This window comes from Numida meleagris, chromosome 6 (assembly GCF_002078875.1).
Source record: "Numida meleagris isolate 19003 breed g44 Domestic line chromosome 6, NumMel1.0, whole genome shotgun sequence".
Classification (NCBI taxonomy): domain Eukaryota; kingdom Metazoa; phylum Chordata; class Aves; order Galliformes; family Numididae; genus Numida; species Numida meleagris.
The window spans coordinates 48,640,886-48,712,974 of record NC_034414.1 but is presented as its reverse complement, the minus strand read 5'-3'; the positions used below and the strand labels follow the sequence as shown (position 1 = coordinate 48,712,974).

At 38.7% G+C, this 72,089-nt stretch overlaps 1 long non-coding RNA gene across 1 annotated transcript; it reads left to right on the top strand.

Annotated features, from left to right (window-relative positions):
• On the top strand, positions 36,764–54,065 carry LOC110401548. Its single transcript, XR_002440420.1, has 5 exons — positions 36,764–36,791; positions 47,323–47,405; positions 50,768–50,854; positions 51,706–51,785; positions 53,273–54,065. It is a non-coding gene; the product is annotated as an uncharacterized LOC110401548 (long non-coding RNA).

Genomic DNA, 72,089 nt, shown 5'->3' with positions numbered 1-72,089 from the left:
AATCACCTCCAGGTATCCTTAGCAAACATAGGCCGAGTTGGTGGAAAGTAAAAAAAAAAAAAAAAAAATTGGCATATGTTCCTTCCAGTCAGCAGCAGCAAAGCTGTGTTGATATAAACGTGCTTAGCACAGTTGCATTGCCTAATAAATTCAGGTATAATGCGGAAATAGATAGGGTTATAGGCTAAGCTGGCCTGTAGGCTTTGATCAGTGCTCCAACTCACTTAGGGCTTAGAGTGGACTGGAACAATTGCCAGGTCTCATGAGTCAGTGATGGATTTCCAGCAGATCAGAATTAAATTCTCCTTTTAGCTGCTCTCCTCTGCACTCTTTTCTACAAGGGAAATTACTTTTGCTAACAGCAGAGCTGTGTGTGTTGTTGGTATTTTCTTTCCTATTTCTCCACTGTCCCATATTTTGTTTCCATAGCCTTCTTACTTTCACAACATTTTATTTCCTTCTCCTTCTCACCTTCCAATTTTGTTCTTCTCCTAAGGTTTTTTGCCTCACCTGCCTGGATTTTTCTTCAACTTCTTTCCCCTAGCTTTTACTATCCCCCTCCAATGCTTCCTTTCAGTGTCGTAATGTTCTACCTGGGAGAATGAATGAGCCACCTCTGATGTTAGCTCAGGGATTTAGCAGACTGATTCTGCTGCATTTTATTTCTGGAAATGTTTTCTTTGTATGTTTCTGAAGCCAGCATGATGGTGAAATAATAACTAGGTGCTCCTGATTGCACCTTTGCTCCAACTCTTAATGCTGGGTATTTAAGAATAAAACTACAGTTAAAAATGTTGGCTTCATATCAAATACATGTCTGCATTCATTCATAATGCTAACTCTAGATTAGACAGCACTAAAGGGGCAGAGAGCGAGGGGAAAAAATAAACATTTACACTAACGATCACACATTGTTTGTAAAAAGACATTTAAAGGAATAGAAGCGGGCACAAGTGTGCAACACACCTGAACTCCACCTCTTTGATCTTTCCTCTGGGGTCCTTTTTGTTGCACCAGGCCTGCTCTGGGAGGGAGGCAGGCCTCAGAAGCCTCTTGGCATACGGCCCAGGCTTTGTGGGCCGCTGGAGAGATGGATAGCTAGGTGCAGAAGTGCCCTGAGGCAGGTGTTAAAATGTTGTTCCTAGTTCCTTGGTGGTAATCATTGCAAAACAATCCTGTCTGCTCTATTCGTATCAACAAGCTGCTTTCCCTGGCTCGTTGCTAAGAGACAGTACTGTTGCTTACAAGTTGCTCAGTGCCTTAGACTTTCATAATTTATAATTTATTATCTTAGCATAAAAATTTGTGTTTTTTTTACATTTTATTTTGCTACCCACCCAATAATTGTCACATAAAACAAAGGTCAGATATCTACCAGGGTAGCAGTTGCTCTTATAATATACTTTGCCTTTGTGGAGTTTTGATTCTGTGAAAAGAAAATGCCATTATAAACTGAAGATTAATATCATTTTTGTCCATTAACTTATTGTATTATATAACTGGTTAGGTCAATGGATTCCCTTAAGATTTCTTCACTATTAAAAACATGTTTCTGTCCAACCAAGAAGGAAATGAATTGAAATGATTTCAATTATCACACGAAAGATGCCGGCTCTTCTTGCTCTACACTTCAGCACCTAATAGTTCAGCTCATCAATCCTACTTTCACAAAGTTCAGCAGTAGCGATGTTTAACCAGTGCCAGAAATTACATTAATCTAGCTTTGTGAATATACAAAACTTACCTTGCTAAAGTGTTTTGTACTTAACACCAGTTAAATCAGCTCAGTGAGGAGTAATGCCAGAGTAGAAATGAGAATAATTTGTAGACTTGTTAAGCTGCAAAATAACTCTGTCACAGTTCACCAGTTTAAAAATAAAAAAATAAATTAAAAAAAAAAAGGAAAGAAAGAGAAAGATGAAGAAATTAATATTATACTCCCTGGTGGAAATTAAGTATACTGACCTGGGCTTGTGATGTTAAACTAAAGCAGATTTTAGAGCTGTACCAATATGCAGCCATCAACTATATTGCTATTGTAAATACTTAAAAAAGCTGAATGTTTCCCTCATTTAAACGAGCTGGTTAGGCCATTTACCAAGAACTACAGAAAATTATGGAGAGCTGTAGAAATGGTTATGGAAATGGCATTGGTGCAGACAGTATTTGCTCTGCAGTTTATGAAAGAGCATCTACCCAGTAAAATCTAGGTGTTTTTTCTGGCATACTTGCTCATTTTCCATCCAGCTACCAGTGAAGTTGTCCTTGCAAGCACAATACAGGGGTTAAGGCATGTACCACCACATCTTGTTCTAGCACAACAATGAGAGCATGTCCTGTGGTGACACCTACATTTTGTGTTGGAAGTGTATTTTTGAATGCTTCAGCAACGTAATTCCCTACTAGCTATATAATAAGCATGTCAGCCAAGTATATTTTAGTAATTCTAAATGCACTCAGCAGTTGGTCCTCTTATCAGTTAGGCTAATCATGAGGTAACTATGCTCATCAGTTCTTGAGATCATTATCAAAAATTAATAGTCCAAAAAGTTCTCCGATGAACTATGGTTGTTCTCAGTACTGTAATGAATGGTACCACCTTCCATTTAGAAAGGGAATCCAGAAACAGCTTAAATCAATGAGATGTCAGAAACTCCTCAAATGTTCCTGAAACCCTGCTCACCCATTCAGATATAAACATCTGTCCCCCTTACCATAGTTAAGTAAGCAAAATGGGATCCAAAACAACATGAATATGCTTTAGTGAGTGGCTATTTTGTTATTCATGAAATACGAGTGAAATTGAGTGAATGTGAAGAATCTGAATGAAAATAATATCCTACTCTTATTTTCTATGTTTATGAATAGCACTGGCAAAAGTATCTCATTTACTGCAAAACAGAGGCACTTTATAAACACGCAAATATAATGCCAGGATACATACCTCTTTTATGTAAGTTAACGTTAAATACTTATTGCTGCTGCAACCATTCGTTCAAACATCAAAAAAGATTAATAAGGAAGAGGAATATAATGTTTTCATTAACCTTCCAAATAAGGCATTCCCATTGACACTATATGTGCATCATGACTCTCCAAAGATCCAGCTGGAGAATATTTTGGCCCCAAATGGGAGTGAATTCACATCCTCAAGTGTCTAGAGAACTTACCTGTTACAAAAAAATTGACCAAAGATGGCCTTTGAAGCCAATGTATTTTATCCTGTTTTACTGGGGAGGCAGGGTGCCAGGGGTGGGAGAGATCACTAGTTGTCAAGAAGCACCCATAATTTCTTAGCAGCATCAGTTGAACACTGAAATACATCCACAGACTGAGGATTAAGTTTCTGAAAGGTTCATTAAAAACTTTAAAGTGGAGAGAAACTTGCATTTTTAAAACTCTTGTGGGGACTTTGTATACAAACAGATTTATGTTTGGTTGCTACTCTTTAGGTTCTTAGGTGAACAACTGGCACCAAAAGCTTGGGAATCATTTTAAAAGCACAAAAGAAATATGCTGCAAAAACATTAGTTAAATGGAAAATCTACCATTTTTTTTGTGCTTAGGTTAAGTCTGGTGGGAGGAAAAATAAATGATATGATCTTATGATTAATTTAGCTGAAACCCACATGTGAAAACATACAAATGGTCTCGAGGGATTGTCATCAGTTGTTCACTCAGGTGTATCAAGTCTATAGTCTAATGTGGAGCTACATCTCTAGGGCTCTGCCAGAAATCTGATAAGTTATTCTATCAGACAAAATCAATCCGTATTCAACAGGACAGATCTTGGGGTTCAAAAAGCAAAGGCTGAGGGACCATTATCTAGGTATAGTACAGTCATTAATATGTTCATTTGTATTTCATCAGCACAGCGGTAATAACTGATTAAATAAGCCATGTGAAATGTGGTTAAATAATCAGTAGAAAGTGAAAATATCCTGAATTTTCAGCAGACCAGTTTGAATATTCCTCAGCTACTGATGCTTTTTAAAGACTGATGATTTTTTTTTTTTCTACCTAAGCCATCTCTTGCCTTGTCTAGCCTAGAATCTCATAATAAACTATGGAGGGTAAAATGATCAGAAGGACTGTAGCTCAGACACACTTCTCTGTCCAGAAAGACCTCCTGGAAGCTTATAACTTTTGAATGAAAAAAATGAAACGATTCTCTGTTGCTTTTAGATACTCTGCTTTCACAAACAACTAGTATTATTTATCAAAAGTCAATAAAAAACTTTGCTGAAAATCAAAACAGTTTATAAGTGGTAGCATTTGACTGAAGTTCTATTTTAACAGATTAACGAAACAAAACTGAGAAGAAGCTCATCAGAAATCGGTTTTTTAACCACCTGACTCATTTTTCCTAGGGATTACATAAGAGTTCTCCTGAGAAGAGACATAGTCCTGTGCTGCCCCGTAGGAGCTCAACATCTTGCATGTTCAGACCCCTCTTCAGATAAATGCATGAAGAATGCGGGAGAGAGCTTTTCACTGTTCCACTATCAGGCAAAATGCCCACTGAATTCAATAGGATTTTTTCACGAGTAAGTCAAGAAGGATTTGGCTCTGGAAGGACATAACAAGACTGAACAGACTTGGTTCCCAGTAATGGCGTCCCATTGTGCTGTGGTATGGTAAAACATGCAGTGCTGGAGTGCATTCTGTCAGTGCCTCTGACTTCCAGAGGATATTGTTATATCTCATTATTGTAAACTAAAAGAAAGGGATCTGGTAGAATTAGGACTGGAGATTATTGTAGGGTTTTTCAGTAGTACAGAAAAAGCAAAGAAATGTAACCATTATGAATACAGGATATTAATAGCTTACATTTGCTCTGTGAACTGTCTTTAATTCCAAGAGAGTTGAGGCAGATGACATGTTTCTCAGCAGTGCCTAGTGACTCCATTCTAACTTAGGGATACATTATCAAAGATCCAACTAAAAAGGCCCAGCTTGCAAGCTGTTGATTGTCTCCTGTGAAGAACTAAATGATTTACCTCTCCCGTATTTCACTGACTCCACAAAGCTGGAGTGTTGTGTTGGCTTTGGGAAGTGAGGCATCTGAAACAGGCCTTTTGAAGCAGCCTGAGAACTTGGCTTAGTCAGCAAGGTAAAACCTGGTGTCTTATCTGGCTCAGCTATGTGCATTGCCATCCACAGAGCCTGGACACCTCTATCACAGTGTGGTGCAACCATTCTTTCATAGAGTGATCCAAGATCAAGTGACCCATAAATCCTATAGGCAGCTTGCACGTTCCAAACCATTCCTGTAAGGACACCAGAGTTGATGTAGCTGCTGTAAATCACAGGATATTATATCAGCAAGCTCTGCCCATTTGTAGAGCAAGCTGCAGTATACCTTGGGCCCAGGAGAGGAAGTGACTCAGGCCACACTTTATCCTGCATATGACTCAAATCTTGTTGCTTGGCTAAGGGCTTTTGTCTGAGTGATTGTATTAGAAAGTGGATATGAACACAGATTGTAACTTGAGTTAAATGTTTTTGCTCAGAATATGGTGCAGATAAGCTCAATTTGCACATACATCAAATCTTATTTGCTCAGATGAGTTCTGGACCAAATCTTTCACAAATTCTGAGTGTTGTGGTTTAGCCAGTATACTCTAGACAGATACTTGCTAAAGAACAAATGTGCGCTGGGATAAATTGGAACAGCTGCCATATTAACAACTAACTCTGGAAGATATCAATTGTGCCCATGATCCATCTCAGCTGCGTCCATCCTTACCTGTGGTTCTGATAATTTGAAGAACATCCCAACAGGCACAGAGGTTGCCTCAACCCTCAGAAAGCTGGAAGTTTCCTGTTAAAAACATGTTCGAATGTTATAGTGAGAGGACTGGGGAAATCCAAATGTGATTTTTTTGTCACCCTGGCACAGACAAAAATCAATGTTTGTCCTATTTGGGGTATTTTTCCTCCATGGCAAATGATGCATCTCTTGCTATTCTCTGTTCCAAAAGAATTATAAGTCCTTTGACACACAGAGATTTTTTTTTTTCTGAAAAACACTCCGAAAATTAATTTATACAGAGTTTATGTGCTGTATATGAGGTGTGTGCATCTCCGTATACACACACAAATAAAACATTGCTAAGCTGAAAAGTGGAAAGTACAAAATACACAGTGAAAACAGCAAGGGTTAGTGTGAATTAGTGATGCTATTTTTAAAAAATACACCACACCAATCTCTGAATTCTGTATTTAAAGAGGCTTTGAGACTGTCAGTGTTTCTGGAATGCACAGCATGAACTTTTATTTAGCATGAACCCATCTTTGATGTGCATTATTAATTGATATTTATAGTGAAGTGCATTAAGACTTATCTGGGTGTAGGTACTAGTATAAAGCCATAAATATATTTGTCTAGTTTTTATAGTTTCTTAATGTTACTCACTAGTGAAGCAGAGAATAATAGATATTTGATATGAATAAGATCTGCATTTGTATCTAAATAGAGGAGGAAATGCATCTGCCTTCAGTAGATCTCTCTTTTTAATGTTTCAGCCTGCAAGAAATGCACATTAATAGCAGCTTCTTCCCTGAGGAAGGTTTTGAACTGGAGTACTTGAGAAGAAACTTACAACAGAGCAGCCTAAAGTGCCACCCAGTCCCTTTTAATTAGCACATCTAAGTCCCCTACATCCCAGATATGATCGAGAATTTCTGCCATTTCATTTTAATATCAGTGTTATATGCTAACGTTTGTCAGACTAAGCTAAAAAGCCACTTCTTTTTATGTTGTTTCCCACATGCAGAGCAGACCTCTTACATTTTTGTTGGCTGCTAACGTACTAAGCGTTTTTTGGCAGCGTGCGGTTCTGGATTGAAGCCATGCATGCAAGTCTTCCACAGTAAGTATGGCCCAAAGGATTAGAGATCAATGGATTTAGTTATCTGGTGAAGTTCCCCTGCCTCTCTGGTGCTATTAAAAGGTTTTGCTATTGTAACGAGCACCAGAACTTTTCATTTTAAACTTGCCTGACTGAGGCTTCCACTTAGGCTGCAGAGAATAAGAAAGTTACTGGACTTCCACAGGCACTGAAATACAAGTCCAAGAAAAAGTCCAATCAGATGTTTCATACATCTGAAGGCAAAAATTCTGCATATAGGAAAAAAAGAAAACAGAAAGAAAGAAAAAAACAACATTTCAGTGTGTTATCCAATGATACTACCTTAGAGAAAATTGCCTTCTAATTAGTTCATCATCAAACTCTGAGAAATGAGTAAAGCCTGTTTGAAAAAAGTCTCTTGTCTGCAGCAGCACAAACCTGGAAAGGTTTAGGCCCAAGAGGTCTGAGGCCTCCAAACCACAGACCTGGCCAATGTCTGGCCTGCCGCAGGATGTTGGCTGAGCAGTATGGACACTGCCCATTGCTCCCTACTCCACCACTGGCTCCGGTGCTTTTGTGTGCTGTTGAAAGCTACCGATTCAGGCCCCAAAATATCTGCTTCCTCCCCCTTCCCTCCACAAGGCAATTCTAACAGCTGCCACTGAGATTTTCTCTGCAGTGCATGTGTGGAGATTCCCCCTGTGTTTGGCGTCCCCAGTACAGCAGAAATGTAACATAAAGCCCTTCAGGATTTGAACCATGCTGTGTGTGAATATTTCGGCTTTCAGGTTTGAGGGACTAAGCAGTATTTTATTTTCTTTTTTTAACCATGGAGCTTCCTGGGGAGAGAAAAAGGCTGAATCCTGCTAATTTAGCATTGAATTTTGTAAGGTGAACAGAATAAGCCATTTCAGGCATTTTTCTTTATAGTGGACTCTTGCTAGTAGGTAAAAAAAAGTTCAAATTTCTGTCCATTCTATGAATATAGAAAGTGGGAAGGCAAAAGGGAATGTCTCTACACCTTCCCACTGTCTTTACTCAAGCCTAGATATAACTTCAGACACCATTCCTGTAGCTTCATAGAGTTAATATCTCCAAAAGGAAAGTTATGGGAGAGTAAATTCTACCTTCCCGCCTATGTATTAGCAAGCTACACACCAAGTCCTCTAATTTTTCTGATATTCCAGTCTCAAAAAAAAAAAAAAAAAAATCCTCTCCTAAAAGCTTCTTCCATTCCAGGGTCATACAGGTAAGTTGGAGTATTATTTTATATCTTATTATTTTTTTAGGTGCTTCTAGATTTGCTAATTATTAAATTATTTGCTGATTTAAAAAAAGCATACCTACTATACTGGCAGTCTTCATATTAATTTTCAGATTTTTTCTGAGGCTTTGAAAGTTGGTGAATCTGATGCTAAAAGAATTACTTTCCTGTGTCTAGAGTGCACTAAAACAGTCTCCCTCATGACAGTCTCTGCTCCTGCAGACAGTTTGAGGCCAGGGAAGCAAATGAGAATCTTAACTTCCTCAAAACTGGAGCTGCACTGTGTCTGAGCTTTACCTCAATGCAGTATAGATGCAGGAGCCATCCAGATACCTCAGATACGAGCACTATCTTTGCAGGGAGGTACGTGTGCCCTGAAGTCTCTGTTCCCAGATGTGATCCTTTCCTGCTTGTGTTTCCATTCCCAAGGCAGCACCAGCCCATTACACTGCACACACTGTCAGCATCTGCAGGTATCTCCAGGTAGAGATTTTTTTTCTTTTCTACTTCATCTCTATTTTAAAAACAAAAGTACCCTTTATGTTAATAATCTTCCCCTTAACCTTTTTATTATGTTGCTGGCTTTAGCCTTCCCTAACCGAGCTCACAAACACCTGTATTTACTTTTCTCCTTTTTCTGCTTGTCCTTTTCCTCCTGCTTTTACTGCAGTGATCTCAGAGCAGATTCCATGCAAACAGACTTGAGCAATGTGTAGCACTATTAGGGGCCGCAGGTAGTGACAAAAGAAAGCAAAGCATAGTCAGCCTCCCTGCCACTTCCTCCAGTATGAGTGCTGCTAGAGGAGAATGTGCAGAATTAGGCCACAACGTGTTGGCCAGAAGTGAGATGATTACACGATCTGTACAGTCATAAAGGATTCCTCCTGTTTCCTCATTAGGGTGGCAAAATGTATCACAAAAGAGCACATGGAGTGTGATCTAGCAGCAAAGGATTTAATGAAGAGGATTTGTCTGGTCCTTTACTAAATGGCATCAACAACTTTCAGCGTTCTTTTGTTTTTCACTTACAAGTGGGGAAATTGTGTTTCATTTAAAGTAATTCTTAACAGCTTATCAAGAAAACAAACCTAGAGGCCAATGTCCAAACTTGTTTTCTGCTTGTAGGTGACTCACACTGATCTTATTCTCAGTCCGTGTTTATATGTTAATGCAATCATACCTATGTCCTTCCCCTTATTTCCCAGCATGTCTTCTTTCACTACTCTTCTTGTAGCACTCCCCAAAGGTTTGCCGGTATCAGTCCGCAGTGACTGATTTACACACTAGAAAGTATCAGTCACATATGCTGAAAGCATAAAGATGCATCATGCATAGCACTGCCTCAGTTTAGAGCAGGGACATGCACAAATTAATTCCCATGATATTTATGGGAACTTAAACATAGAGGGGCAGAGAATTAAAAACAGGGATGCTCCCTAGCAGGCAAGGAGACTGCTGGCTAATATGCTCCCTTGGATGAAATCTCACCAGGAAAGTGTTTGGAACCTAACCCTAGACTTCACATGCCAAGTCCTTCAGTCTGGTACTGTGCTATATGTACCAGTCCAATCTGTGGCAGTGCGTGACTCAGCCAGACCTCACACAGCTGAACTGAGCTTGGAAACCTCTGCCTGTGAATTCCTGGTTTAGACTTCACTTTCCCTGCCTGTTTTCTATTAGCTCTGTGGGTTTTCAGGCTTTTATGGCAATCCTCTGACTGAAAATTACTGCTGCCCAAGACAGCCCAACTGCCAACAAGGTTGCAAACACAGAAGATCTTTTTCAGTAATTCTTTGGGGCATGAAAGGTTGGTTATTTTCAAACTTTTCATTAAATGTACGTTTCTGAAAGCTGAAACATTAATTTCCATACACTTCTCTCTCTCTCTCTCTCTCTCTCTTTTTAAGCTGACATCAAGAATTCAGGCAGAGAGAGAGAGAGGGAGGGAGTGCAAATATATTTTTCATGTAACTCTACTGAAGGCAGGGAATTTACATTAAGGAAAATCTGGGGCCACTCTGTTTATTTTCTTATTCTGGGTTTGCTTATTTTCTTGCCACTTAAAATTACATTTAATTGCAACAGTTCTCTGTTTCATTTTCAGTTGCACTCCTTTCCCAGCATTTTCCCCAGTACACTTGAAGAAGAGAAAGGCTGAATCGGTTTGGAAAAATGTGAATATTTCTGAACATGTGGACACTTCTCACTTCTCTGTGGGAGAAATATTTTACTGCCCACCTACCCATCGCTTAAATGTCCCAATCAGGTTATTGAAACAAATTAACCTTAGAAATAATTATCGGAAGAGAAGGATGCTCAAAAGGCACATCTACTACCATGTAAGCTTTTTTACCTGTGTACCATAAGCCCAGGCTGGTTTCAGAAAATAAGCTGAGGAATGCCTAAACCCTCCAAGGGACCCACTACTCAGTGCTCTATTGATTTGAAGTTCCATGATTGGCCAATAAAACTATTCATACAAAACTCTCACTCTGCTCCAGTTGCATTTTCAAACAAAAGCTTACACCACGTGAGACGTTTGTAGTCTGACAGCCAAGGCTCTGACACGTGGCCAGCTCTGGGGAAAGGAGAAAACATAGACTGAGGATTTTGCTGAAAAGCTGTCTGCTGGGGTTTCGTGGCATTCTCTAGCACAACCTCTTGGACCATGTTCAGGCTTACTTTCATTTGAAAATTCAGCAAATGCTCACATGATGGAGCTTAATTCTCTGGGAAGTTCATGACAAGTAAATTTCAAAGTCACACGTGGGTATTCCCATGCCTGAGTAGTCACGGAGGGAATGGCTCATTCACCAAGGGAGCAAAACAGGGCCGCATGACCTAAGGAAGCAATCTTAACTCTGTTACACATCCTGAACACTGTATATGGAATATTTGGAGACAGCTGTTCATGATTAACCCAGATAGGTTTTAAAATATTTACATTCTTCCTCTGGGCCCTGATTCAGCAAGGTAGACAGGCATATGTGTAACTAAGCAAACAAATAGCAGGGCATGATAGGAAAGCACAGTGTGAGGAATAACTGAGATGTTTTACTTCTATTAATCCCCTTTCAATAGACAGATGGAAAGAAATTTAGTTGTAGAAAAGATGAGTAAGTTGAAGACAGTGGCCTTGCATGCTGGAAATAGAGTGTTGTGACCCGCTCATGGATCAGTGCTAGTCCTTAGAAATATAGAATGTTGCACAAGAGTAAAAAGAACGTGGGATAATTTTGAAACAAGTCCCAGTTTAATATATTTTTAATGTCAAAACTCTTTGTTGCATGTGAGTTTTGCTTGTGGATTTTTCATGAGCAGGAAGAGAAGATACATTCATTGGATGATTTATGCATTTCAAATTATTTGTTCAGCTCTCTGCAGAAGGAATTGATACGCTGCAGAAATCCATATTACATCTATTTCACCTTCCTGTAGCTTTGAGGATACATGGCAAAACAGCTTTGCTTAATGCCATATTCATGTGTCCTGTGGGAGAAAAACTATTTTTTTGTTCTTTTCCTGCATCTATATATTCATTAAACATACACACATACACACACAGAAGCACTGAAATATGAAGAGATCTCAAAAGCAAAGCAAGCTGAGTAGGAACATGTTTCTGAATTTGTTTGCAAACCAGCAACAGTGAACTAGTCTCAAGAAATGATATAGTTAGGTGAGACTGCAAAGTTTTGGGGAAGTTCTTTGAACATACGTAAACATGATGTGTGTAGGCAAATGTTTAACTTGCTTTTTTTACTTCTACAAATTATATTATGAAATCAGAAGTCTGTGACTTCTTAGGAATGTCAAATCAATGCATTCCTTCAAAACAGATAATTGCAGGGTACTGCTCTGCTTCTCAGCTTCTATAGTTTTGATTGTTCCACTTTCAGACTGATAATGATCAGACGCTTCAGTTGTTTTAGCTGTTCATTTACATAATACAGGTAGTTTTGGAAACATTACCTGCAGCCCCAAATATAGTGTGGTAGACACTGCAGACTGAACAGAAAAGAAGCAAACACAGAAGCAACTAGAGGACAGAGACAAGTCTTGTGCTTTCATTTGCTGCCCTTTGATCACAGGGACCTACATTTTAATCCATCCTAGGCAGAATAATGGAAAATGTATTTGATCTGATACCTGTATCAGCACTACTTTAATACACCTCTCTCTAAGATTCAGGATTGAAGCATCTAGATTTAAAATTTCTTTCTAGTGCCAAAAGAGATTGAATTTGACAGATTAGGATTTATGAGCACTGCTAACATGTAGCAGGGGTCATCTGATATGGTCACTCCTATATTGTTCCTATGAGAGAATGTACTGTAGTGGCTTGGAAGTAGCAATATGGAAGATATAGTGTGTGTCTTGTTACCACACATGTAATTAGGATCTTAATGAGAAGCTTTCTGTTAACATCATATTAGGGCTAGTGACCTAGAGTGATACAAAGTCAATGGACCCATTACATTGCATGCCATACTGTACAAAGTCCCACTGAGAGCCACAGAATATTGAAGGGCCATCCCTACGATGCCCTCAGGGTCTATTCTCCCTTCAATGCATATGTATAACTCTCATTAATGTTAATAGCAGTTACATCTGAATAGTTAGGGGAGAACAGACCCTCTGTTTAATATGAAAGTGTACTTGGAGGTGATTCCACAGGAGCTTTGGGATCCAACACAATGTCAATGAAGTTTCTACCAGTGATATGTGAACACCAAGTGAAATCAACAGGTGGTTGTGCACTGTTCACACAGTGTGTCCAAAATGTATTATACTCCTCACCTCCCAGAAAAGATCTACAGTGTATTCTAAAATGGAGTCTATCTAAGCCAAACTTGCTATATTCCTTATTTGTCCCTTCTTAATATGAAATGGTCTCAGAACATTATCCCTATTTCACAGATAAGAAACTAGAGAAGGGTTAATCTCACCTAGCTTTCATAGACTAAAGACCAGATTAATCCACTTTTCTAGACTCTTCTTATAATTCACAGAAACCATAAGGTACCTAAAGAAGGTAGTAGATACTGGTTGTTTTGAGACAAAATGAGTCATCCTTTAGGAGTGCAAATTTCCTTCTTCTGACTGCAGAGGAAATGGAGACTTAGCTGATTTATGTTGTATGAGATGACTGCAACCACCTCAGGATCATACAGTACATATATAGCTGTACAAGATCTTGGACCTTGGTTTTTGACTGTCAACTACTCCAGCCACCTTTATTTCTTGACAATAACTCAATCCCTAGAAAAATTTTTATAGTAGAAAATGTAATCTTACAATAACCTCTGTGATATTCAGCGAGTTTTCACTGTAGAGCAGCATATTATCTGTGCCTCTGTATGTGTAGGCATAGCTGCAGAGGCACTGCCTGGCACATGTAGGATTATGAACATTTTCTGTATTTACACTGTAAAGCAACATTTAAATTTTTTGAACTAAAGTTTATAACACTGAAAGTTCTAAGCCTAAGTCCTCCCACTGAAACCCCTGGGAAGTCCCTCTGTAACTGACAAGGACCAGCAAGAGAAGGTTGCTCTGATAGGCAAGGGGAGCTGGGAACTGGGGCACAGCAGGCATGGGTGATGGCCTCACCAGTATGAAGCACAGTCCCATAGCATCCAAGCAAGAAAAACAGAACAGACTCAGATTCAACAAAAGTCCAGTGATCACTCTCAAGTCTGTACTGGTGCAAAGACAAGCCAGAAGGTCAAATCAGCGTAGATCAGATAGGGGCCAAAGTTGAGAATCTGATCTTGAGGTCAGATCTCAAGCAAAGTAGGGACAGGCAATGAGACAGAAAAAGGACAGACATCTGTGCCCCATGTACACTGGTTCTGAGCTCAGGCAACCAAACTCCCAGCCTAGAGAGGAACAATGAGTTCAAGGCTCTGATAGCCATTGCTTCAGAGTGGAAAGTCCCAAATTAAATTTCCAGAGTCTTCATGCTGTTACACTTGACTTTGCACTTGCAATAAGATTGATCAAAGTCACTAAGCATTTTGAAAGGAGATACAGATCATATATCCTACTGTTGATAGAGGAGGATCCCATGAAAGTATAAATGGACATACACCAACCAAGGCAGTTTTAAATGTTCATGATTGCAAGTCAATAGGTCCTGCATCTCTGAGGCTTTCTGCTGCAGTTCTCTTCTGCTAATATAATAGCAATGAACCATCATGTATTGTGTTATTAGACCACCTAGGAGCCATGGCTAGGACAAAACCAAGGTAGATTTGAATTAGGGAACGATGACAGAATGAGATGGTACTCTGTTGTCAAACCTTCTCCTTACCTCACCAGCATATCTGACTACTATCACTTCATTTCAGTATCTTCCCATCCCTCAGGCGATGACTTATCTGTGATTATTCTATGACCATTTAATCTTTTATCAGACCACACTCTGACTCACCCTGCTCTGTTCTGCACCTAAAAGCTTGTTCCCAGGAAGCAGGGACAAGTCATCAGCCTCAGCACACTCAAGTTTAAAGAAACACTAAAGATTATCTTACTGCTGTATATAGCCTTTGTGCATGACAGCAGCTATCAAGTGTGTTGCTATTCCTAGGCTGAACCCCTACTCACTAAAATAGCCACTACATTACACTAGCCACTACACTAATGTGGCTGTGAATACTATGTAAGTTGTTACTTCTTTGTCACACTATAACTTTACATTTTCTTACGCAAATACACCTATTTGTGAAAATGCAGACTATTTATTTGACATACAGCAGTGACTGTGATGGAGGATTAAAACTCTAGAAACAATAATTTCCACTAGAGTTAGAAATCTGTGGTTCACAGATATTCAGTGTATCATGTAACCACAGTCCTAATGTTTATTCTAAAAAATACATGCAAGACTGAAATCTTTTTGAACAAAGACAGGTCGAGGAGAAAAAGAAAAGAACTGACTGTGTATGTATGTGTGCATAGGTATCTGCATACAGCCATACCTAAAATGGGCATTGGGTAAACACCTCCTTCTCTATTTATGACTATACCTTTAGATATATAAAGTGAGTGTGTGAATACACTACATTTAGTTAAAAAATAAAGACTTCTATTCATATCTGCCTTGATAAATGCATAAATGTACAGACAGTTTCTTGGCCACAACTACTGCATGCTTGACAGATATGGTCACCTCATACCAGACCTCACCTAGACCTGGGGCAAAGACAAATCCAGTTTGATTGATTGGGATATTGTGTATTCATTCATTAGTCCAGGCTTTGGCAGACAAGACCTGGCAGGTATCTTCTTGTAAGCAGACGGCTTTCCTGGTGTGGTCTTGGCTTTTCTGGCAGCTTTGCTGTGAAATTTTATACACTTTTGTGGCAGGGATTAAGGCTATCAGGACTCCAAGATTTCTCATATATTAGAATATTCAGACTGAACCCATTGTATTCCCCATCTCTTAGAAAATGAAGTCTGTGTTGCTGCTGTTGGGCTTTCCTATGTAGATTGGATGTAGGGTCTGTTTTTCAAAGTGGTTTGGCGTTTTTTGTTTGTTTGTTTGTTTGTTTTGTTTTTAAGATAAAAAAACACCTGGAATTAATAGCAAGTTACATATAAGATTCTCTTTCAGTTGATTTCTGCACTGTCCCACTGTCTCACAGGCTGGGTTTTAATATTCCCTCCAGAGAGAGAATTAAAATGAAAAAGGGAAACAAAGGAGATAATCAGAGACACAAACTAAAATTTTCAATGGTAATGCATGGTTCTTAAGTCAATTATGTGTCATTAGAACAGGTTTGCAGGCGTAGAGATAACTCACCCTTGAAGTCGGTATTAAGATGTGTAAGTACTTTGGGTACTGAAAGAGACAGTAAAGGAAAACACTTCTCATATTGGCCATTTAATATTATTTTCATTCATGATTTTCCCTAGATCATAAATCCATCACTGTGTAAACTTGCCAAGAAAATGTAAAGTGGATCACACTGCACAGCATATGATTTGTTCAAAGTGAATTATGTTCATCAATTAAAAAGAGCCAAAAGACTGAATTAAAATAAGTTGTCTTCATTCTTATTTTCAGAAAAAAATATTTTTAGTATTTAGCTGGTAAAAAATACATTCATATCCATTAGAAGTCTCTTTAAATACTTCCAGAGCGGAATAAAAATCCTTATTATAGATAAAAAACAGACCCAGCTTTTTGAGGTGTTTTTTATACGTAGAGATTCCTGATCTATGAAGTTCAAAATTAAAATAAATAAATAAATAAAGGAATAGAGTTATCGAAAGCTATTTACTTGTATTTTTAAAGCTTTCAGATATATTAGGCTTTGGGAAGGAAAGTAAAGAATGTAAATATTGCTGATCCACTTCTTTTTTGTTCTTCAGTCAACATGTATTCTTTGTTTTTAATTAAACGAAGCTGACAGTATTATAGTCTCTTCACTTGCACTCACTGAATGCCAGATCAGAACTAAGGCTCTGAACCTGGAAAAGCTTAGATTAATTCTTGTCTTTATAACTATGATTTGTTCTGTTGCCTTCAGTGGACTGATTTTAATACAGCTTCTGACTGTGCAAGAAGGTTTGCAGGCAGGTTTGTAAGTAATTACAAGCACAAAAAATGAATACATTTATTGAGGTCACTATGACATGTCAAAAGAGGGAGATCAAAATTCTTTTGAGAGGACTTAGAGATGTATTATTATTAAATAATTAAAAATTACTAAATGATTCATGCTTTGTTTTGCTTTCTTCCTTCAATGTTTAACAGGTAGGATTTTCTGTTACTTGATTAAAGATAACTACATTTCCTGTGAGAGCACAGCCAAAATTATTGTATAGTATTATCAAATAAAAGATTTGATAAAACTACTCACTAAACATACCTAATTTTTACCACTGGGATCTTAATTTTGTTTCTTCAGGTAGCTTGGATAAGTAATCTTTCCACTGTACTAGCAATAGCTATTCTATAACTACCCCCATTTGAGTCTAGTAACTTTTGGTGTATGACTGATCACATACTATTCGTTTTTCTTTTTTCATTGGATGCCTAAATCTTTTATAGTTGGAAGATGAAGCTTTCCCATTAGCTGTAATTGGCGCTGGATCACACTTCTGGAAGAAACTAATAGAGTGTAATATAATTCATACTCAAATGTGTTCACTGTGAATTATGCCAGCTCCTGTGAATAGCAACCATTTCTGGTACTAGGTGTCTTTAGAAAGCTCCTAGATTACAATATTGTCTCACAAATACAGTATAATTCCAACCCATACGAGAAATCTCCCAAGAAGAATCTCCAGTTTCAAATATATTTTTTTAATTCAAGACTGTTATTATTTTTATCAATATTTATATATAGACAAGAAAAATAGTGAAAGTGACTACCTTAGAGAGCAGCAAATGAAAAAAATAGAGTGATATTTCATTTATTATAATAATCTTTAAGACAACCTACTTACACTTTCTAGTGGTGTAGAGGTAGCAGTACGTGCAGTTGGCTACTTATACATAAGATATATTTTAAAAAATGGATAGGACCATTGTCTATGTAGGTAACCAGAAAAATGACAGACAAGTCCACAAATGAAATGTAGTTGTACAGATAAGAATAGAGAAAAAGGAAAATATACCTTTTTTTTCCGATACTTGTTTTGTATAAAAATCATAGAATCATAGAATCATAGAATTGCTCAGGTTGGAAAGGACCTTCAAGATCATCGAGTCCAACCGCAACCTAACCATACTGCTCTAACAACCCACCGCTAAATCATGTCCCCGAGCACCACATCCAAACGGTTTTTAAACACATTCAAGGATGGTGACTCCACCACCTCCCTAGGCAGCCCGTTCCAGCACCTGACCACTCTTTCAGAAAAGCAGTATTTACTAACGTCCAGCCTGAATCTCCCTGGCACAACTTGAGGCCATTCCCCCTTTTCCTGTCACTAGTTAAACGGGAGAAGAGGCCAACACCCAACTCACTACAACCTCCCTTCAGGTAGTTATAGAGAGTGGTAAGGTCACCTCTGAGCCTCCTCTTCTCCAGATTGAACAATCCCAGCTCCCTCAGCCACTCTTCTTAAGGCCTGTGCTCCAGACCCCTCACCAGCTTTGCTGCCCTTGTCTGGACACGCTCCAGGACTTCAATGTCTTTCGTGCAGTGAGGGACGCAAAACTGAACACAGTACTCAAGGTGCAGCCTCACCGGCATGAAGTACAGAGGGACAATTAATTCCCTGCTCCTGCTTGCAACACTAGCTGCACTCTCATATTTATTGAGGTGACTTTTAATAAAAAGCCCAAGGAAAAATTATTTTACAAACAAGATAAAAATGATCTAGTTTGCTTGTTTAATGATGTATAGATTGGGTTTTTATTTTCCTTTTTTTCATGATGACTACCACAAAAGCCATGTTTTAGTGCTCCACTACCATATACGTAGCAAGCATGGAAAATGCTATGTAAATAATCGTATAACAAGAATGCGTTCCCACAGTAAACTTGGACTCCCTGCTATACGTTTCATTTAACTTAGCTCATTCTGGACATGGGTTTTTTAAAAAGCAACAATACTAGGGAATGGGACAGTTGACAGGCAGGGCAACCCTTTGAACTGTCTGCCCCTTGGAGTACTGAAATGAGAGAGCCTTCTTTAGTGAATGTCATTGCATTGCCACTTCATCACCTATTATGTGATTTATCTAAGCAGGGCTGGTCAGTAAAATAGTCTCCATAGAGAAAAATAATATCCTGACATGAGCAGAATGCTTTATTGTGTACCCAATCTAAATAAACAAGTTGAAGAGAAATAAGAGATCTACTCTCCTTCATCCTACTAACCACAGACTATATAATGGCAGTGATGATGACCTTTTCATTGCATTTTAAGCAGAGGCTTGTGTTCAAGGCAGTTGGATGAGAGCACAATGAAGTTCTTTCACCTTGAGAACTCTGAAGACAACCAGGCAGACCAGCTAGATGGGACACAAAAGAACAGCTATTTTTTCCTGTCTGCCACTGCTGTCTCATTCTGGAAGTAAGAGTGGGCTTTGATCAGCGAAGTTGGCGCCAGCACAACCCTGTGTCTAGCAGTGGCACAGCATCCGTACCCTTGCAGAGTCTAATTGTATGGTACCTGTTCCAGATACAGTAGCTGCAGGAGTCCCTGCTCATCTGGCTCTCCTCCTTCATTCCCACTCTGCCCAGTTCCCAGTTATGTGGACTATGACTTAATGCCATAATTCATCCCAGATAATTAATCCTCTAAACACCTCTTTCCTAAATGCATTATTAGCCCTATGTTGCAGATAGTGAAAATTAAATAGATTAACTGGTTTGCCCATAGCCACAGACAAAATCTGTACTGATTGGGATCAGATCCCATCAAATTCATGAGGCTGGTTTCAAACATGAAAGATACAGTTCACTCAAAGAGATCTGTAATGATGAATAACATTTTAACTTCATTCTGATATCCACTTTTTGGTGTTTCTCATTCAACTAACATTTCCTTTAGTTGGAAGGGGAAAACTGAAAATTTCATCTAAGAACATGGTATTAGTGAGCCATGTAAAAAAAAATCTCAAGGCATCATTACTCAGGAAAGATAGTAACTTCCACGGTCAGAGGCTAATTCTGGACTGAGTACTAAGGCACAAAGAGTTTTCATAACTTACCCAAGGGAGTCTGTGGCATTGGTGGAAAATGGACCCAGAATTTCTGAGACCTAGTCAAGTTCTATAACCACAAGATGAGTCTAGGACTAGCTGTAGCCTTCAACTGCCCCTGCCCAAGAATTCAGCCAGGTGCCTCTGAATCAATGACAAGTAGTTTATTGCTCTTGATGAAGTACAGATAAATCTCTAAGTGAGTGAATCAGTAGGAACCATGTAGGTTTTCTCCAGTGAGACATAACCTGGCATATAACATTTTACATTGCCTTCTCTTCCAGAGCAGTTTTCTTCCTTTTCCGGAGGTCTATGAGTTTTTGAAGCTCTATCCAGTCTTGAAAGCATACAGGGAAACTGGTTCCCCATTTATATGAGATAAACCTTCCTTAGAGAATGAGTATTTATGTGTTTTGTTTCTTTCTGATAGTCATTTTTCCAGAATTAAGAACACATAAAGATATTTTTAGGAAACCACAGCGTATGCCAAATACTTGCCTGAGTGCATTATGACCTTTTGGTGAGGCCTTTTTAAGGAGCAAAACATTAGCATAGAATGGTGGCAGGATTCTGTTAGAGAAATATAAAATAAAAATACATGGTTAATTATTGTTTCACTAGAGAGAAAAGCAACACATTCCTAATCTTCCAGCAAAGGATTTTGTCCACACAGAAAACTTACTAATCTATAATTTCATTCCTGAAATAAACTAAGGTGATTCAACCCCAGTAGGACCAAGTACTTCAGCAAATTCCTGGCCTTGAACTCATAAATAGTCTCATCAATTAAATATAATGCTAATTTGAGTCAAACAAGCAGGACTGAAAACAGGGAAACAAAATTGAAGAAGACGACCCAAAAAAGGCAAGGGACTAGAATGAAACCCTGATCTTAATATGCAGCTCTAAAGTTAGCTAAGAATCTTCATTAAGAGTCTTTTTTTCTTTCTTTCTGGGAGAAAAAAAGAGTTGCATTTGGGCATGAAAGGACTGAAGTTAAATCAAATTCTTTCATGGTGCAATAAGAATACCCCAAGCTTTTTTCATCTTTAGATTCATTTTCTTTGGAACAAGAATTGGAGGAATAGAAGCATTTACTAAAAATTCATTGATAAAGTCTTATGGAGTTAAATTATTTTCCCTTCAATTTTACATGCATTAGTGCTTCTGTGCATATCGGATCTGTATAAGTCACATCTTTGAATACATAAGGCATTGTGAGGCTTATCAAAAAGAGGTGGTAGGCACCCATTCTATAAGTTAAGTGTTACAGAATGATGCCACACAAAATCCAGGCATTCCTTACGAATTATACAATAAGACCTATTTGCTGTAAATTTCTTTCCATGCATAGTATGGTGGGAGAAGTAACATCTAAAATGTTGTTTCCAATAACCTTAAAAATTAATGTGGGAAACTTCATGGAAAAGCTGTGGGAAGGAGAGGAGAAAGAAAAGAGGGAAAGGAGAAAGAATTAAATAAAATTATTCTGTTCCCCCATCCAGAAACATTGTTTCAGTTAAATGCCTAAGCACTTGTTCAACTTTCATTGCATTTTTCTATTAAATTCAATAAACTCTGATGAATAAAATAGCTTGTTTCCACAACTTTGATTTCTGATGCATTGTAAGAAAGAAACATGCTGAAATTCAGGTTTGCCTGGCACACCAGACTGTCATTAGTCTCATATTGCAAGGCCACTGTGCCTTTAATTAATAAAAGATTCTGTTACTAAAGTTAAGAATGAAAATTTTAGCTTTTTTGTTTAACTCTCCTGTAACACCTGAGAACTGCTAAAGGTAATACTTAACATGCAATCAATTCACATAATAGTCACAGATTCAAGAGAGAAAACAAATATGAGTATGAAATATTCTTCCCAAAACATATTTGCAATATTTTTAATACCACTAAGTTTTCATGAATAATCAATCAACATTAAAGACATTACGACAGATTCAGTGCACATTTATGCTATAAAATAGTATATTTGAGTGGCCAGAAGCAATTGAATTTTCACCAGTGCTTTGCATAAGAAACACTAATGTAGTATATTCAAGGTTACTTAACTATAGTGCTCTGGTATTTTCTCTATTTAGTGTAGGTTCTCTGTACATCCATATGGGGCTCATCAAAATCTACTGTGGAGCGACTGATCCACATTTTGGCTGAATACAAGAGCAACTGAACTTTTCCTGTGATGCTGTAAAATGAAATGAGTAATTTTACAGTCACAAGTAATTTACAGTCTGTAGATTTAAGCCTTGTTTATATACATAGTGGCTGCAGTTTAATTAAACTGGTGCCAACCTACATTTGGACATCCTTCTGTTTTAGTTGGTTTAGTTTAAGCCTATTTTAAGTGACTTACAAATAATCCAAAATATGAGTGTCCACACAGAGCTTTCTGTACTCTCTTAACAAAATGAATTTAAAGTCAGATTTTTAATTGATACCAGTACAGTTCAACAAATTGCCAAGTCTCAGATACAGAAGAGACTATGTGAGATGCTCCAAAGGATGAAAGCCCACCTGATATCTATTAGTGCTAAGTGCAACACAATAATTTAGAAGCAAGTGCTAAAAGGAGTGCAGATGGAAGACATTAAGTGAAACTGACAGTAATTACAAAGACTAATAATGGGAAGAGAAAAATCCAGTTGAGGTTGAACGAGACTTGTGGCCTCACATATTCATGTATGTCTTCTGTATGCTGGTCACTTTAAGTCAAATCCCAAGTAACTACAGGTAGGCATGTAGGGGTATCTTCTCTACATTTATCTCACTGCCTTCTGTGTTGATAGAACAAAATTTAGAAGGAGTATTCTACAACAGAAACATCAGGTGCTAGGATGAGTCTTTGCTAGGCTCCCTGCTTTGTTATCCCTGCTTAGCACAGAAACAGCACCTGCTCATAGGAGAAAAGAAAGCCTTTACAGAGAAGAAACTTCTGTTCCTTGCTAACTTGCAGTTCCCTTGGGGCAGAGCAGAAGACAGATATTTATAGCAGGCAATAAAGAGTATGCATAAAGTCTGTCTGGGGCAGGCCAAATACATTTTATCAAATAAAATTACCTTGGATTTCCCTGAGAAATCTTAACTCTGACTTTGCTTACTGTATCGGCACAAATTCTTCATCTCGATGGCAATAATGTTATTCTATGTGTGGCTGCACAAGAAGCTACTGAAGGGTTCCTATTGGCTATTACTTCTTTTGAGTTCATTCACTTCCTTCATCCCATCATTGCTATCTGTAGGAGCATGACGCTAGCAGATGATGTCATTTTTTTCCAGAAATATAAGGACCGGTGTACTCTCTATTCCTACCTAATTCAACAATTGCTGCCAGATAGCAAATTCTCTAATTTCATTTGACATTAGGGGAAGTTGTAGAGGCTCATAACATAGGAGAAAAAGGCTACTGAGGTATGGACTTAGATGGATTCTAGTGGGTTCTTTCAGAGAATGATCAAATCAGAGTATGATCTTTTTGTCCCGATAATTTATGATAAAGGATAAATCCTCTATATTACTTCTGTCCTGTGGGCATATACATTTTATTTTAAGTGATAGCAATTAAGAAGTTGAAGAGTTGTAATACTGGTACTTAAGATCATCATTTATGCGCTACGAGGTCCTCAGCATATCTTGCTTCATAAAGGCGCAAAATGTGAAGGTATCAGAGACTGTATCAGGAAGGCACAAACACATATGCCGTCAGTCATCCACACTGGCACAATATATTAAATATCTGCATAAATTAAAAGATGTACTTAACAATAATTCTTAGATGTTTTCCTATGAAACACTTTTTGAGCAGAAGCCTGGAACACAATGTCATACATATATGTTATTAAAGACACCAAAAGCATCTCACAAGGTAACGCTGTATGGTAACTGAAAAGGACACATTGACTAATTAGGTTTGAAAGCTGTTGACTAGAGAAGCATTTGGAGATACCTAAAGAAAGTTGTTGATCAGCTTTACAAATTGAGAATCCTGTTGAGATATGTATGAAATAAGACCCTGATACTGTCTTCCTTGTGCTTATGTAATTTATGTTTTTGATGGCCTGGGCCACTAGGGAATATATGCTTAAAGCATATCCTTCTGGTGTCAGAAGCAAAGAAAAAAAAATTAACTCAGCCTTTGCAAGTATTTGATTTTCTTTCCCAGGCAACAAAGAAAGAGGATCAAGTCCTATCATTATATTGACCTTAACAATAAATATGCCAGTGTATTCATATATTGTTTGTGTGTAGTGAATAACAGAGTATCCTGCTTTAAACAGATAAACAGGTAATGGTTAGGACTCTCTCCTATGGAAAGTCATATGTTATACAAGCACAGTTATAAAATATGTTGCAGGCTATGTTTTAATCAAGACTAACGTTAGGACATACGCACTCCTTTGTCAAGACTTCTGTCTGCAGGCAGTTGCATTTTTACACTTGAAAGAAAAGGAGCAAAAAGGAGATTGAACTGAGGAAAGTTCATTGCCTATATCATTGTTTCAGGCGCATTTGGTACATGCAACCCACTGTGCTGCAAATCTAAAAGTTATTGTATGTTAAGGCAGGACTGAACCAAAGCCCAGTTAATATATGCCAACATAATGAAGTCTCGAAATTTTTTCATTCTAGATGCTTATGTGTGGGTTCAAGCTCATTTCTACAGACTGTTCAGGTAATCTAAGGAAAGGACAGTCATGAGTGTCCAGACTTGAGAAGTCATTTTATTGCATTGGAAAAGGAGATAATCTATTTTGTGTCTGGTTCAAACTCTGCTCTATGTGAGTCCAATTTTCAAGGTAGTGATGGCACATCTTCTTGACCATGCAGATAGAAACCAGGATTCCTTAGGATTAAACTATTATTTTTCTTCAGCCACAACAGCAGTGAAATTGCTGATTTCCTCCAAATCTGGCATCAGAGAAGTGTAAGCCTAGAGGCAATACTTAAAGAATGCAAGGTGAGATTTTTGCCTTTTTTTTCACAGGAATATTGAATGGTGGGTGGAAATGATTTTACCTCAGAGGATTTGCATTCATGGTTTTCAGTGTGTCCTAATACAACCAGCAACATCCAGGAAAAATAGGTGGGTATGCTGTCAATCAAGCTGACTCACCCTGGGCTGTTGTTTTCCATGTTTCCCTCTCTCAATTTGCCATGCAAGATTTGGGCGCAGAGGTGGGGTTATAGCATTTGCCTGCTTTGTGTTTGTCCATTGCTCATGACCAGGACAGTGGGGTAAAGCATTATGTCTCCTAGGTGCTGCTTCAGTGTTATCTCTGTTGACACCAAGGCTGGCAACTGTGATGCTATATGCAGATGATTAAAATACAGAAGGAACAAAAATGGTGTGGAGCTGAGTCATTTTCACTTCTCTTGATTTGAATGAGAATACTACAACTAACCAATGAAACTATCGGCCTGCGGGCTTCAAATGCACAAAAGGGAAAGTTTGTTTTCACACAGCACAATAATTAAATTGTGAAACTTATTGTCACTTCAAGGAAAGCTGGCTAAAAGTAAAAAGGCAGTTAAGAACACATTAGACAAATGTATGGATGATAGGAGCGTTGGTGTCTATTAAGTTCAGTGGGGCTGATGCAAAACCAGGCTCATGAAACTCCTCAGATTATGTCTGTGAGAAGCTGGGCAGGAATACCTGGGGGAAAATCCCTTTGTATCAACTCTGTTCTTATTTTGTTCTGTCTGTATCCTCTACTCACCGATGCCGTAGACAGAAGAGAAGTCTTAATGGACTAGTATTCAGACTGCAACCTGAATCAATATGGACATAGCATTCCAGGTGTGGCCTTGCACTCACTGTGTGGAGCGGAAGGATGCCCTCCCTTGACCTGTTGGCTTGCTAAACATTTATGAAGAACAAACAGTGGATTTGAGCAGAGAGGTGGTGCATTTCAGCACTGGCAACAGAGACAGTGGGTCACCTCTGCTGGTGCAGATTTATACAAATGTGGCATGCAGGCTTTTGTTCCTTGCTGGCAAAAATGCATAGCTAACAGTGGTGACTATGTTGAGACATAACGCTTTGTAACTGAGAATTTGCTCTATCGAACAGTGTTATTGTGCTGTTTGTACCTGTTTTAGTTTCCATGGATAGAAATAGGAGGCATTACTTTCAGAGCAACCTATGTAAATGCCTATAGGAGAGCATGCATTGTTTTAACATTCCAGTAGGCTCACTGTTTCCACAAGTGACCAAAAGTGGTTTATCAGTGATAATGTAAGCATGTATATATAGTGTTGTGCAGCCCTAAGTCATAAGCTCAGCTACAGGATGCATACAGAATGGTCAAAGGCAAAAATGCCACCAATACTGCCCAAAGCATCATTTTAGGGATACAGTGAGCTGCTCCATCTTTACATACATTTAATTCTTGGCCTTTCTGAAAAATCTGCCAGCAAGGCTGACAATTAGTGTCAACTGTGGTGGATTTTTGAAGTTGGCCAGTAATTTAATTGCTGGCTAATAGGTGCAACTTGGAAGTCTGGGAACTTTGCGGTCTCATAACTCTCCCTTTCGTCCCATTCTAGCCCTGCCATTTCACTGGGTTGTTTCATCAAGGGAAGTAATTATAAAAGGTGATAGCAGTTTTCTCTAAATTGTTGGCAGGGATCCAGCATTATGCTACAGAGGTGCGGTGCACTGCATCAAGTGGTTGCACTGAGTGACGCTCTGTAATGATGTGATGTGGCTATGTGATTAAATACTGGCTTCCTGCCGAATCATTCTCCCTGGGAAACAATTGTCACTGCACTTAGCATCTCTCCCCATTCGAGAGCAACATGCCTTGCTTTCACCAGAAGAGAAAGGCTTTTATTGCTAAGGGTGAAAACCTGATGTCTTCAACTGGTGCCTACTTCAGATAAACTCTTCCTGAAGTCAAGGGCATGAAGGCCTGGTCTGAGAAAGGTTTATTTTCATTGGGATATGAGTAAAAATTGTGAAGAAAAGACACATCAGGGAAAACAAAATTTCTGCTCTTTCCTAGTCCATCTACTCATTTCCCTCTCCCACCCAACTTATCCTTTCCACGCTCCTTAGTTCACAGACTATTCCACACAATTTCTGAGGAAGGGAAAAAACCCTTTTCAAGACTTACTTCAATATTCGCTCTGACTCAACAGAACCATCCACATTAGCTCCAAATAACTTCTCAAAGTATGGAGAAAAGCTCACCTTTTGATTAGAGAAAATTCCTTCTGGACAGAGATGACAGAATGCCAAAATAAAACTGGAGGTCATCTGCTTATCTTGTACTGCCTTGTAAAGACCACCAGAAGGAGAGATCTCCTTTGCGTCCATAAGAAGACCACAAACATAAGATAAATTCAAAGCTCTGTCAGTTTCCTAATTATTTTCCACTGACCTATTAACCTTAAGGGCCAGAACAACTACTCTATGTTCCCAGAACGTGGTGGTAACACATCTCTTGCACTTACAAATAGAGTTCTGAATCCGGGACAGAAAAGAGGGGTCATCTCTCTCATACAGCTAGCACCATCTAGTGACAGTTACTGAATGGACCTCCAGCAGGCTGTATCATCAGGAACTGCCATATCCCTAAGTGCTCCTTTGTGACACTAAGAGAAATGCAAAAGTTTCAAAAAAAGAAAGAGGGTTTTTTTTCCTGCCTGTAATGTCCTACCTGTGTCAAAATAAGTTCCACATGCAAAGCTTTAGGCACACTTTCTGCAGTCGGAAGATTCATATGTAATCAATGAAGCCTCTCCACAAGCGTTCGGCTGAGTTGCGACTCTGATATTGGCAGGAAGGCCAAAATGACAATGCACGCTGCTCACACGTTGAATGGTGTAACCAGTCCTGGATGCACTGGTAGGCATGCGTGGATATACGGTACGAAGAGAAGATCTGAAAGCATCATATGAAAACCTCCACGACACAGATGCAGTCACATATTTATGGACAAGTCCATAAGCACGCACAAAATAGTACTCCATCAGTGGGACACTCAGGTTGTTTTAAGATACTGTGCTCTCTGAGAACAGTTAAATAAATAACACAGTTTACTTATACGAATGCACATGATTTCTGATCCTCGCTGAAGAGTATCTCATTTATCAAGGGGTAACAATATAATGTGATGGCACATAGCAGTCTACCCAGGGTCATATTACTAACTGTTGCCTTTGAAGATTATAGGTACAGTAGATGTTAATGTTTTTGATAGCAAGTTCTTTGTTTTCTCCTTGTAGTATTCTCCTAAATACTCTTTACTAAACTTGCCAGGGTATTGATATAAAGGAGATTTTTCAAGCACTGAAACTAGCAATGCTTTCCTAAGACTTCCATCACAAACACAACTTCTCTAAGGTAAACAGACACAGCTCTTCTGAAGCTGTTTGAACAACTGTCCTCACAACATCTTAGAATTATTTTTTTCCCATCCTACTACTTCGGGAATTGAAAGAAACAGCATCCCCACTCATTAAAAATGTCTGATCCTAAAGTTTCCTTTGCATTCATGACTAAATAAAAGGAATATATTTTATTACTGCAAGCTTCCTATTTACAATATCCAAAAGAAATCTTAATAAGCAGCAAATACATATACTGCATAAATTCATTTCACCTTTTCTTACTCTACCACCTTTCAGACATATTAATTGCTTATGATAAAATAAACCTGGTTTTTAAATATACATGTTTAAAAACTCTCAGATAAAGTTAAATGGCATAATGTATCCCAGCTGATAATCTGACTTCAGGTTCCTTTATTTGGGAATAAAATATTCACTATGAAGGGTTCATCATGTTCTTCATCATATATATATTTTTTCATGTAGGTCCTAAATAAATGATTATGTGATTTATTTCAAGCTTCTCTTTTGAGACTGTACTGTAGTTTTTATATTGAGAAAATGTGCTGAATATGTATCATGTGAATGGGAACGCTGCCCTAACATGGCTTAGGGCAGATATTCTTTGAAATTCTCCAGAAAGATTAAGATCAGCTTTACATCGGACAATCAGTCTGCTCGTAGATTATGGCACATGAGGGATCTCATCCAAATCTCCCCAGCGCACCTCATTTGAAACAGGAGTTTGCTCATTTCTAGTGCAAACTTTCCTACTCTTCCTCTAAATTTTGAACACTATGTTTTCTGTTGAATGAGCAATCCGTCCGGAACAGGAACCTCAAGACTGAGGATCAGAATAACTATTTACAGAAATGTTAAACATTCTGAACTGCTCTAATTTTTCTGTCTTAAAAAGATGCTTAGAGGCAGGGGAGATCTTAATTTATCTTTGTAACTCCAAATTAAGGATCTTGCCAAATTGAGAAGTATGTCTTTGCTTGATGTTAAACCTTTTCACGTATATGCAGAGATGACTCAAGGCTAAAAATGAGGTGAATCTCTGGCTCTCCAGTTCTAATATCTGCTCATGTCATGGTTGTTCCCTGTCATGCATCTGCATCACTCCATGCATTGTGCATGAGCAGGACTGTTGTTCTCTTCGAGGCAGAAAAATTACCCCTGCCTCCAAGCATTCAAACCAGGTGTCAAAAAAAAAGAAAAAAAAGAGAGAGAAAGAAAATGATATTCTTCTTGACATTGGACCAGCATAAATTCATTTGCTATTGATTTATTTATCCAGAAGCTTGATCTTCCGTATTAATTTCTCATACAAAAATGAGAACCAGTATGCCTCTTTTGCGATAAAAAAAAAAAAGAAAGAAATTAAAGTATTAATCAAAATCAGATAAAGGAGGCAAAAAGCTCAACCCTGCCCTTGTGCCTAACTAATTATTTTGAAAAGCTCTGGTCTGTTCACCTCTGTGCTGAGTTGGTAATGTAACCCCCTTTGGTCGATTCAGGATCTCTAGCAACACCTATGGGAGAGTCTTTAATTAATCCTCTGTTACTGTTGTAATTGCATTATCCTGAGGGAAAGCCTGACTAGCCAGGAATATTATTTTAAACATATACTGTAAACAACATATGTCCTCAGGAGAGTTCAGTTAATACAACCATTTTGACCCTTTCACTGCTGGGTGCTTAACAGTTTATTTTCGTAACCACTAAAAAGGGCTTTTTCCTTTTCATGTGGGGTTATTTAGACTTCATGCTTAAAAACTCCATAGTGCAATTACATATCTACCCACCAAATAAAATAATTGCTTTCAGGCTTCTTATAGTATTTCCAGCTAAATGGAGAACGCACTGATGTTTTGCTCTGATCCAGCCTGCTGTCTCATTATGAAACACAGTCCTTTGTGAAAACAGATTTTTCTAACTGTGGCATAACCTTTGCCTCTGCTGTACCTTCTGTATATTCTGCTAAGCAGTACGATACAGCCCAGCAGGATCTCCTTGTTCTCCTCATTTCTCTTACACATTTGATGTAAAGGCAGGATTACACATCCTTTGGAGCGAGAGAGTGGGAGCCTGGAGTGTTGCTCCTGGTCTTGCAGCTCTTCCATGAGTTTTGTTGATTGCAAAAAAGTTAACATTTCACATCTGGCTCTAATTATTTTGTTTTCTAAAACTACAAGGACTTCATTTTATATTACAAACTTTGACTAACATTTTAAAGGAATTCTTCTTCAATGGGCTTTTCCATGCCTCTTTTCACAGACATGACATTCTGTTGTCAAAAAAGAGGTGTGTAACTTCTATTTACTCATGGCAGAAAGGAGCAGAATGTTGCCCAGCGTGCTGGGAGGCTCTGTTCAAATCCGTGAAGTGTCAGAGAATGTCCTGTGGAAAGTGTTACATAAGTACAATGTATTTTTAGCAAATAAATAAATAAATGAATGAATAAAATAGGACTTCAGGGCTGTTTTCTGCTAGAGTACCTTGACCATTTGTTTAAACCTCTCTTTTCCACTTATCTGATCTACAGACACCAGCTATGACAGGTGTAGTATAAAGAGATCAGGTTATTTGATTAAATGCATAGGATTATGGAAGGTCAGAGTCTGGCACAAATTTTAAAACCTTCACTTGTTTTAGGCACTAATCAATGATGTCTCAAAAATATGGGTGGATTTACCTTTGTTTCTGATTTCAAGGAATGATATGACAGCCACAGCTGGTCACTGGATGGTGCACACTTCGGCTCCTAAATATATATTTTTTCTCATTTGTGAGTCAATGGCTCCATAAAGAACATCTATCTTGTACAGTCATCGTACCAGCCCTGTTAATACTATTTTTTTTCTGTACTCTGAAATCTCAACCTGTCCCAGGATCTAAAGAGCTTATTGCATGCATGCCCAGTCAAGCAAACTTCTTTTTTCTTGCTAGTTTTTTTTTTTTTTCCTGAAGTGTTTTGACAACTTTACCTGAAACTTCAGAATGAATATTGTTTGTGGGACAAATGGAATGAAATAAATCTTCTCACAAGGCCAGTTTGGGAAATTAAACTTTATTGGATTGCATCCTGAAAAGCATGAGGAAAACCAACAACTAGAGACAAAACAGAAGTGGCACAAACTCATTACCTAGGATGAGTGGATTAAAGGCTCTTAGAGTCAGTAGGCCTAAACTGAGCCCTTCTTCATGACTTCCTGAACAAGCATTATCAAACCAAGAAAAACAATTGACAAAAAGTACACAAAATCAATGACTTGTATAATGCCAGAAAGATATGGCGGGAGAAAGAAAAAATAAGAAAAAAAAAAAGGTATTGTAGTGAAATCATGTTTTCCACAGTGTGAGAAAAGGATCATGGCCACAGTTAAATCATACAGGATTAGACCATAATGTATGAAAAACCTTTTTACAAACAGAAATATTTCCTCTGGATTTAGTATAAGGTTCAACTGTAATTAATTTATAGAAGAAAAAAGCAAGCAGCACATTTCTTAAACTAACAATCCTGAGAATATAGTGTGTGTATCTCTGGAAAATTTATTAAGCATTAGGGGAGGGAAGAGAAAAGAGAAAGAGAGAGAGAGAGAGACCAAATTGAATCTCTCTGTTCTTGCCAGTTTTTGCTGCTGTGGTGAATTATCACAAACTTCATAAATGTAAGTAAAATGGGACCCTTGAAGTCACAGTCACTTTATTTCAACAGAATGTAACCATATTCCAATTTGCACTTGAATTAATGGGAGACTACATAGCTTTGAAAGTCTTAAAGTGCATGTCACACCTATTATAACACATTTTATTAATCAGTGACTTACATTAAGAAAGACCATCCAGACCAGCTTTCTGCTACTCTTTCAGGAGAGTAAAAAAAGAAAAAAAAAACACCGTTATTTGTTCTTTGCATACAGTAGCACAATAATATCACAGACTGGTTCTGTTAAGAATTGGGAAAGCACTATGTTGAACATTTAGCTTCACTTAAATCAACTTCTCTAACAGTTAAGGATAGTTATGTAATTTTTTTAAGAACGCTACATGTTAGTTTGTCGATATCAAGGGCTTCTTCTCTTTCACTCTTTTTCTAGGCAACCTCCAACCAACTTGACAATGTTGATGTAGTGCTGTTAGTCAATGTTCATAGGTGTAACATGAACTGTGCAAGAAGTTCCTGATACATAATGGGAACACTGGTCATACTAAGTATGTAAAAATGAGGACAAGATATTTTCATATGTAACTCAAAGCAATGCAGGTATCATCACTTTGAGTCCCCTAATGTTGGTATATTTTCATGAAATAGAGAAACATAAGAATTTCCCCTCTTTATTTCAATTTGATTTCTTGTGAGGGCAGGATGGTGCAATCTGTATGCCCATAATAGCAAAAGTATTAATAACTACTATGAACATATACGATCCATATTCATTATGACAAATATAGAATAGAGAAACTATAAATAAAAATCACTGTTTTGCTGGAGTGCAGTGGGAATATTGGATATACATAAGGAAAAAAAACAATATGAAGGGATTTAAATTGGCAACCAGGCCACGTCTGGGAATATTTATTATATACATGAGCTTTGTCTGATAATATTTATGTACATGAGGCACAGCAGCCCACAAAACTCTTCAGAAACTTTGGAAAGCCATTCAATACCACTTCCAGATGAAAAATAAATATATGTCCCATTACCTGGATTCCTTTCATGTGTTTCTCATTTTCTAAAGCATACCAGTATCATTCTTTGCAAAATGAGTCAATGTTTTCTGTTTAAATGTTTGCATACAACCATCGGTTTAAATTATACCCTCTACAATACAAGAGTGGCATGGACTGATAGGTGACAGCTATAGGAATTAGAGCTGGAAAAGATTCAGCAGCACAAAATGTCCCAGTGCTATAAATTGGAGCGTTCTGTCCACTTCAAGTTTAACTCAAAGCAAGCAGCCAGATTTCTGACTCCTCCACTGGGAGCTTTTCTAAACGTAATTGAGTACACCTTTCTACTGAAACAGTTTCCTGATACAAATTTCTTGATAGTAACTCTAAACGTTCCTATTCTCAGTTTCATCTCTCCTCTCCCCACCTCTAAGTAGTATTAATAAAAAAATAACATCTGAAGAACCTGACCTTCCAAAACTGTAATATATAGCACTTTTCACAATCTAGTGTGCCAAAGAAACAGACAGGCTATAAAGGCAGCAATAGATGTTCCTAATTTTGTTTATTATTCATTTGTTCATTCTATGAGGCCTCACATAATGTCTGTGGATGACCTTGAATTAAATTATATCCCCACTCTGCTTACATTTCCCTGATGCACCAAACAAACAGCAGAATGCAGAGCGTGGCATTTCAGCGTCTTCGTTACCTCTGTGTACATCATAAACTGAACCATTTCTTCTTGCTTCTTGTGGAGCATTGACAAGCTGTTGAAATCTCTTACATCAGACAAATAGACTTTATTATACAAGAGAGCGCTTCATAAGTGCAAACCTTTTGGGATGACAAAAACCCACTGAATTCTCCACTTTCCACCAAAGCTGCCAGCAATTTCCTGGTTTTGGCAGACTTACTAAGAAAATTTTGTTAGTGAAGGCAGAAACTCTAAGCCTAAGTCCACTTGCTGCCAGTCTGCCACACACAGAAAACAGATCTCAACTTTCACATCTGATCATTGTTTGAAGGGGCATTTAAAAGCTTATATATGGAGGGGTTTCTTTCTATAGTTGGAACATTTAATCCTACTGTTATCCAAACCATTCTGAAAAAGAAATAGGTCCATGGCAAAATCACTTCAAATTAAACTGATGTGTTATTTCATTTCTTAGGTGAAAAGTGAAGGTCTGATCCTAAAAGGTGTCAATCATCCTCAAAACTGAGGACTCAGAACACATTGCTGAAAATTCTTAACATCTTCCGGGTTAGAGCCCTTAACACTGTTAAACGTGTTTTCACTTACCACACATATAGGAATCTGTAGGCCTTAACCATTCTTGGACTTTCCAGGAAGATATTCAGCAGAAATAATACATTACCCTGTTCAAGTGGAATTGCAATACTGATGTCAGTGAGAGAGGCTGGAGATGGAGATGATGGAAAATCTAATACAGAACAGATCTCCAAACAATGCTTCCCATCCAGGGCATTCTCCTTTAACATCCTAACAGTGTCTTTTGAGTTGTTAGATACTTAAGTGCTCACAGATATCAGTGAATTATTTTAAGAAATGGTGCATGTTAGAAGACATAAAAGGAATATTAGTTTCCAAGAAGGAACATAAGAAACATTAAGAAAGAAAAGATCTTCCGTTTATTATCTAGAAAATCATTCAAGAAGTGTATGGTTTTGTCCACTTTTGTTTTGTTTTCTCCTGTGGGAGCTATAGAATATCCTTTGCCTTTACTGAGTTGCAAGGAAGTTAAGTGTCTCAATGAGGACTATCAATATGTAGAGACCAAGGAACATAGCAGCTAGTCTAGACCTAAACTATCAGTTTTATAGCCTCTCTAAACTATGTATGATAAATTTTGTTCATTGAAGTCTGTATGCCATCCTTTTTTGGAGCAGAACACAAGGCATGTGTCTGTACCAAAAATGCTGTCATACTTCACACACTGCTAGTGATTGCACTGTGGAGATACAAGCTCCAGTGTGAAGGAGCTTTGTCGCTAACTGGGTTGAAGACCATTGCCATGTTGTAGGCTACACTGTGTCTAAAAGGATTATAGCTGGAGAAGCAAGAGGGTAGAAGAAGCTCCAGAATTAAAAATAAATCCCGAGTCTTCTCTGTCAACGGGAAACTTGAGCGGATCAGGCTAAAGAGGCATACAATGTCTGGAGAAAGAGATGGCCTGGAATAAAAATGCTAGATAAATATTTATAGTAACATGTAAAACCTATTGTAAGGACTTTGAGTTAGTGCCTTAACATAACTGCCAAGGTTAATTTTTCCTTCCTGAATTCACAAATCTGTTGCTGCCTAGTTATGCAGAAGGGTATGTAGCTCTCTAATGGTGTAAGCAACACACAGTGGGAATTCGAATACAGAAAGCCAAGTGTATTAACTGAGCATCCCTCAAAATTGCTTTACTTTTCATTCTTTTTCTTTTTTTTAAAAAAAAAAGAGATAAAATTTCAAATCATTTAAGTCTCACTACATAGAGTCCTCAAGACTCTTGTCAACTATTTGGTGGATGGATCACAAAAGTTTAGTTCATAAGGTCTCAGGATTTTAAGAAGGACTTTTTTTTACAGTCTTCCTATTTCACTGGAATTTGTATTGGATTTCCTATATCCAAAACTGTCAAACAAAACTAACCTTCCTTCTTTTTACCTATCTACAACACACACAAAAAAATTAATGGAAAATGAAGACCAGGATACATAAAAAATCTCAGGATTTAGACTTTGTAAAATACTTCTATTTAAATGCAGATTTCTGGGAAAATGTCCTAGAAAATTTACACCCATCATGCAAATTGGTGCTTTATGGAGGTTTTTCAGTCAAGGTTCTTGTGTGAGACACATATTATGTTTTGATATAAATAAGCAGGAGAACTGAGAAATGCCCTGTTCTCCAGTTATCTGGGGCTCAGGTTCACTGCAGCCAATGTTATGCTTTTGCATAAAAGCTATGCCCTGTATGTTGGCTTATATATAAACAAAGTCCTGTTATTAACATGGTGATAAATTTGTTCCCATAGTTACTAACACAGCCAAAAGTGCAGTCATCATTCATAAAAAAAACTTCATAAAGAAACAGCCAGCAAAATATTTCTTTTCATAAATGCATTGGCTTCAGGGGACTTAGGCCAGACTCTGAATTTGACCCAGTTCATTTTTGCAGTTAATATTAATGATGTGGGACTGAACTTCAACATGTAAAACTGGGTGAGCAATATCAGAATACATGGCAGTTTTCAAAACCACAGGACTTCACGGTGTGGTCATTTGCCTAGCAATACCCACAGCCCCTTCCCTGCTGCTAACTCTTAGAAAGCACTGCAATGACCACAACAAGCATGACTTAGGTGCCCTTACGTTCTTTGCCTTTTCATTCTTTACATCTCAGTCAAGGTAAATGTGTAGTGGTCTTGTACTTCCTTGGGCACAAAAGCCTTTTAAGTTCCATTTGCTTGATTTATTTGTTGAGTATGATTACTTTTTAAAACAATGTAAACATCTCCAACAATTATGAACATTTTGACCTGGTGGGCCACACCAATGGGCTGCTGCCTTTATTCATATAGAAAGACCCCTCATCTACAAGACAGAACAGCAGTATCTTGTCTCAAGACCCAAGCTTGCCTCTTGATATAGCTGTAAAAAAAAAGAAAAAAGAAAAAGGGGAAGGCATAGAAAATAAAACGGTTAGAGTGAAAGATGGGAGCAAATCAAATCCTACATTATAGAGTGTAGCAGAAATGCTAAGTCACGGCCTGAACCAGTGATTGAGCACCTGGTGGGAAGGCAGGGCCAACCCAGGGGAGCTCAGGTGCATGCAGTGCACCTGAGTGATGGGAAGGGGTGGAGCCAGGATCCACCCCTTTCCAGACTTCATTTAAGGATTGGCAGTGGATGCAAGGGTATATTGCTGGAGTTCTCTATGTGCTATAGATTTTCTGAAGGTAAGTAGTTTTTCTTCTTTTGTTTCTATATCCACAGCTGTTGTATTTGGGCTTATTCTCAATAGAGTTTTCACTAAAAAATGGATCCTGAGTGAGATGGTGATGCTTTTTTACAGCTGTGGTTTGTTTGGAAGGTAATTTAACTGAACCGGAACTGAAAAGGGACTGATAAATTTTCATTTATCAGTGAATGATACTATCTTCTTGAAATTTGGTGTAAAGAACACTTTAATCAGTTTGCAACTAAGTTTATCTTACTCTCTTTGGAAGTGTCAGATGTACATAGGCCAAGGAGGAGCAATACCTGGGAGAAATACTGGTGGGTAGGTACAGAGTATTCTGCAAAGCTAGGGAAGTCATCTCCAAATAGTAGATAAAAGATCATTATTTTTAACAAAGTTTGGACAGTGAGCTGAATTTGTTAAAGGTTGAATCCCTAATAGTGTCTGTAATCACTAGATCTTTCTTTGATCATGCTGTCAGCTCTTGTTGAAGTCCCACCAAAATCGTGAACACCCTTACAAATTGTAACTGAGAGATACACAGAAGAACTGGGTTGGCCAGTGTTGATTATGAAACACCATTAACATTCAGACAGAAGGAAAATAAAAGATACTAGGTAAAGGCAGCTTTATTTTAAATGATTGTATCTTCTAAGCACTAATTCAGCAAAGCACTTATACTTATGCCTCAATCAATTCATGTTTATGTGGTTTTGTTCAGCATAGGTTTACAGTAGAGTACAACGTTCTCCTTCAAAGACCTCCAATAACAACAACAATTTTATTCAGTTTTTTTCTCCTTTGCTTTTTTTTATTATGGGCACTTGGACTCTGCAACCAGTACAGCTTGTGGTATAACGGTGATATAATACAAAATTCATGCCCAATTGGACACAAATACTTGACAATTTTGCTTTTCAGTGTGAAAGTGTTCACACAGCTCTACCATCTAACACCACTGACACTCTCTTCGTCTATCTCACACTGCAGCTGTTTGCATGCTGTTTCTTCCCAGCTTCACTTCTGTTCTCTACTTTCTGCCTAGCTAGCTGGTGTTGGACTCAACTGCCACTCGAACACTTTTCTCTTTCTTCCACTGGCACAACCTTGTGACTTGCTTCCAGTTTCAAATTTAGTGTATAAGTTTGAAAAATAACTGACTCTATCAGTCACCAAATGAAAATAATAATGAGCTTTGTTCCTGGCACCTTCTGCAACTGCTTCTGACATCGAAGGGTACAACGTGCTGTAGCAGAGGTCTCCATTTGTCTCTCACCTTTAATAAATGTATCTGATCTGGTAACTTACGAGCTCCAAGGGACTGACTGGTCTACCTTCTGGCTTTATAGATAGATGAATATCTCAGAGGGACTGAATGGCCATTCTTGAAAATAGAAAGTTTCACTTCATAGTACAAAGGGCGTTTTTTAGGCTAGATATATGAAGAAAGTGGCTGTATAATTATGTGGCAGAGAGGCTCTGGTCATCACTATGAGGTTTGCAGGAGAGCGTTTGCTACCTGTGCAGTTTATACCCATTCTGCTCCTGGAAATTAAGAACCAGGAAAGAACGTTTTGTTTCCCTTTTGCATCTTCTGCAGAGTGTATAAACAGTTATTTTTTTTTAAATGACACCCACCAACTGTCCTCTTCTAATATTTCCACCTCCGCTCCATTTCTTCTCTGCACATGCACGCACATACGCACACTCTGCAGCCCTTGGAATCCACAGTGAGATTTGATTTCACTTACAGAGGATACTCTGCCATGACTGTCACCAAAGTTATATAATTGGAAGGAAACAATAAAATGACAGATTGCTTGTTCTAAATAATTGGATAGACAGGGGAGCAAACAGTGGGTTATGAAAAATATTCCTCAAAGGATGTCAAACTTCAATAACTCACATAACAAAAAGACACTGATATCTGTCCTCCTGTCACAATGGAATATTTTTAAGATCAAATTATAATTTCCTACATCAATTTTTAAATCTTTTTTTTTAAGTAATATGGAGAGAAAAGTCTGAGGATCCTCACTGAGCTTCTATTAAAAATTGATATGAAAATGCTTTACTTTGTTTTGTGGGGTAGGAAGTTTCTAACCTTTAAACAGTGTGAAAATATTAAGCTCAATACTATTAATTAGGTTTCAGTCAGCAGAGCACACAGGGACCCTGACTGAAATCACAGTTCTGGTATGAGAAGTACTATGCACATATTTTTCCAAAGATAGTGCTTTTCTACAAGAGATTTTATCTTATAAGCTGTTACTGTTGTCAAAGAAAAATAACTGTTTTATTCCTCTCAGGTGTGTTAGTAAAAGACCTTGGAATAAAATCCTATTTTCAAGTTGGTCTATCATCTGAACTACACTTATCTGTTGCTGTTTGTTTTTGTACGTTCTAAAAACTAGGACTTGTGTAGTATCCACCAGAATAAAAACTCTCATAGCTGAGAGGAATAAGGTACTTCCTTCACCCCATTTTGCAGATCACAATTCAGAAATGGGCACAACAGACTGTGTTTTCAACGACATTGTTCCAGGCACTACAGAGAAATTTGGGAGTAAGTTCTATAATCAGATGCTGATTTTTCAAGGTTACTTGTGACAGTTCAACCATCTGACAGTTGCTGGCAGTCCTTCCTGATCTAATCCATCTCCATCAGCTGGAAGATTTTTGCCTTAGTGAGTGCACCATCACTATTGTCTTCACTTATACCTCTCAAGAGTCACCTCACTGAAATCCACACATAGTGTTAGAAAATGTGAAATGTGAATTAAGACTTTATTTGTGATTCATCTGTCATTTTGCCTTTGTCACAAATCCACTGGAATAGATGTAAAGACTTCCACTGACAGCAGTATCCTACTCCCCACTCTGTGTAGTATTAAGCTTTTCACCTAAGCAAGCTTACCTACTCATCAGGGAAAGCAGTGTGCTATTTTGGCTCATTAGCTCATAGGTGCATCCTAGGGTTGTTCTTCTACTATTGCCATTCAGGTTGAAAACAGCATGTGTATCAGGCTTTGAGGCTGTGTTCCTACTCTTTACTACTTCATTAATATTTTCTGTAACTCTACATAGTCTCATGCTACATTCATTTCTGCAGCAAATGAGCACTGGAAGTGTAGTCTCTCTCTGTCATATCTCTCTCCCACACAGTCTCTCCTCGAATGAATCAAACTTGAAATTTTTATGTGGTCAAAGATTATACATAGTGTTTTCTGTAAGGAGCTCTTTCATACAAAGATTTTTTTTTCTTTCTGTGCTGCATGGATTTCTCTAAAACTGTGTATGCTTCTTTGCTTTTACTTGTGGTACTGTATCTTCTTAATTGAACAGGATCTAATGGAAAACAATGTAAACTATGGGGAAAATAATAACCCACTGGTTTTCACTGTGGGGTCAAAGCCTGTAAGCAAGATTACACTTATTTTGCAGGTTGTCTAGAGATGAATGTTTTGTATTTATACATGGGAGAAGAGTTTTCAAAACTGCTCCAGAGAGCAGGCTGCAAACCCCTGCTTTGGGGGGGGGAAATCAATAATAATTCATGAATAATGTAAATAACTCATTATATCAGTTCTCACGCAAATCCTGAAACCTATTCGCTTATGTTACTTCACTGCTTTTTTACCAAATTCTTTGCTGCCCATGGTTGGGAGTCTTTGAGTCAAGACTGTATATTAATTTACGGAGATATATGGTAGGTTATACACAAGTTATAGGCAGTACACAGCAACTCTCTGCTGTGGTTTTAAGGGTAGCTTATGCCTCTGCAGTTTGTGGACGATCTAACTGATAACACACTATGTGCAACCCAAAGCAGCAGCAGCAGCTTCAGGCAGACACAAATATTGTTAGAATACTTTGCAGGCAACATTTTACCTGAGAGCTGTATTCAGGAGAGCATAGAGTGAGATAGTTATGATTCTTCTGGATTTAAAAGTGACGAATCTAAAAGCCTTGGTCTATCTAGTATTTGGAGATTTCTAGGAAAGGAAATAAAGAAATACAGAAGGAGAAAAAGAGAGAAAAAAGACAAAGGAAATAGAAGATCACATATTTAGGAAGAAGATAAGGCTTCATCAGTGTATGTGTTTAAAATGCTGCTGTGTATGGTAGCATGAATGGTATAAGGTGGTGGTCGATATGAATTGCTCATCCCTCTACAAATAAAGTGCAGTTGCTGCCAAGATATCATGGTAGTTTGTGTTAACTGCCAACCATAGTTGTCTCCAATAGGTTACAAAAAACATTCATGTTTAAGATATATTAATGGCACTGCGTTATCTCATAATAAAGTACTTGCAAATATGTGTCACTGCTGAACAACCACATGGCACCCTATTCTAGGGCATATGGTACTGTGTGCTTTTACTAGGCAGTGAGTGGACTAATTAGACTGTGCCTTAAATAGGTATTTAGTTTTAAGAGCTTCATGGTATTTAAGTATACATTTGGTTTAGTGAACAGAAGATGCATTTTCCTAACTGGGTTCCACACTAGTAATTCATATTTCTGACCATGTATTTTGGTAAGCATCTCAGAAAAATGAGGTGTTAATTTTTAGAAACAATTATCATCCTGACCTTGATGATTAAGTATGATAATTAAAAGACGTTGTGAGTAATATGTTTTATATCATAAACATTCCTTTCTGATTTACTTACTGAAAAAAAATGCCATTTTAGAAAAGAAATTAGTATTTTTTTAACATGATTAGCAAGCCATCTGTTGACATTTCAGAACAGTCTCTTATGAAAGTCCCTAGCTTACTGCTTCAGTTTTAACATAGGAAGAACCCAAAATAGTAATGTCTTTTACAGTTGAATTGGAATAAGGTGATTTAGAAAGGGCAGATTTGTGAGAACAATAAAACACCTCGTTTCTAGAGCTCTGAAAAACTTTTGCAATGAAGCCTGACTGGAAGGGGAATTCACCCTATTTTGTCTTGTTGTTGTTGTTTCATATTGGAAATGAGTCCAGATTCCACGAAAAGATTAGCTGATGCTTGCAGACTTTTCAGCTAACCTCATCAGAGTCTCAAAGCATTTACTAAGTTTCAACCTGGGCAATGTCTGTGTGGAAACGCATGCTGGTGTTGGTTTTCCTCTCTGAAGAAGCTATATGGCTGAGTAAAGACTTACATTGTATCTGCAAGTACTCAGTATCCCCCATGCTGAAGGTTAGACAAGGTGTTTTAGCAAAAGGGTGCTCTATGCTTTGAAAGTAGGACAAGCTACGTTATAGTCCGTGTGTGCTGAAAGTGTCCTCACGAAGCACTCGCACAACAGCTAAATAGCAATTCGCAGCCTTGCTTAGCACACGTTGACTTCTCCCTAAATGCACATTGAAGAAGAATGAAAAAATACTCAAGTCAGTATATCCTTGCTCATTTCATATTTACATGCCAGAACCATCCCAATGAAATTAATAGTAAATTCCTCAAACTGTTTCACCACTGTGGTAGTCTGCTTATGGACTATGAATTGCTCCTGTGAAATCCTTGTTAAAGACAGAGGATTCAGCTGAGCTTTCCTTTGAGATTTCAGGTTTATTTAAACCTGAACCCCAAAAGCACATCTAGCAGAACTGGTATGTATCATATGATGTAGGCCAACCGTGTATGCACATCCCCAGCAAGTGCAGCTTCTCAGGTCCAGTTCCAGTACTTGGCATTGGGAACAAACTTGAGACAATATAGTAGAACTGTCCAGAGCAAAAATGCAAGTCTGGTGTGCCTCATCACAGCAGATCTCTGATGATGCCCCTCTTTGTTTTTTGGAAGTGATGGGAAAAGGTACCCACAGAGCTCAGTGTCCTCTGTGGGGAAAACCCAGACTGCTTCACACCTACAGAACTTAAGATTTTCTAAGGTCCCATGCTGCAAAAATAAATCTGGAGTAGAATCCATCTTTGTAAGTCCATCTCTCAAACTGTCCAGATTCTAGTCTGACTTTAAATGAATGTATTCACATTTAGTTTTGTTTTGTCTTGATGCTAAATGCACTTCTGAAATTCATTCTGATTTTTTTGATGTAGTTCATATACAATTTTTCTTCTCTCACCCATTCTCTTCCTATCCTATTATTAGGAGGATGTGCAGGAAGGAAAGGAAAATACAATAACCAGCTAGCTCACAACTGCAGAAGGAGAGGGGAGGATGAAAAGAGAAACTGGTGGCATTTTTTTATTAATTTACTCATCCTAATTTTCCTCTCAAGCCTCAGTTAAGCAAAGCTTTACAAAGACACCGTTGACTTCCCTATTGTCTGTGGGACTTTTGCAGATAGAGAATAGCTCCAGGGCTACTCTAATCTCCTCAAGCCACTCAATTAGCATTCGACCCATTGTGAGAAGCCTGTGTATTGAATTTTCAGTCACCTGGGCCTGGCGGACATCTGTGGATGATGAATGTTTGCTTGTTCTCACGATACAGAGGTCCCGAACAAGTGGACAGCATATGTACCATAATTTCCTGGCTAAACACTGCAGTCCTTTGCTAATTATTAAAGATGCAGAAGCCTCTTTCTTTCTCTCACCCTGTCGCTCCCTCTGTCTCTCTCACTTTCTTTATGTCTTTGTTCTGTAGCAGCCTCAGCAATGGAAGAACGGCAGTTCAGATGCCTCAGTGTCTTGCTTGATTGAAGTGGGTTGAGTACAATATCCTTTCTTTCTGTAATATTTACAAACCAGAACAGTTGAACTGTACATCAAAGAACAGCCAAAACATTTCTTCTGTCACTTCACAGGCAGCATATCTCACCAATGTCTGCTTGTATAAAGTAAGCAATTAAGATTGCATTGAACTCCCCTAAACTACTGATACATCCAGATCGAGCTTCAGCTTCTCGAAGATCCAGTCATCTTAATCTAATCATTTCTTGGTTGTTTTGGGTTTTTTATTTGTTTTGTTTTTTTGATGTGTGGGTTTTTTAATCTTAAACTAATTAAGTTTGATTTATTTCTGGTCACTTTTGTAATTGAATGTACCTGGGTAGAATGAGATTTTAAGAAATGTAAGACAGACGAGGGCAAAAGGATGAAAGGACTTTGACCCAATACATCATTTCAGTCATATCCCACTTTTAATCTTTTCTACTCTTGCAAGCAAGAAATATATCCTAAAATACAAAACGAGGTACGCATTCAAGGCTCTGTTACAATTCCCAATATCACAGAATTGTAGGGGTAGGAAGGGACCACAAAAAGAGCAACCTTGCCTCTCTTCCCACATGTGACTTACCAGCATTGTGACAGCTTGTGGGTGGCAGTGGTGGTGGAACTCAGCCATCGCCTTGGAGGAACAGTGAAAAGGAAGGAGCAGTGGAGACCTTGGGTCCTAAACCAGGAGCCAGACTGTGGACTATTAACCTGGTTGCCACAATCCACCTTCTTGCTGGGATCAGATTGTTGTGCTTCCCTCTAGCCACCTTCCACCATTGCTGTGCAAGTGTTGCCTGGTCCTAGCCTGCTGGTGCTGTGTGACCCATGGTGTCACCCAGGTGTGGGGATAATGCTCACATTATGCTTCCCTGGCGCACTGCAAGGAATCACTAGCTAGCACTGACCTCTCCGTTTTTTAGTCATCTTGTTGTTTAAGCCTTTGTAATCAGTGGACCTGTGTCTTAGCAAATCCCACATGTGCACCAATATTTGAAACCCAGAGGGCTGTAAAGAGTGAATTCCACTAACTCCTTTTAATGTGGTCTTCTGGCTGAGGTCAGGAATAATGCACTCCATCTAGAAAATGTTTTAAATGCTTTCCATGTTCATTGTGAAATAACAATGTCCTCTGATTAAAAAGACATATCAAAGCTAAAGGGGAGGGTAGCACAGCTTTCTCCAAAGAATGTTTCAATTAGATTTGAAATGGTATCAATAAGAGAAAAGAAATGACCCATGCACAGAGATTTTCCTCTCTGCCTGATCTCTTGCTGAGCCTTATGTAGTTACATACCCCAGAGAAACTTTCTTTCTTTAGAGCAGTCTGTGTTTGTGAGTGCGTAGGGCTGGGGGTGGGAGTCAGAGGTTACACCACACAGCAGCTGAGCCAGACACTGAACTCCTTTGCGGCACTTAAATGATTGATCTTTGCTATTTAAATGAGCTTCTAAAATTACCCATCTAACTTTTTAGAGGTAGCACAGCATGTTTTATTGTTAAAACAATAACTTTCTACAGAAAACATTTTTGTGTTGTTCTTTGTATCAGTGGAAAAAAAAATGCAAGTTACTAGCTTTGAATCAGCAGGGCTGGCGCAGAAGACTGTGGGAGCAATTATCACTGATCCTGCAAAAATACGGTGATCTGTCCCTTACCTTAAAACTGACCTGCACAAACAATGCATCAATCAGAAAGCAGATCCATCTATGTACTTGTCTGGCTCTCATTGCTATATGGCTCTGATCATCACAGTAGTTTGAAACCTTTCCTAATCCACCTACTGTCCCTCCTCTTTTCTCATTCATTTTGACAGTGATAACTGCTTGAGCCTTTCCTGTCATCATTTGCCCTTGACTCTGTGGAAGAGTTTGGAGATCTTTCAGAGGCTTGGTCTGTTGTCAGCATCAGACTATGGCAAGGAATTGGATGGTAACAATGCACAGAAAAGTCTGTGCTGTGGGTCTTGCTCTACAATTAATTCCTCTATTCTGCCTGAGAATTAACAATCCTGAATCTATCTAGGAGCATGTGCATCTGAAACTACACATTATATTGAATGGGTTTTAAAAATGTCTCCAGGAGCTAACCATCAATGGCAATGAATTGTGTTTGTGTGGAAATTATTACAGCTTATTAAAATATTTTCCTTTGCAGTATATCCTGCAATCCCGTAAGTCCACGTTTACTTAGAATCTTTACTTTTTTTTTAGATGACATTGCAGGTTATTGCTGTTTGATGCAGTTGGAGTTGGCGTTTTAAAATATTCATTTCAGATCAGAAGTGATGTATTTGCTTGAGACGTGAGTGGTTTATAACTGCCAGCATTGACTTTAAATTTAATGACACAAAGAATGTCACGTACATGTGACACAGTCATCATTTCCTTCATTGTAATGCAACTTTGTGGCACAGACGACATCATTTGTATGCGAGTTTCCATGCAAATAATGTCATTTGAATCCTTTTAACAGGAGATAATGACACAAAATTCCAGGAGAACAGGGAACAGGCCATGAAATAAGGACTTTCAAGTGACAAATGGCAAGTTACCTTCCTTATTTACATTTCTCTAATTTTTCTTCTTTTTCTTATTGCTCGAGGCCAGTTGGACCCAAAGGAACGGTCAGGCAGGGAATAAGAACTACAAACACCTTCATATCCCCATTAATACATAGTCTGCATAGAGGGGCACTCCCACTGGGCTGCACTCAAAAGTTGCTCTGATACTTTTGTTCCATTCAAAGTTTGTTGTTTTTCATTTTTTTGTTTTTTAAAAAAAACTTTTCACCTTTCATAATAGAAATGTCACCATCACCCAATACAGCAGGCCCTACAGATACAGCTGCAATCCCAACCCACCTGGAGGAGATAAGAACCTCCGTAAGCAATAGTTCTCTTTGTCCTGCCTTTATCTCATCCTTCACAGATGAGATATAGCCAGATATCTTGGGCCTCTCTAACAGCTTCTCCACCATCTTATCCCATTACTTTTCCCACAAAATGATTCCCACCCACCCTCACTTTATGCAGCCATTCTCCAGCTGCAGTGAAATGAAATCTTGGCCCCTCCAGATAGCAGGGCTTTCCTGCTCACCTTGGAAAGTCCCATAGCCTACAGGAAGTCACACATGGATAAATTAATGCAATGCATCCCAGCACTCTCTGTGCCATGTTGCTATCATGCCTAGGATTGATGCATAGGCAGTGCCTTTTGGATAGACTGCATTCATTTAGTCCAAGTTTATTGATTCAAGTGTGTCTCTTTATTTCTGAGTGAATTGAAGTGCACCATTAACTGAATGGAAAAAATAACACATGTAAGAACAGCTTTTTTTCCTTGTGTAATTTTACCAGCTTTAAGCATGGTGGTTTGTAGCTAATACTAGTGAATAGAACTATTTTGGATTTTTTTCTCCACCCACCTCCCCCTTTAATTTTTGCACACATCACTTTCTAACCTTAGCAGTCTTGAGCAGAAGGCTGGTTATGTTGCCTTTCTTCAGCTCTGCATCCTGAGATGGGTTTTGACACAAGGAATCAAACAGTTGCTCTATCATGCTCTGCACAATGTTTCCAGAGGTCCTTGATGTGTCAGTGCCTGGAACATAAGAACAGGTGGCTTCTCTTTTTTTTTCCAGTAGTTGTGTGTTTAAACACTGCTCTCCTCTATGGATGAATATATTCTCAATAAGGAGTTGCATTAGGGCTCAACATGGCAAGTCTCTGCATCTGATTTGCATAGCTTTCCAGCACAAAAACTAGCTTTCCCTGTGGAAAGGGAAGGGGTCAGAGGATTACATGGGAAAGACCATTATTCACAAAAACAGGTTTGTCTGTTATGTCATGTTTTTCACAGCTTTAAGCTCCGAAATTTCAAACAGCAGAAACAGCCCTCTTGAAGTAGAAGACGAGGATCAGCACTGTATCTTCAAATGATGAGTGAGTAACTCCCTTCACTCTAAGAGTACCAGGACTGTCCCAAATTTGAAGACACTTTGAGTGTTTATATTCTGTTATTTTTGCTGATCTTTTCACATCCCCACAAGAAATGTGCCATGTCATCTGTGCTGTTTGGCTAGCTCCTTGTGGGGTGCTCACCATGTTCCTGTGTGGCTGGTCCTCCCTCTCTCTCACACCACACCTTCTGCGCAGCTAATATTTGAGCCACTGCCTATGTACCTATGTACCTACCAAGGTATCAAACATCACTAGTAACATCACAGTGGACAATGATAGACAAAAGCTTGATTCCTTGCGTCAAGTCCTGTCTCAGGAAGGAGATGCAAGAGAGCCAATGTAAGTCATGCTTGGGAGGAAATGACTGCAGCATACTGCAGTTTGTGTGTTGGAGGCTTCCAATTTTCTCACCAGATGCTCTATATCATTGGGCAGAAGAGCAAGGTGCAGCCTGTCGGTGCCTGATCTTGCTGTGTTAAACCAGTGGACTCTAAGCTCTGCAGCACATCTGCCTTGCTGTATGCTCCAAATCCCAGATATCCAGTTTAGAAATGTGTTAAGACTGGCGTGAACCCCTTTGGTCTGTTAATTTAGGTTTTCATCCTGGCAAGGTCATGGCTACGTGCAACCAGGAGCTAGGGTTGCTATCAGTACAGAGGCAACTTTAAAATATCTGACACACAAGGCCCCACAAGCACAATGACTTTAAATTAGAAACATATGAAAGGCACAGATTTCAAGGCAGAGCAGTGTAGTTCCAATTTTAGCTTGTAGCACTGAGGCAAGTGCTGTAAATTTTGAAATCTGTGTAACCTGTGAAACGCATCCATTTTTTGCTGCACAGATAACAGCGCAGAGCAGCTCATAGGCTCTGAACTACGGTAGTGTAAGGCAAGATGATCTTTGACCTACAAAAGTCTGAGAGCTTCCCCAGCTGCTGCCTGCCCCAGCCTATATGCATAGGTTTCTCACCAAAATGTAATTAAAAGTGCCCTTTTTGAGGTCCATATGAAACAGAGATATATGCTGCCTCTCAATTTTTTCCAGACTTTAGGGTCAGACGGTGACCAGACACGCAAGTAACAGTCAAATTATACAGGAAGTTGTCAAAAGGGTCCTAGCACAGGCAGAAAGGACTTTTGACCTTCTTAGGTGTCAAAGGTCTGGTTCAAGTTTCTTCATAGTAATCTGTAGCTATGGCAATGAAAATGGAGCCTTTGAGTGAATCAGTTTGTGGGTTTTGCTTTGAAAGTTTCTTTGACTTTCATATTTGAGTTGAATTTTAATTAAAAAAAAATTGCTTAAAGCTATAACCCAAGAAAGACTTTATTTACAATAGGAAAAGAGCTGAGGCTGACAGCTGTAAGGGTGGGTGCAGGAAAAGAAAAATGGGTAAAGAAAAAGCACAATGGTGTCTCCTCACACTAGAATCTAACCTAGATTTCTTTTTTCTTTGTCTCTTTCTCCTTCTCTCCTTTTGCCCAATTGCTTAAGGAGGAGGTTACCTGCCTCACACTTCCAAAGAACCTAAAAGTATTTTCAGACACACAAGTAGCCTGTGAGAAAATCAGTAGGATGTGCTGACGGTGTCTTCAAAGTCAGACAGAAAAAGAGAAGGCTAAAGGCAGATTGAAATGGTTTACAAAAAGCAAAAAAAGGATGGATTTTTTCCACCGTGGCCACTAATCATAATCATAGCCATTCTTCATTTTTGTTGTTGTCGTTGTAATAGTAGTTGTCTTGCAGATTCATTAATGCAAGCATAAGAAAAGATTAAGAGAGTTTGGATTATGACACAACTATCGATATTGGTGCTTGACAGCAACATTATCACCTCATTGATATAAATGCTGAGCATAGGTGATTTTAAAGGTGTAACTGATTAAAGGAACATAAATAGTGGTCCTGGCATGAATACTGTCAAGCATAAATCTGGGACATTGGCGTATTGTGTGAACCCAGCTTTTGACTGGCCTGAAACCTTCCATTTATGCCTCACTGAGAAGATACTTGTCACTACTCTTTTTTTTTTCCCCTTAACTGAGGACAACAAAAATATTTTTATCATTTTTAAATGCTGTCCCCCTGAATCTACCATATTTTACATTTTTCCTATTATTATTTTCTTTAAAAAAGGAGAAATGGTTTGTCAGTCTCATTATTGGTCAGCATAGTGGTGGAGAAAGCTCAAGAGAAGTTTGATGCTGCATGGGTTTTAATCAAGGAGATATTTGTCATTAGGCTACCACATGTCCAATTTTAATGTGATGACTGTTTTTTCTAGTCTTTCCTGGGAAATTTCCTAGTTATGGCTATTCGAGCATGTACAGATAAACTCAGTTGTGCAAGTATCCTGTGTACTATGCATCATGTCCTTGTCCCATTAAGTGCATTGAGTGCATGCAGATCCTTTCTGCAGCACGTTCCATTCAGTCTCAGATTTATCGATATCATTGTGCATAAATTTCCAAGAAAGAAATGTAAGACTGTGCTGTACAAAATGCATCCAGGCTTGTCTCCACAGCTTTCACTCACCTCCAGCCAAAAGATCAGATACAAGGGGAGAGCTTCAGTGAATGTGGGTGGGAATGGCAGGGACAGCATGGAACACCCTACGCCCTCCCTCCCTCACAGCTTGGACTCAGCTGCTGCTTGCCAAGGCTGAAGACCAGAGATATCCACAAGATATATTGCATAATGGTGTGGAAAGGAAGCATTCAGTGTCTGGGTGGTAATAGTATCCATCCTTGTAGAAATGATTCTACATCTGCTCTTGGATTCTCTTTCACCTTAGTAGATACAGGCACAGAGACCCACACTTCCATCCATAACATGCCTGAGCTGATAGGGCAGAAGCAGAGGTTAGGAGGATAGTTTTCTGTGAAATCATCATCCAAAGCTGTCCAAAAATATAACGGGACCTGTTCTTTATTTCCCATTGCTTTTAAGATTGGGTTATGGTCCTACTGTTTATCACATTCATCCTCCAAAGATAGCCAAACAATTGAATCAGACATCCAGATTACAACAAATAGTGGAAACTGCAATATCCGTGTACTGTGTGGAACAGAGGAAATGGTATTCCTAAGATCACTAGTCCTAATAAGAGGGAAAATGTTATCTTAAAGTAACGTATACACACACTATGTTCTTTACAGTGCAAACATGCTGTTGGCTATCTAAACAAACTCAGTTTGGTTCCATGTAAAGACTCGGTAGCTATTTTCCACTTATACTTTACAATACCTTTTGTTTGAAGCTCTCCTGACATCCTGTCATTGAAAATGAAATTATGTTCCCTACGTACCCTGGAATAGTAACTGTTATTCCCTTTTTGCATATAGAGTATTGGCTTCTGACCTCCATTATATATACACCACAACACTTGAGTGATTTTTGAGGAGTGAGGGACCCAGTAGTGATGGAGACTGGTAAGTAATGGGCTCTAGTAAGGCAAAGGGTGAACCAAAAATACTTTTCGTGTTACATTTTCTCAGCTAAACAGGAATACTGTGTCTGTGTCCCAAATATAATTTGCCTTGGAAGACACCATAAATTAGAGAAAGGTAGAAAATAACTTGATTAAAAACTAAGAGCATTAAGAAGGGGTTTTTTCCAATCATAACTAGCAAGATCTTCCAGCAATGTTCCATCAAAAGAAAGGAAGAATAGAACAGTGAAACTGTCACACTCCCTTACATGTTCTCTCAAATCCAGAATATCTTTCTATTACAGAACTCACTTGGGATACTGGAGGCTCATGCTGAGATCTCCTTGGTGCCTCGGTACACTGATTTTAATCTAGATCACTTTGGTGAATAATCATTGTGTTACAAGTTATTGTAGGGCAAATTTCTGAAATCTTCCCCCCACAAATTCTGTCCCAAAGAAGAGAAACCTTTTTGCCCTATTAGTATTTTGGGAGTGCAGAAGACAGAATACTGGAAAATTCCTGACCAGATCCACTTTAAAAGTTTGAGAATATTTTGAAACAAATAAAAAAAAAATACAGCACCATTCACATCTAAAAATCAAAGGATAACCTCTGAAAATCATAGAATACAGAAAAGAAAAGAAACACAGAAAGAAACACTCGGTGGTTAAAATCTTAGATTAATGGTTTTGTAGACTGGATCTGTGTTTTTAAAAAGATTTTTCCCTCACTTTCTATTTTGTTCAAGTAATCACTGAATATGAAAAAAAGGAAATTTAAAGTATAATGCATAACTAGTATCTGACTATAGAGTTTTGATTCAGTGAATTAATTTCTGCTTTTATTTAGACATCATTCTTGACTTGTATTTCCAATGCAAGATGTGGCCTGATGCTTTTCAGACTTCAACTGGAGATATCTCGATCAAGGTGTGGAAATTGCATTATGATAACTTTAGATTGAGAGGATTCTCAGAACTCTTACATTTCTCTGTCTTCTATTTTTTTCCTCCAAATTTTAGAAACAAGCCAAATGTAAAATCCCTATGGTTTTAGTAATTGATAATATCAACATGATTATATAGATTTGGATGGAAATTCACTGTATTTGTATTTTTAATTCTTGGTTCTTCTGAGTTATGAGATCCCAATATTTTTTCCATTGAAAGAAGTTGTCTGTAGTTGACAGGTTGGAAGGATGGTACCTGTTTTAGATCAGGAAGGAAATTAGTGAGAGAAAGAAAAAGCCAAGATTGTCTTTTTTCTTTTTTCCTCTTTCTTTCCATGTACAGTGGCTAATTGAAGTTTTGGCAGGCATTGTGTGATGGGACAGACCTTATTTAGAGTGCCCCAAACAGCCTTCCACTAAGCAAACATTCGTCGGGCTTCAAGGAAATATTTGTGCTCCTTGTGCCAAAATAGAGCTCTGATCTAATTCAACGATTCAGAGGTACTAAACAGTGTTTGGCTTAGTGGATTTGTCCGCTGCTGTTTTGCAGATAGAGAGCTGTAAAGTGCAACCTAAGCTGTTCCAACTGCAAGGATCATCCTTTGAATGAATGGTTAAACCCAAACATACAGCGATTAGAGCCAGGCAGTGATCCCAATTCCTCAAAGTATCGATTTTGCAGCTTGAGGAGTAGAGGTGATAGTATGTATAATTTCTGTAAGTTAGAGAAGATAGGAAGACTTATATTTTCAAACTCAGCTTCAGAAATGCCTGCCTGTTTGTTAACATTTATTATTAAGAATACGTGATTTGCATCAAGCATGAGTGTATACAAATTGTAAGCTCCCAACTGCCTGATTTCAGCGAAATGGGCAAGAAGGGCACAATTTAAAATAAAATCTCAATTCACAGTTTTCATCTGAATCCTGACAAAATCAAACAGGGCACCTTGCAGTCCTCTTGGTTTGATTGATGCTCTGAATGTGCAGAAGGATTCATTTAAAAAGAGGTGTCATGTTAAGAAGAGACAGGTAGACAGGCATTAAAACTGAGGGGAAAAAAAGGATTTCTGGCATTGCTCCAAATTTCCTCAGTTGATTTTACTCTTTCTTTTTTTTTTATTAACAGTTATTTATATATAAAAGTTAAAAGTGGTTCAACAGTGTAGATTTGATTCTGAACAAGTGCTTTCAGTGGGAGCAAACTTAGGTACTTTGGGACATATCAAAATCCCACTGAAGAAATCTGAAAATATTGGCTTTGGTGGGTAAAGGATCAGCTAGGTCTGATTAATTTTTGCACAGTGCATGTCCAAGGTCAGTGTCTTTCTCTGCATCAACCAGTTAATAACACTCACATTATATAATATCTAAGCATGTTTTCACTATCTTCTTACAGTGCAGCTTAGATTTACTTTATTTTTCATTTCTTTTACCATCCTTATGATTTTTTTCTCCATTCTTATTAGAACAAGAACTATATTTTCCAAGACTCATACAGGAAGCAGTTGGTAATATCTGACCACAGTAACTTGGGAAGGACCACTCATATCCCAGCAGAGCTGTCAGATATATCTGACCTTCCCCACTTAATAGGAATGTACTTTTGATCAGTTCTCATTGTTTCAATCAGGAGTGTAAAACTGTGATGAAAATGAATGTCTTTTTTTTTTTTTAAGGGGAGGTAGTAAAAGAGCTGTTAAAGTGATACCTATCAGGAAAAGGGAAAAGACTGTGGTTAACAATCAATAGACTCATGTTCAAGTTTGCAGTAGCTAACTTCAGTAGTATACTTCAGTAGTATAGTATACTTCAGTCCTCAGTGCCAGTTCAGATCCTCCTCTCTCCTTGCTAAGGCCTTGTTTTGAGAGTTAAAGTGGATCACTAAAAGGCTTTAGTGAGAATACGTTAGTTTAATCTATAAGAAATCTGTGTGGCTGTTTTTATTCAGAAGCAGTCTGTGTTTTACTCAGCTTCGTGCTTTATTGAGGTAGATGTGTGACCTTAGCCAATAGGTTGTGCCTTTGTGTATCTAGGTAATCTTGAAAAAATAATGAATATCTAAGGGTTAACTGAGAGCTGCAAAGTTTTGTACAGGTCTTGACTGATTAAATTTGGTTGTTACTATTAAAATAATCTGACCTTGTAAAGTCTTCAGATACAGGCTACAGAGCTCTTAATCTTCCCAGAGTCTCTTTGCTCATCATAAAATTTTTCTCTCATTCCTACTGATGGTGTTGTAGATTATGAAAAAAATCTATGTTGATATTTATATAATCACGTTGAAGAAAACCTTTTTCTTGCAGCAGTAACTTCCAGTTACTTAAACTTTCTTTTCTCTGACAGAGATACTCCCTACCAAATCTCTTTTTCTGGCTTTCTGCAAATTCTACCTTGTCCTCCTTCCAGTTCTCTTCTTCTGTTCTTCTACACTATTTCTTTCCCTCCTGTCTGCATTTCTTCATTAACTTTTATTTGCCTAAAAAAAAAATCACGTTTTAATAGGAGTTGGGATCCACCCAAATGTGATTTTTAATACTTCCAAAGTGTTTTACCAAAGTGTCTAATCTTCTTTTACTAGGAACTATATGTACTTGTTTCAGTTCCTGGACAGTGAGATCAGGTTTAAGGACCATATGTTGAATGCAGTCACAAGTTATGTGTTTGATGTGGACATGAGTAACTTGAGGCAGATATGACGAATGTGATTTTAGCCAAATTTAGCCAATTCCATGCCTAAGGGACTTCCAATGTAGGTTGCCACTCCTATGTTTCACTCCCACATCGAGCTGCCTATGAGTGGAGAGTCGTGTTGGCATGGGATTGGTTTGGAGAGGGCAGCAACAGCAGGAAAACACTTTATCTCCCTCTGATCACAGAGTGTGGTATATAGAGTAAGATGGACAATGGGGGAAGCACTTCTCCTCAAACAGAGGACATGCCAGGCATGCGGGTCATATCAGGGGGACCAATGAACCTTTTAGTTTCTATAAATCGTTTCCCATCCTGTCTCCACAGCAGTCAAAGAATCATAGAATTGTAGAATTGCTCAGGTTGGAAAAGACCTTCAAGATCATCAAGTCCAACTGCAACCTAACCATACTACCCTGAACTCTAACAACCCACCACTAAATCATGTCCCTGAGCACCACATCCAAAAGGTTTTTAAACACATTCAGGGATGGTAACTCAACCACCTCCCTGGGGAGCCTATTCCAGTGCTTAACAACCCTTTCAATAAAGAAGTTTTTCCTGATATCCAACCTAAGCCTCCCCGACACAACTTGAGGCCATTTCCCCTTGTCCTGTCACCAGTGAGAAGAGACCAACCTTGCTCTCACTGTAATCACCTTTCAGGTATTTGAAGAGAGCAATAAGGTCTCCCCTCAGCCTCCTCTTCCCCAGACTAAACAGCCCCAGTTCCTTTAGTCGCTCCTTGTAGGGCACATTCTCCAAGCCCTCCACAAGACTTCTTGCCCTTCTTTAGACCTGCTCCAGCACCAAAATGTCCTTTCTGTATTGAGGTGCCCAAAACTGAACACAGTCCTTGAGGTGGGGCCTTACCAGTGAGGGGGCAGGACTACTTCCCTAGTCCTGCTCACCACACCATTGCTGATATAAGCTGGGATGCCACTGGCCTTCTTGGCTACCTGGGCACATTGCTGGCTCATATTCAGCTGACTGTCCATCAGTACACCAAGGTCTCTCTCTGTCAGGTAGCTTTCCAGCCACTCCTCCCGAAGACTGTAGGGTTGCCTGGGGTTGTTGTTACCAAAATGTAGGACCCGACACTTGCCCTTATAGAAACTCATATGATTTACCTTGGCCCATGGATCCAGTCTATCCAGGTCCCTCTGTAGTGCCTTTCTACCCTCTCGCAAATCAACACTCCCTCCCAACTTGGTGTCGTCTGCAAACTTACTGAGGGTACACTCAATCCCCTCATCAAGATAATTGATAAAGTTGTTGAATAGGAGTGGCCCCAGTACTGTGGGGGACACCACTCATGACTGACCGCCAACTGGATTTAAATCCATTGACCACAACTCTTTGGGCCCGGCCATCCAGCCAGTGTTTCACCCAGCAGACTGTATACTCATCCAAACCATGGTCAGCCAGCTTCTCCATGAGGATGCTATGGGGGAGAGTATCAAAGGATTTACTGAAGTCCAGGTAGACCACATTGACAGCCTTACCTTCATCCACTAAACGGGTCACCATGTCACAGAACGAAGTCAGGTTTGTCAAGCAGGATCTACCATTCAAGAACCCATGCTGACTGGTCTGATCCCCTGTTTGACCATTAATTGATCCATGATGGCTCCCGAGATTATCTGTTCCACAACCTTCCCTGGGACAGAGGTGAGACTGATAGGCCTGTAACTACTGGGATCATCTTTCCGGCCCTTTTTGAAGATGGGTGTCACATTTGCCAGTTTCCAGTCCACCGGGATGTCCCTGGTTAGCCAGGACTGTCGAAGGATGATGGAGAGTGGCTTGGCAACCACATCTGCCAACTCCCTCTGCACTCGAGGGTGCAGTCCATCTGGACCCATGGACCTGTGGGTGCCCAGCTTTCGGAGCAGGTCCAAAACCATCTCATCATGGATTATGAAGGGCCTGTTCTGTTCCCCGTCCCTATCTACCAGCACAAGGAACTATGTGCCACCAGAGCAACTAGTCTTACTATTAAAGACTGAGGCAAAGAAGGCATTAAGTACCTCAGCCTTATCCTGATCCTTGGTCACCGTGTTGCCCTCAGCGTCCAACAAGGGATGGAGATTCTCCCTAGCCCTCTTCTTACTGTTAATGTATTTATAGAAATATTTATTGTTGTCTTTCACCTTAGTGGCCAAGTTCAGTTCTAGCTGGGCTTTGGCCTTTCTAATTTTCTCCCCGCACAGCTTCACTACATACTTGAAATTGTCATAAGTTGCCTGCCCCCTCTTTCAAAGACAATGAACCTTCCTTTTGTTCCTGAGTTCCAGCCAAAGGTCTCTGTTCAGCCAAACCGGTCTCCTACCTCATTGGCTCGTCTTCCATGACTTGGGGATGGTCAGCTCCTGCACCTTTAAAATAATTTCTTTAAAGTATTCCAAGCCTTCCTGGGCTCCCATGCCCTCCAGAACTACCTCCCAAGAGACTCTCTCAGCCATGGTCCAAAACAGACCAAAGCCTGTGCTCCAGAAGTCTAAGGTGGCAGTTCTGCTGACTCCCCTCTGTGGTTCAACAAGGATCAAGACATCTGTCATTTTGTGATCACTTTGCCCCAGACAGCCTCCAACCTTTATATCCCTCACAAGACCTTCCCTGTTAACGAACAGCAGGTCCAGGATTTTGTTTCCCCTTGTTGGCTCCTTTACCAACTTTGTCAGGAAGTTATCTCCCGCACATTCCAGGAACCTCAGGGACTGTTGGCATTCTGCTATATTATAATTCCAGCAGATTTCTGGGAAGTCCCCCACAAGAACAAGGGGCAGAGACCTCGAGACCTCACCCAACTGTCTATAAAAGTATCTTATCCACCTCTTCATCCTGGTTGGGTGGCCTGCAGCAGACTCCCATGTCAGTCTTATTGGCCTTTGCTTATATTCTGACCCATAAGTTCTCAGCCCTATCATCACTATCATTAATTTCCATAAGTTCACTTTCTTTCTTAACATAGAGGGCTATAGCACTGCCTTTCTTGCCTTGCCTATCTCTCTTGAAAAGTTGGTAGCCATTGATCACAGCACTCCAGCTGTGTGAGTCATCCCACCATGTTTCTGTGATGGCAACTATGTCATAGTTTTCTGACTGCACAATGGCCTCCAGCTCCTCCTGTTTGTTACCCATGCTGCATGTGTTAGTGTAAATGCAGCTGAGCTGGGCCACCTTTTGAGTGGAAGGAGCTCTAATACCCTCTTTACCATGCTCAAGTGTTTCCGTAGACACCAACCTCACACCAACCCATGTTTTTCCTGCAAAAAGGTGTGTCAGCCTCCTCCTTCACCAAGACACAAGACTGTGGGATCTTACTAGCACATCCCCCTCCCACAAGCACAGGCATGTTTCATGCAGGCTCCTTTCTAGTGACCCCAGTTTCACCCCCAACCCCCTTCATACCTAGTTTAAGGCTCTATCAATGAACTTTCCCAATTCCCATCATAAAAACTCTTCTGGTTGCCCGCAGGGCTGGTCTCATGTAAATTGAGCCAAGGTCAAAAAACCCAAACCTCTGCCAGGCACACCAGGTTCGGAGCCAAGTATCAATCCATTGGCCCATTGTGTTTAGTCCCTCATTATTCCCTACAACTGGAGGGATACAGAAGAACACGACTTGTGCTCCTGACCCCTTGACCAGTTGCCCCAATGCTCTGAAGTCTTTCTTCATAGACCTTAGGGAAGTTCTTCCTATTTCATCACTGCTTACCTGAAATAACAATAGGAGATAATAATCTGAGGGCCTTGAACATTCCATGAATAATTCAGACTCTTCACGTTTAATATTCATCCGTATAACCTCAGTTGTCACTCACCAAGGGCCACTGTTTGCTACCCATGTCCAATTTTACTTGTTCATGAATCGTTCCTTCACATCTTTATTAAATGGTCACAAGTGGAAAGATGCATATGACCTCTTTTTCCAGCTCAGTTCCCAAGCTGGAGATTACTGCATCAAGTCACGGGAAGTATGATTTGGTGTGTGTTCATTCTCCAGCCATGAGAGTATACAAAATCTGTTTTCAGAAACCTCACATTAAATGTGGCAGTGAACATTTATATATCATGTGCAGCCTTCATGTTAATTCACTGTCCTCATGGCTCTCTGGAAAGAAATTTTTGGAAAACTAGCTCAATGGAGAGAACTGGCTTAATCCTTCAGGTTTGCAAACTGATCTTTCTGGTTTAGCAGACAGCTTTCTTGTTAGTATCCCCAAAGCAGTTCTTCCCGGAAAACCAGGACAGAATTCGTAATGTTACAAATGAAGATTTGCGCAAGAATGTGGACATTAGGCTTTTTCATTAAGAAATAAGATGAAGATACATCAAAACAACAAACTGTGATTACAAGAGCAAATCTGTCAGTCACTGAATTTTAAAACTATAGTCAGGCCAGATTGTAGGCATGGTTTGGTCCAAAAGTTTCTTTTTCTCCCCCCATGGCCTCTTTCTTAGACATCAAGATGTTGCCATTTCCCTTATGAACATATAATTTCCAGTTCTCATGTACTAATAAATACTGCTTCCCAAATTAGTGAAGTTGATGTAACCATCCAGATGTTTATTTTCATCTGAAATTGATAATCCTAAGTTGATCCAAGGTAAGTAGAAACTGAGACTGCAGAATTCCTGGTGTTGATTGTGAGGTTCATCCATGAGCCTGCTGTGGCAGATGGGGCAGACCATGAAAAAACAAAGGTGTGTATTGAGAGTCTCATCATTACATTGATCTAGAGATCCCAGAGTATTTCCTCAGTGACCATTTACAAGAGATATACACAAATGGACTCGCTGAATTGCTCCTACTGAGTTGAATGTGAATGAGAAACAACGAAAAGAGAGATATAATCTTGCTGAGACAATAGCTAGCTCAAATAACAAATATAATTAAAACAAACAAACAAAAAAAACCCCAGCTTTTACAATTGCATGAATTTTCATCCCAAACTCTATCCCAGGCAAGTTGGGAATCCTCACTAACAGTTCGTTATGGCATTTAAAAGACAGTAGACAATATTGATGAGTAGGTAAGTGTACTCAGAACAAGTTTACAGCTGCAATATATCATAACAACGCAGTGTTGAAGGCAGGACAGGATTTGCCTCCCATTCCTGCAGTGAGAAACCTCATGTGAAAATACTACAAGAAATGGTGATTCTGCAGCCTTAGACTTACTTCTTTCACTTCCACTCCCTGCTAGAAATAGCAAGTCCAGGAGTTCACAAAAAAGGCAGAGACAACAGAGAGAAAAGTCTGACTGAACTTCCAAAAAAGTGATTTTGTTGGATATGCTTCCAAACTATGAGCAAAAAATTTGCACTGAGTTGGTCCTTCTGTTGTCTGGACTCTAAATTTAATTGAGATGTATGTGAGTGGGATAGAGTGAGAACGGAAATCTTAGTGCACTGAAGCCTGCTCTCAGAAACAGCGAGCTGTGTAAAGGGATCCCTGTAGTAAAGATTAAGTGTACACAGTATATTACCTTTTTTCTTTCTTTCCTTTTTTTTTTTTTTTTTTTTTTTTTTTTTTTTTTTTTTTTTACAAAAAGAAGAAAGGAGAAAAGAAAAAAAAATGTTGGGAAAGTTTAAAAGTATGACCTCTAGAACCAGACATGCTGAGACTGGGCAATATTGAAGCCAGAAACAGAAGGGGTTGGATAAAAGGCTTTGTGATATGAATCTCTGTCTCTCCTGCCCTCAGCAGAAAGGCTTAAATATCTACTTCTTGGACAAACAGATCAATACAAGCTTTTTAACATCTTCAATGAGAGCTCATTAATGCTCTCATGGTGTCCTCTTTTGTGCCCTGGTGACCTGGTGGGAGCCAGGGAAACTGAACTGCAGCTTGCTAATTATCACAGGAATAACACTTCATATCATCTCCTAGTGAAATGTGAATTGTTTTCCTAATTATTCAGGACAGCAGCCAGTGAAAGTGCAAACTAATTGAAAAGACATTATGATTTATTTGAGTATGTGAGATTGGACCTATTAGTTTGGGTTAAATGTTAACCAATAGAATTTTTGCTATTACTTTGAAAAGCTGAATGCCAGTAAAGCACAAGAACAGAAAACTGCATTTCCAACAATAAGTTCTTCATTATAACTAGTTTATGAATTTTCTTTTGCCATTGGAAACATCTGAATGTTTCCCCTTATCATTCTGGTGTTAAGACTGGGTTCAGGTTCTTGAAATCTGTGAGGATCTGAGAAAGAGGGTTGGGATATAAGGTGATGAATTTTGTTAAGGCAAATCATGAGAGAAGTGCATATTAAATGATTGATACACTGAATAACAGATTAATAACATGATTTAAAAATATAGGTGGAATTTTATATATCCTCTTCTATGTACAAACTGATTAAATTGTGTCTTTTTACATGAGTTTTAGACTACATCACAGTTTAAGAATTAAGTTCCTCAGTAAAGAAGGGGCAAAATAACCTTTCAATCCAAAATATTTTTCCTTCAAATAGAAAAAGTACAACACACACAAAAATAAAAGATTATCAGAGTAAGAATATCTAAGGTGAAATAACCTATGAGGTTACTTGCTGCACACATTCAAACTGACCTGTTTGATTGAACTCTTGCATGAAAGGGAAAGAAAAGAGGCATTCAGGCCTTTTAAATGAAGTTGCATCTTCCATAAACACTGAAAATTAGATAATAAAACCAGCTTGTGTCTGATTTTTGGTCCTGGAAAACTGGAATACTCATAATCATTCACTGTTTGGGAGAATTGAAGCTTTTAGTTGAAAATGGATATTTAAGTTATGTAAGATATTTTGTCTTTCAAGCATCTGTCTCAAGCAGATCATTATTATCAGTCTAGGTTACCACAGTGCAAAGCTACTACCACTACTGTGTAACACTGTAGTAGTAACACTGTACTCATGGAACTGAGAAAGTTCTTTTCATCTTCACAAATAGTTTGTAATTTTTGGGGTGGCCCATGTTAGCCTAGGCATATGATAGCTAATCATGACACAATGCAAAGATACCAGAATGCACAGTTTTAAATCAAAATAAAAATGTAGGGGAAAACAAATGAAACAGCTACAACAAAAACGCTGTTCTAATCTATTTTAGTCACACTTTATAATCCTGTTTTTAGTTCAAGATTTTAATTATATAATATAATATATAATACATATTTTCATCATTTCTTATATTCTGACATATTAATTAAGGATGATCTAATTCAATTCCTGTGGCACTACTGGCCTATCCTGTACAAATATTTTCCTGTTTTTGTACAAATATAAAAATGAAGAGGAAGGTAAAGGCAACACCTCACTTTTCTGCCTTCACACTGCAATTCCATGTCCTTGAAATAGCAGGCTAATTATTTTATAAAGTGATAGTTTCCCCCATCCATACAGTGCTTGGTGGCACTAACACTTAATAAAAAATATATGGGAAAACAGCAGTCTCCAGAAGGTTCCTGGGCTGAAATGTGTGTCTGTTTCTGATGGAAAAGCCATGAAAACAAGGTGAAATGCCTCACAATTATGACTACACATGGCCTCTGTCAGCATTATGTACTCTTTGAAAACTTTATATGTATTAAGTAAGGTCTGCAAACTCCTATGTCTTTCCAACTAGAAGGCCTCAAGTTGAGATTGAAGTAGATAGCTAAACAACTTGATTTCTATTGCTTTTGTCATAATGGTTTTAATCTTTCTACCAGGAGCCCAAAGTATGGCAGGTTCAGAATGCACAGGTGAATGTCAGCAATAACTAATACAATGGTATGATAGTAAAGAGTGCTCAAGCTTCAGTCAAACAAGTATCAGAGGCAACACTGGCACCCATAGATGATAGGCCTCAACAATCAAGGTGCCTAGCACCAAATCCAGCCACTTGAGACTGCAGCTGAGGTGAGGAGGTTACCACAGAAGGTCAGACATGCTTCACATTGCAAGGTAAGATCTGAGCTCAGACTCACGCCATAGAGCTGGCAACATGCACTCCTAATAACAACCTGAGTACAAAGTTCAGTCTGTGTGTGCACCAGTTTCTCTGATTTCTGCATTGAGGAGGAAGGGAGGGGAGAAGGGTGCTGACTTCCTCTTTTGTCAGTTATCCACCCCTATTTCTGCTGCGGTTTGTGTCAAGCTAAATGCATGCTGAGTCCAGATCCAAACACCTCAAAATGCACTGACTAATGAGGGATACAGAGCAGTGTGGAAATTAAAAACAAAAATACTCTGACAGGCACTGAAGTGAGCAACAAGGTTCACACAAACACTAACATATGCACTCCAGGGAGAGAGAAGAATATCCTTGGACTCTTCGGTACCAGCAGGTGAATTATTGTCTGTAGAAGTTGCTCAGGTATCATTAACATATACCTGATAAGTATGGCAGTGGGATCTCAAGGTCTCCACTGTAATCCCGCCTTTTCCTTTTAATTCAAAGGAAAGTGTTGTACCTTCAAGCGATGCAGACATGCAAAAATCATTTAGCCATCCCCTGTTCCTGTCAAAGGGACATGAGCTGGTTGTGAATCATTCCCTCAAGAAATCTTGGCAATCTTGACTATTTTTGAATTTCTTAATATATTTTGATTTAAAGCCTAAATTAGACTTAAGCCACTGATAGTGTGTCTTGAACCACTTTTGAAAATAAATGAGATATGCTGATGCTGAAATCTTGGTAAAAGGGGATTAAGAAGACTAGGCTGCTTTCCACCCCAGTGGCTTTGCGTTACTATTAAGAGGGACGGATTAATATCAGATTTCTGGTATCCGGTTCCTCAGTGATACTACTTAATTATCCAGATAAGTGATCAGAGTCAAAGCATGAGTGGCAGCATAAATATAAAGAACATCATCTTTTTTTCTTCCTTAAAAAATGTGTATATTAGTTCTAATATCATAAAAATACATTTTTAAAGTACTCATTAAAGTTTAAATTTAAAGTAGTTTTTAGGTACTCAATTTGGTTAGTCATCCTTTAAAAAGGGAAGTAGCAATTTATTTATTCATTAACAGGCACAGCCAAGTGGCTCATGCTGAAAGACTTCCAACAACACTGGCCTACTTGTCCTTGTATTAAGCAGTTTCTCCCACTCGTTTCTCCCCAGCAGATTATTCCATATTCTTCCTTTTCACTTTCAAGGCCCTGTTGCAGAGACCTCACCTTGTTGTAGGGGTGGGCTGCTGAGCTTTCCCTGACTCATATCAGAGGCTGAAAACATCTGGTCTCCCTGCTCAAGCTGTAGAGGAGAGGACCTCGAATTCCCAGGTTGCTTCTGAGCACTGATCTTCTTTATAGCTCTGGTCTGTGCAAACTGGCAATTTTATACAGTAGTACACTTGATACATAAATGAATGTGAATGCATTTATGTGACAACCTCTTGGCTTTCAGTGTAGACAAGTACTTGCGTTGATTAGGATCCTAACATGGGAGAAAAAGATTCGGCACTTAGAGTTGATTCAAATAGAATCAGTTTGGTTGTGTGGTTTTTTTTTATTCCTTAAGAAGTTCTTTGTTCAAGAATCTCATGTTGATGTCAGACGATGAGATAAGATGATTTTAGCAAAGACTTCCTACCGAAAGGCTTTTGTGATCTATGCTTGGGCTTCCTAAATTGCCATCAGAGCAGGATTTCCACACATCCTGAAGGTAAAAGGTGGAAATTTCTATTGGGAGAGAATTATTTCTTCAGTACCCTAAGGGCATGAAGGATAAAAGATTCTTGCTGGGATTGTTCCTTCATTCCTTATGAAGCAGAAAAGAGAATAAGATGTCCGTATTCATCAGGCTTTAAAAAAAAAAAAAAAAATAGACATTTTGTCCAACGGAAGGAAAAATCAAAACTTAAACACACAATAGTCAGCCAACTCTGAATAGAACTTAAATCGTGAGCTAAAGCTCCATTTGTTCCCCTGAATGCACAAATTTCTTCAGCCATATATATTTTAGACCTCATTTGTACCTATAAAACTTACCATGCCTGTGCTATGCATTGTAGTGCACACCAACCAGAATACAGATAGCTTTTACACCACAAAACAAATGTTTATGTTTCCTTTCCCAGTGTTCTGTATTTCAGTCACTCATTCCATCTACTGCAACTTCCTCATAGTCCTTCCCTTCAGCTTACCAAGAAGCTGGAGAAATCAAGATGCAGTTCAAATTCCCATTTTACTCCGCCATTGCAAGTAAATAGCAAAGCATACAGTGCTAATGGAAACCACTGACTCAGTAAACCTACTGCCTTGTTTTTCTGTCTTTTCTAAGTAGGGTGCTGAAACTGTAGATGACTTGCAGATACAAAAGGGAATTGAAAATTGTGGACATGAAAACTCCATATATTATGATAGAAGTCTAGACGTAACCCAAACAGTTTTTCAATTTGTTCTGTAGGTGGGGAGACTATATGGCAATGACTCAGATTCAGGGAGGAAAGACTCATCTTTCTGGTTCAAATCTGAGTGTGATGTGGGAGGAGGACTATTGCTATAGGTCTAGCACTTGCATTTCTGCAACTGAGACAAATTAGAGGCTAAAGAGAACATCTTTTATTGTGCTCAGAGTTTAGCATGAATTTGATGGTAACAGGCCAGATCAGTGTGTGCTCACTCTAGAAAATGGCAGGCCAACATGGCAGTAGGTCAAACTAACATAAAAAGCAAAATAAATACAGAAAGGTATGTCTTAGAAATTCTTGACGGTAGTCTATATGGGATAGTTTAGATAAGAAGAATCCTTTAGAATTTCTTCCTCACTTTTCCTTGACACCGTTTCCTACTCTTCTCCTGGAGAAGCTGGAAGCCCGTGGCTTGGACAGGTACACTCTTTGCTGGGTAAAGAACTGACTGGAGGGCTGGGCCCAAACTGTGGTGGTGAATGGAGTTAAATCCAGCTGGTGACCAGTCACAAGTGGTGTTCCCTCAGTATTGAAGCTTGTCCTGTTTAATATGTTTACTGATGACCTGCACTAAAGGATTGAGTGCAACCTCAGTTAAGTTTGCAGATGACACCAAGCTGGGAGGAAGCGCTGATCTGCATGGGGGTATAAAGGCCTTTCAGAGGGATATGGACAGGCTAGATCACTGGGCTGAGGCCAATGGGATGAAGTTCAACAAGACCAGGTGCCAGGTCCTGCACTTTGGCCACAATAACCCCAGGCAACGCTACATCCCTGGGGCAGACTGGCTGGAAGATTACACTGAAGAAATGGACGTGGGGGTGTTGGTAGATGCTTGGCTGAACACGGAGCAGCAGTGTGCCCAGATGGACAAGAAGGTCAATGGCATCCTGGCTTGTATCAGAAACAGTGTTGCCAGCAGGAATAGGAAAGTGATAGTTCTTCTGTACTCAGCACTGGTGAGGCAGCACCTTGAGTACTGTGTTCAGTTTTGGGCCCCTCGCTACAAGAAAAACATCGAGGCCCTGGAGCATGTCCAGAGAAGGGCAATGAAGCTGTGAGGGATCTGGAGCACAAGCCCTGTGAGGAGCAGCTGAGTTAATGGGGACTGTTCAGTCTGGAGAAGAGGAGGCTCAGGGGAGATCTTATAGCTCTACAACTACCTGAAAGGAGGTTGTGGTGAGGTGGGTGTCGGCCTCTTCACCAGCATAACTAGTGATAGGACTTGAGAGAATGGCCTCAAGTTATGCCAGAGGATGTTCACTTTGGATATTAGGAAAAAATTCTTCTCAAAAAGGGTGGTCAGGCACTGGAATGGGCTGCCCAGGGAGGTGTTTGAGACATCGTCCCTGAAAGTGTTCAAGAAATGTTTAGAAGTTGTGTTGAGAGACATGGTTTGGTGGGGTTATTTGTGGTAGGTGGATGGTTGGACTGGATGATCTTGTAGGTCTTTTCCAACCTTGCTAATTCTATGATTCTATGAAATGTTTAAATATTGTACTAATGAGCATGGTTTAATGGAGAAATATTGGTGGTCGGTGGACAGTTAGACTAGATGATCTTGGAAGTCTTTTCCAACCTTGGTGTTTCTATGATTCTATGATTCTGTGATAGGATTTTTCTCCAAGTTCCTTCTTAACAACGCTAAGTTCTTGTCAGAAAACAGAGGCCTCATCAGATAAGTTTAGTCAGCTGAAAGCCAAAGTTCTTTAAATTGTTGTCAGATGACACTCACTTGAGCTATACCATCCTAGCATGGTGTTATAGGCAGTTCTACTGTGGAAGGTGACATCATTTGAAGAGGACATGATTAGTCTTTGGACATCCTCAACCATTTAATCTTACTGTGTTCTCTAGTGGGACTGTTCATATGTTATAACTTAATTGCATCTAACTTCTATTCTCATTGCTTACCAGTATGTACTTTTCACATCCAATAAACCTGCTGTGCATTTTTTTTCTATAGATAAAGCAATATTATCTTACATTAAGATATCTGAACTTCAGTGTTAGGAAATTAGTATGGAAACTGAGAAATGTCTCTGTTCAATCCTGTTTATCTGTGCTCTTTCTGGATCTTATGTGATTCATCCTCATGAGGAAAGCACTGAACCTTTCCTAGATTTTCACAGATGCTGCAAAGGGTGATGTAACTGACCAGGACACTAAAAAGCTCACAGTGCACATTCTTCATTCTCAGAAGTAGAAGAGCATCTGATCCCTTGAGTATCTGTCCTTGGCTTCAACATAATCACAAGGCCATATGGCTTCATCACACTCCTGACTCATCTGCTAATGCCACTCCTTAACAAAATACAATAATAAATAATCAGAAAAATATTTTTAAAAATGAAGTATTGTTTGCAGCAAGAGTTCATGTACTTTTCTATTCATCAGCTGGCACAGTCTATTACTTGAGACAGATGGTAATATAGGTAAATCTTTCTTAGGATTGTAAAAAACCCTCATTGAGCTTAACTTGTAAACAGTGCCTTGCGAACTACTGGTCCACTCCCATCCTTTCTCCATTTGTTTTAACTTGAAACATTCTTACATGAGACCACAACACAGTCACTCAGGGTTCATCTCTGCTTGTCCTCATTGCCTTGGGAATCTTTAGACTCCCAGGAGGAGCCACCAAGCCCTGTAGTGTGTGACCAATGGGAGCACTCCCATGGCATCTCCCAGATGCATTCTCTCATCAATCTAGAAGGAATTGAGGTCCACTTCTGGGAATATTATGCTGCATAAGATATATGAAGAACATTAAGGGAGTTTGATTACCAGAAACTGTCTGATAGGAATAGTACGTAGTTCTGTGTCACCCAATTATCTTGCTTTTCATCTCATTTACTATGTTGTGCTGGCAAGGCTGTTCCTGGACCTGATGAAGTTTATCTCAGTTTTAGACATACCTGGAGACAGAAATGAACATTTGCTGTCTGAAAGATAAGCCAACTTAAACCACACTTCATTTAAATAAGAACAAGCAGAAAATGCATACAGATATGAATTGTGATATTTAAATTCTTTGGAATGAGCAAATTTAAGGAACAAACAAGAATTTTGTCAAATATATTGCCTTGGCCATTAAAATGGAACGTGAATATATAAATGTTTCCAGTGAGCATATTTTGTACCTGTAAGAAACTTAGATCTGACTTTACTAACAAAGTGTAAATTGACATTGATGTGCATATACACTGATATATTCATTACATATATACAAAATCAACACTAATAATATCACAAGTTTAAAACACAAACAGAAGGACTTACTCTTAAAGGCAGAGTCTGATCACAGAAGTAATCACCCAGAATCTGCCATTTGTGATTCAAAAAATTAAATGCATTACTTCTTCCTGAAAAGACTAATTACAAAAAAAAATTATTTCCCACATAATTTATGCAGTTGTTTCTTTCACTGATAATCTAACCAAGGCCAGGAAATAGAATAAACACTTTTGAGAAGTATAGCATAATTCATTTGCCAACTTCTTTTGAAATGTGTCCAAGTCGTCACAATATGTTTTTTGAACGGTTCCCAGTTTTGAGGGCTGTTAAAGTTTCAGCTAAGTATCAAGATTTACTTTCCATTCCAAAGCTTGTTTTATGTTATTTTCATTGTTTCTCTTGAAATATTTATTTATTTGTTTATTTTAATTTACACCAGTACACTATGGCAGCAGTTTAAAGCTGTTACAACTTCTGGAGAAAAGGCATTGTAAAGAGTTACCTGTTGGGGTTCCTTTATGGTGAACTCCAAGAAGAAAAAAAAAAAAAGAAACAAACAAACAAACAAACAAAAACAAGGCTCAGTGTGAATGTCTAATTTTAGTGGTGACAAGCCAAATTATACAAGCTCAAAAGCTGGAGTGTTCATAATGACTCTATTATCAGAAGTAGCAACGAGATTTGTGGTAGAGTCCATATTTCCATAAGGACTCAATGCTGAAGCAAGGCACTGATGCATCTAGCAGGAATTTTGTTCTAGCATCAAACTCTAATCCCTTTACACAAATGTACAACCCAGATTTTATGGCATGTTCTCCCTTAGTTTTTGGCAATGGTTTCAGAAATGGCAATTTTGATGAGGAAGGCCGCACTACATGTAGTACCCTGATGTATCAAAACAGCATTTCACTCTCCAGCACTATTTGCCTTGCAACTTTCACTATTCCTAAAAGAACTTTAAAGCAAAGTGAAAACAGATCCATGGAAGTCTGATAAAGAAGTAAAGAGCATTTTTGTTCTCTTGAAGGATTTTAGGGAGAAAGAAGTGACAGAAATATTTCAGAAAAAGGCCAAACTCTTTCTGATAGAAGGACTGAGCATCAGTGAACACACAACAAAAGATCTTACAAATTCTGATATAAATAAATAATATATTTAATTATATTTATTTGTTATCAATAAACATGTTTCAATTTTTTTAAACAGATTCGTATATTAAAGTTAGATCTAGAGCTGATGTAAAATCCATTTAGCTGCACTGAGGTTAACGAACCAAAGATGATGTACACCCATTGAGAATCAGCATTTGTGTGCGATCAGCTACAATGCTATTTGTTTTTGTTGGCTTAGCAATTGATGTGTTACTATGTAGCTCTGCAAGTTTTCTTAATGTATGAGGGTTAGCATACACGGAAACTATGATTCTGTAGAACTAATGCCTGAAAAAGGTGCTCCTGAAATAGAATTTGCTTTGAGATGAAAGTATGTTTACGTACTGCAGAAATTAGAACTTTTTTTAATTGAATTTGCTGCTAAATGAGTGAGTCCACCTTTTTCCTCTGAGATAAAAAAAAAAAAACAAAAAAAATTGTTAAATAAATGCATCTTCTCTCACTCATAACAGGTTATCTGGAAGCAGGGGAAGATTAAGGTGAAAAAATAATACCTGATGTACACAGGATTAATAATAATAATAATTCTACTTTATAAATAAATGCAAAGCAGTGTTAAAAAAAAAAAAAAAAGAAAGGCAATGTATTATCAATAGACACCTTTGGAAATAAATTTCAGAAGCCTCCAGAGAGCTTGAGAAAATAACTAGCTTGCACAGCATTAAGTGGAAGGAATTCCCCTAAGGGAATCAAGGGATCAGAGATATCCTGTCTTGGTTAGTCTTTGATAAGTTTGCATCTGTGTCTTTTTCACACTGCTGGTAATAAGTTGAGAGATGCAGTGTTACAAGGAGACAAATGGCAAAATTGTTTCTTAGGTTATGAATGCTAAAACTGACTGACTTTATTGGAATTACATTAGCACAATTTCACACCATATTCAAGAAGCACAAGGGGAAATGGATTCAGGGTTTGCTTTCTCCCCTTCTCATGACCTCATTGTGTAGCCTTGAACAGAAACACTCAGAACTACTTCAAGCATAAAATGAATCTGTTCTGATGAAATGAAACATAAGCCATCCCTCTTTGCTGATCCTTACTAATAGTTTTTGACAGACCTGGAGAAACATCACTCAGTTTTTTAAGGATGTAGAGCAGGATATTTCAGCACGTTTTCATAAGTCAAAAATGTCAGAATTCTTGTGGGTAGATGAAGAGTGCACTCTTCATCTCACCTAACTTCATCTCACTCATCTCACCTAACTTCAGGCATGAGCAGAGTAGATGTTTATCTCCACATTTAGTTAGATGGAAGTCACTTGAAAAGACTGTAAACTAAAGCTCTCCCCCACAAGTGGCCAATAAAAAAATATGAAATGACTTGCTGTAAATAACTGCAATTTCTCATTTAGAGGTAACACAGAATTAAATGGATCCAGTCACAAGGTCTAAAAGTCATCTGGAAGTTACATCGCTTTTCTGAGAGATTCAAAATGAACATGCTTTTTCCTGAAGTCTGAGGTTTCATTATGTCATTTTATCCACTCCATTGTATTGTGCTGTGCTTTATTGTATTGTATTTTTAAGAACAGAAGTGTAGCGATTTGATCAAGTCATCTTCTAGTTTCTTTTCTTACCCAAATTTAGTTACAGATTTGCTTCTTAAAAGACAATTCATACCCAATACCTTACCCATAGCTGCCTGAGGCCCAAGTCTGAAATATAATTTAAATCTAGCTATTCAGTTCCACCTACAACCTCTTATTCTGAGAAATGGAAGTACTTGAAGACAGAGATTTAAGACACTTGGTATACTAATAAACACATAAACCATAAGAGTTATGTCAGCTAACACAGCATTAAAATTTGCCCTTCTGAAAACTGAGCTGAAACACTAAAATGGAACAAAGTCTTATGATGTTGCACTGGAAACACAAAAAGAGGCAGAAAATTCTGAAAATATACCTGTAATAATGTTGGCAGCTTTTATTTTCAGTATATGCATATGTTACTTACATACATATGCATACTTACATACTACATACAATCAATTAGTATTTCTTGATTTTTCTCTCACTGGCATTCATCAACAGTAACACAACACTGTGAGGAAAGAGTAAATTTTATTAGAACTGGCTGGAAACTATGAGTGCTGCTCTAAAAGTAATGCCTCCTATTTTATTATGTCTGCCCACCACATCAGAGGCAGGTGGTGGTATGGCAGTAGAGGCTGAACCTTCCTGCCAATATTTCATCACATTTTGTTGCCATGTAACAGATGGCAGCAGAAGGGCAGTCTGACAAAATCATGTCTGACATGGAAGTGCATATGAAGAAAAGGTGCGTTGTTGAATTCTTCCACGAAGAAAAAAATGGCACCCACTGAAATCCATCAGTGCTTGTGGAATTTTTATGGAGATCAAACAGTGGATGTGAGCACAGTAAAGTGGTGGGTGGTGCATTTCAGCAGTGATGACAGCAACAGCAGGTCACCTCCACTGGTGCAGATTTTTATGAGTGCAGCATGCAATGTCTTGTTCATTGCTGGTGAAAACATACAGCTTGTGGTGATGAATATCTTGAAAAACAGTGTTTTGTAGCAGATAATTTGTTCTATCAGGTAGTATTATTGTGCTCTTTGTATCTGTTGTTATTTCCATTGAAACAAATAGGAAACATTATTTTCTGAGCAACCTACGTATGTGATGTTGCATTTTTCTGCTAGGACATCAGAAATTGCAGGAGACAAAATAATTCCTGAAAATATGTCATTTGTGTAGGCACATCACTTTAAAAGAAAAGGAACAATACATTGTAATAAAGTCAAAAAAATCCAGTTTGACCTCTTAGAGCAG